The 70,678-nt window shown below is 48.9% G+C and overlaps 1 protein-coding gene across 3 annotated transcripts; it reads left to right on the top strand.

Moving 5' to 3' along the window:
* The first annotated feature begins 20,804 nt into the window (after positions 1 to 20,804).
* SLC25A37 (solute carrier family 25 member 37) lies at positions 20,805 to 57,602 on the top strand. Of its 3 annotated transcripts, XM_045997134.1 has the most exons (4): positions 20,805 to 21,161; positions 52,252 to 52,480; positions 54,488 to 54,544; positions 56,397 to 57,602. In XM_045997134.1, exons 1-4 carry the CDS (start codon positions 20,949 to 20,951, stop codon positions 56,915 to 56,917), a joined length of 1,020 nt encoding a protein of 339 aa, XP_045853090.1. In that variant the 5' UTR covers positions 20,805 to 20,948; the 3' UTR covers positions 56,918 to 57,602. The 3 variants fall into 3 exon arrangements, with proteins under 3 accessions (XP_045853090.1, XP_045853092.1, XP_045853091.1); XM_045997136.1 differs by lacking the exons at positions 20,805 to 21,161; positions 52,252 to 52,480 and adding an exon at positions 52,516 to 52,959; XM_045997135.1 differs by lacking the exons at positions 20,805 to 21,161; positions 52,252 to 52,480 and adding an exon at positions 52,516 to 53,099.
* Positions 57,603 to 70,678: the final 13,076 nt, after the last annotated feature.

Genomic DNA, 70,678 nt, shown 5'->3' with positions numbered 1-70,678 from the left:
GGGTCCCAATCCAGGAAATTTGGAACACCCACAGCCTTGGAAGCCCATTGCGAGTTGCCCAAAACTTCTGGAATATCAGTTCTGGAAAGGGCCTGAAAGAGCAGTGCTCTCATTCTATAGCCAGAAATGGAAGCACAGAGAGGTGAAGGGACTTCTCCAAGGTCACACAGCTACTGCCAAGCCCAGGCCTTCAATTAATAGGCCCAGTGTCCTTTTCACAGACCTTCTTCAAGTGAGGTCCTCTGGTATTTCTTTTCCAAATTACCCAGTGTGTAAATGGGGGCACAGGAGAGGATGGTTGCTACAACACAGATTCCTGAGTCTTACCCCAGACCTCCTGAATGGTATCTCTGGGAGTGGGACCTGGGAAACTGTATTTCAGCATCAAGCAATTCTTAGGCAGCCCAGCTTTGTTCCAACAAAACCTTGACGTGTTGCTTCTAAATGATCTCTGTAGAGTAGCTACCATTTATAAACTGCCTCCTAGAGAACATAAAAAGGACATATGCTACTAGATGTCACCAGACATTGCTGTGTCCTCAGTTAGCTACAATGTATGACAGTTAGCTATGTGTTCTGTAGCCATAATCATACAGTTGAATGTTCTGGACAATCAAAGCAGCTTGGGAAACACATATCCCTCATGTGGCATCTTTAAGAGCCTTTCTTCTCCCTGGTTCTGGGATGGGTTTGCTTGCTTGGTCGGTCACTCCCAGCTTATCTTAGCTTACCTACCACTGCTGGGAGACATCTCCCTTCATACATGTGTCTCTGGCCTGAGAGCAGATGGTTTCTGATACAGGACCCAACCCACTCGTCTCCTAATCAACTGAAAAGGACCTGGCAAGTTCATGGGTGATAAATACAGCTGAGATCTCCCCTCTTGGAGCCCCTTGTAGGCTAAATATGGAATGGGAACAAGTGATAGACAGGCCAGCAACTTCCACTTAGTGCCCTTTAAAGGTCCTTTGTACAACTTCGTAGCTGAGCCAACACTCCAAACACAATTAAATGGAAAAACAGCAGGACCCAGTTGGATCCCTGGGTACTCTGTAATGGCTTATGGAGGATTTGTCTCTTGGGTGTCCACACACCTGATTGCCCTCCCTCCCTGCCTCCCATCAGTCCTCCCCTGACTCCAGATGACCTTGGCTTCTCTTCCCTGCTCGCCTGTCCAAGTAGCACACAGGACCATGGAGCCAGGTTTCAAGAAGGAGCCCGTAATGGGAAACCACTCATTAAAAGACAAACTTCATGTCAGCAAAACTCGAGGGCATGATAGGACAGGTCTAGAGAAGTTTCCTTCAGTCTACATTAATTTTATCTTTTTTTCCAAGTTAGTTTCTTGGCCTGAGAACCATAGGAAAAGGCTGTCATTTTCATTTCTCTGAAAGTCACAGTAGAAGCCATACCGGAGGTTCCAAGAGGGCAGGGTCTTGTTGTTCCCAACACCCAACTTGTGTCTAGCATTAAGAAGGGGCTCAAAGATGATGTGTCAAATAAATAAGCCACAGCCACTTCTTGGGTGCTGTTCATTAACGTGGTTGCGACTGACCTCACATTCTGGGATAAGGGGCACAGGCTTCCACACTCAGAAACCCGCATTTGTTGGTACCCTAAGGGTACTCTGATTCCTCAAGTGGCTGTTTGTATCTATCAAATGCACAAGATTAATAATATGTGGGACTAGGATGCCAGTTTACCCAGACATTTATCGTGGAACATAAATGAGTGGGGGCCTTGGTGCATTCCCTCTCAGTGGGCAAGGTTCATGGAAACCAAAGGGTGACCCAAATGGTGACAGGGTGAGCATAGAGCCAGAACCAGGGCATTTGGATAAATTAGACATTTCTTTTTTTTTTTTAATTTTTTAAAAAATTTTTAATTTTTTAAATTTCTTTTCAGTGTACCAGAATTCATTATTTATGCACCACACCCAGTACTCCCTGCAATACATGCTCTCCATAATACCCACCACCAGGCTGACCCAACATCCCACCCCCTGCCCCTTCAAAACCTTTAGATTGTTTTTCAGAGTCCATAGTCTCTCATGGTTCACCTTCCCCTTCTAATTTCCCTCAACCCTCTTCTCCTCTCCATCTCCCCATGTCCTTCATGTTATTTCTTACTCTCCACAAATAAGTGAAACCATATGATAATTGACTCTCTCTGCTTGACTTATTTCACTCAGCATAATCTCTTCCAGTCCTGTCCATGTTGAAACAAAAGTTGGGTATTCATCCTTTGTGATGGAGGCATAATACTCCATAGTGTATATGGATCACATCTTCCTTATCCATTTGTCCGTTGAAGGGCATCTTGGTTCTTTCCACGGTTTGGCGACCGTGGCCATTGCTGCTATGCACATTGGGGTACAGATGGCCTAAATTAGACGTTTCTTGATGTCCTAAGTATCAGGCCTTTCTGTAATCATCAAGCCAAAGGACAGAATCCCAGCATGCCGTCAGCACTCATGTCCCCATGTGTCCTGGTACCAGAGAGGCTGTCAAAGAATGGGACATGAAAGTTTGCCTCTTTCCTCATCTCTGCCCAGACAGGTGCTGCTGAGGTTTCTATCTGTGACTCTCCTCTGACTTCTAGACTTTAAAACCCTTTCTGTTAACCTGTTCTTTATTTTTCCCCAGCTTTATTGAGTTATAATTGTAAAAGTTTAGTGTATACAGCGTGATGACTTGGTATACATATATTATGAAATGTGTATCACTATAAGGTAACGTTGATCACTTCATACAGTTACGAAAAGTTTTTATTTTCCTTTCCATGAGAACTTTCAGGATTTACTCTACCAATATCTTTCAAACATACCATTCAGTGGTGTTCCTGTGGTCATCACGTCATACGTTCCATCCCGGGTATTTATTTCTCTTAGAACCCAAAGTCTATACCATCAGACCATCTTGCTTCAATCCCTCCTTCCCCCACTCCAGCCTCTGGTAAACCACAAATCTGATCTCTTTTTCTATGAATTCTGCCATAAGTGAGATCACACAGGATTTGTCTTTCTCCGCCTGACTGACTTCACTTAGCTTAATGGCCTCAACTTCAAGGTCCATTCTTTTTTTTTTTTTCCTTTAACTGAAATATTGCAATTTTCAACCAATTATCAGTCAGAGTTTAGGGACCTGGGCATTTTCTTCTTTCTTGCAGGAGGCTGCCTACCTCCAGTGTATTGTGTGTAGATTTTCAAGTTTAGCCCTCGGAAGAAAGCCAAGTGTTTTTCAATGCCAAAGCTGTGAGAAGCACCATCCCCTAGTCCCCACAGTCAATGTGTAATTACGCATTCTGTACTAAGTAAAACTCTCACTAGACCTGGCTCCCCTTTAAACATGCCTTATTTCTCTTTCCTCTTCGCCATCAAACTCCTTGAAAAGCAGAGACTGGACCTGCCCCGTTCTTTGGTCGTCACCAGTTCCACCAGCCTGTAAGCATTTGAAAGGTGAGTGGTCTGAATCGAGACATGCTCTGAGTATAATACAAGCACCGATTTCAAAGACAATATGGAAAAGAATGTAAAATACCTCACCAAGAATTACTTTGGACCAACTAAGAGGAATAAAACATATCACTAACATTAATTTCACCTCTTTCCTTTTATAGTCTTTTTAAAAAAGATTTATTTATTTAAGAGACAGAGAGCCAGCAACCACGCAAGCAGGGGGAGGGGCAGAGGGAGAGAGAGAATCCCAAGCAGACTCCAGGCTGAGCACGGAGCCTGATGTGGGGCTCGATCCCATGACCCTGAGATCATGACCTGAGCCGAAACCAAGAGTCAGACGCTCTGCCAGCTGAGCTGCCCTGGTGCTCCTCTTTTTACATTCCTAATGTGGCTACCAGAAAACTTAAAATTACATATGCAGCATGCGTTGTATTTTTATTGGGCCGTGCTGGTCTAGACTCTGCTTCAAAGCATTTAAAGACCGTGGCAAATATAAAGCACAATGCTCATAAAATTAAAATGGGCTTTCAGTCTATGCAAGAGCTTTTATTTGCAAGCCATCATTTCCAGTCAGCTTTTACGTAAGGGAATGCAGAAGTTGTGACATGAGAAATGGTGAGGGAAATAACAAGAAAACTTGCTTATTGCCCAGGAATCTTGACCCTGAAACAGCAGTAATGGTCAAGCCAGTGCTGGGCCATGCTTTCTGTGTGTCATAGGACATCCTGGCCATGGCAGCCCTCCTCAGAAGCTGTGTGAGGGTGTGCCTTCCAGTGGGCAGCTTAGCACCCTCAGTGACTGACCAGAAACTCCCGTGTCAGGCATTTGATGCCCAGAGCAGACCAGGAAAGAGCAAGAGGCAGCATGGAGTTACTGGAGGAGGGCAACAGAGCGTGGGAAGACGTGAGTCCTATTGCTGGCTTGGCGTGACCTTGCGTAAGTCCCAGAACTCTCTAGGTGTCCTCCCTAACGCAGTGCAGTCAACACACACAAGCAGAGCGCCCACTCGGGAGTTCCCACTCTTCTTCCTCACACTTAGCACCCACGAGGCCTTGGGCAAGTTCCTGGATGTCTCCAGGCCTCAGTTGTCTCACTTGAGAAATGTGGGCTATGGTAGTCATGCCTTATGGGGTGGGCTGGGAGGGCCACACCATCCAGCTCCCACCCAAACTCAAGAATGCCGTGGGATTGTCCCCAGTATAGAGCCACAGCTTGTTCACTGCCCATGCTGGTGGCTTATTGCCTCACAGTCTCCTTGTTTGTTAATTTATTTTCTGTTGTTGTAGAACATAAACATTTCCATTAAGTATATTTTAAATGCAGTAAACATATTCACACTCTTGTGCAAACTTCCCACTGTCCATCTCCAGAATTTTTCATCGTCCCAGATACTCTATACTCTTTCAACAATACCTCCCCATTCTCGTCCCCTCAGGCCCTGGTAACCCCTGTTCTTTCTCTCTGTGTGATTTTTCCTACCTTAGGTATCTCAAAGAAGTGGAATCCTACAGTATTTGAGCTTTTGTGACTGGCTTATTTCACTCAGCATGTCTTCTAGATTCATCCATGCTATGGCCTGTATCAGAACGTCCTTCCTTTTTAAGGCTGATAATATTCCGCTGTAAGTACACACCACACTTCGTTTATCCATTCATGTTTTGATGGGCCCTCAGGTTTCGGATGTTATTATCAATTCCTCCACACAGTGATCTGGAACCTGCCTTTCTGTGACTCACACCTGTCTGCCCAGCTCTTCCTTTGGGGCCCACAGCCTCAGACTGGCTCCCTTCCCACAGGAATCCCTGGATTTGAAGAGCGGTCCTGAGCCTTCACTGCCAACTCCTCAAAGGCTAAGTAGTTTCTGACTATTTCATAATTTCCCAATGCTTTGCCATTGTGGGGTAGGTTGTTAAACCCACTTCAATTTTCTGATCTCCTTCTCAATAGGAATTATCCTAGAGGTGCCTGGGTGGCTCAGTCTGTTAAGCATCTACTTTCACATCAGGTCATGATCCCAGGGTCCTAGGATCGAGTCCCGTGCCATGCTCCTTGCCTAGCCGGGAGCCTGCTTCTCCTTCTCCCTGCTCTGCCTGCTTGTGCTCACTCTCTCTGTGTCATATAAATAAATAAATCTTAAAAAAAAAAACCCGCCAGGAATTATCCTAAACTGAGTTGACCTATACTCTCTTCTGGGACTACAGCTTCTCTTATCTCAACCCTTTACTAACACAGCCCTTTTTGGCAGTCATATTTCCTTGATTCATTTATTGAACGAGTTTTACTGGGCACCTTGTAAAGGTGAGGCAATTCAGGGCAGTCATTTGGAGCTTGAGCTTCAGAGCCAGACTTTGTAGGTCAGATTCTGAGATGAATCCCTTACTAGATGCCATTGGGCATGTTTCTTAACTCTTCAGAGCCCCTGTTTCCTTATCTATAAAATAGGAGTAACAACAGAATGCACCTCATGGGATTGTTGTGTGGATGAATGAATTAGTGCATGTAAAATATTAGATGTGTGCCCGACACTCAATAAATGAGCTATTTCTCTGCTGGGGCACCGTGCCCGGTGCTGGGGGCACAGTAGTGGCCCAGGCAGACTAGCTCTGGGCTTTTTGTGGTTTGCAGTCTAGTGAAATGGCCAGACAAGTAAACCATTACATGACAACTAGGATTTATTCATGGGGCAATGTATAATTAAAAGGTATATTTTTTTAAGTAGAAATAAACCCCAATTGCCCCACAGTGTATTAAGTCTTCTAATGAGAAAATTACAGGGTGATATGGGAGCCCAAAAGTGGGGTCTCTAACTTACCTCCATTCACACTCACTCATTTCTTTTTTCCTTCCTTCCTTCCTTCCTTCTTCCTTCTTCTCTCCCTTCCTTGCTTCCTTCCTCTCTCCCTCCCTTTCTCTTTCTCCCTTCCTTACTTCTTCCTTCCTCTTTCTTTCTTTCTTTTTTTTCTTTCTGAGAGAGAGAGAGAGTGTGTGAGCTAGCAATAGGGGAGGGGCAGAGGGAGAGGGACACAGAGAATCCCAAGCAGACTCTCCAATGAACACAGAGCCCAACATAGGGCTCAATCCCATGACCCTGAGATCATGACCTAAGCTGAAATCAAGAGTTGGATACCCAACCAACTGAGCCACCCAGGTACCCTGACTCTCACACATTTCTTAAAAGTAAATACTTACTAGGTTCCTATCATGTGTAATGTACAGTTGTAGACTCTGAGAAATATCAGTGGACCAAAACAAAGACCTCTCTCTTGAGAAGCCTAGGTGGTATTGGAGGGAGATAGACAAAAGCATAATGAATAAAACTATAAATAGTAAAAGTCAGGTTATGCATTAATAAATGACAGATACAACTTTATCTTGTCTATTGGCAGGCAGGGCTGGCATGATTCTTGATAGGCAGGGTGTTCTATGTAAATAACAATGAGGACTTTGGAATGACTCTAGGGTTTTTGGCCGGAGCAACTAGCTGTCAGGGTGTGGGATCAGGATGGATTCCCAGAGGAGGGGATATGTAAATGGCTCCTCCCAAGTGAGGAGATCCAGGAAAAATACCCTAAAAGCTGGAGCTTATGCTAACCTTACAGGCAACTACAGTCGTATGAAGACTCAGTAGTCCTCGAGCACTCTGGCCTTGTAGCATGTCCATGCTGGGTAGGGTTCAAGTGTACAATTTTCTGTTTTTAGAGATTTTAAAAACAACCTTGACTTTCAACATTCCAGGAAGCTACTCCTCCTGGTATTATGTCTTCCAAGAGGTTGATAAGTCTGTATTCCATGACTTTTCCTGGTAGTAGATTAAAAAAAAAAAAGTTGACTCAAACCTGGTCAAGGTCAGAGTCATGAGTCACGCCTGCCTCCGCGCTGATACAGGTCCCATTAACCAACCCTCGGGGGACAATAACAGATGGACCCGACCATACGATAATATTACACAGCCTGCCCTTCTCCATCTTATTCCCTAATAACAGCCCTCAGAATCGAATTAGATGAGACATGTAAGTGGCTGGAAAGTTCTCCAGAGGGACACCAGTGGTCATTGTTTACTACGACTCAGCTGCCAGCTTCTGGGAATGGAGATGCACAGGGGCTGAGTGAGCATGAAGCTGTCACACAGCCAACGAGGGAAGGATTCCTACCTGTGCAAATGTGTACAGTAAGGCATCCCTTACTTGCACCAAGGTGATCAGTTTCAAGAGATGGCTATGGCTCTGAAGTCACTTTTGTGGGTGTGAAATCAATGGTGAGAATTGAATGGGTTCCATTTATTAGAACACTGATATGAAGCCTATTAAATCAAGCAAGTTGTGTTCATGCCCTGATTTTATACACTTGCATTTATCAAGAACACTCTGATCAACATTTTATATACTTGCCTTTTGGTGGGGGCGGAGGGGAGGAGAACACTTAAGAAACCGAATTAGGGGCGCCTAGGTGGCTCAGTCTGCCTTCGGCTCAGGTCATGATCCCAGGGTCCTGAATTGAGCTCTGTTTCGGGTTCCCTGCTTGGTGAGAAACTTCCTTCTCCCTCTCCCTCTCCCCCTGCTTGTGTTCCTTCTCTTGCTGTGTCTCTATCAAATAAATAAAATCTTTAAAAAAAAAAACCCACAGAATTAACTGCTGCCTAAGAGGAAATCTTTGGTGAACATAAGCATGCTATGAAATATGTCCATGGTTACAGTCAGAGATGACAAACTTTTGTCAAACATTAAAGGGAAATTGACATTTTTAAACACACACACATACACATTGCTTAATGTAACTTCTTTTAAAGTCCTATGCTGTAGGAATCCCTGTGCCCATTTTATAACCAAGGATCCAGACCCAGAGATGCTGGGTAAATTTTCCAAGGACATGCAGCTAGGTAATAAGTGGTAAGTAGAACTTCAGACTACAAAGTCCACCTTTTCTACTAGGCTCTGCTTCCTCCTCAATGGACTGAGCACATGTTTATTGCTTTCCTGTTATGAGCAGGAGGTTTGGAACCTGCTATGAGCCAGGTTTGGGGGATAGAAAGAAGTTGAGACCAGGAATTCTGCCTTCCAGGGGCTTGCAAGGGGGACCAAGGCAAGTACTGAAATGAGCCACATTACAAAGTAGTGAATGATGAATGTCATGTGGGTGATGTAGCAAACAAATCCTAGAAAAGTCCAGTGGAGAGGGTTGTGTGTGGGCTGTTGGGTCAGGGAAGGCTTCCTAGAGGAAGTGACCTTGCATTTATTCATTCACATATAGTCATTCTGTATGTGACATAGACTGTCATCCGATATGACATACAGTCATTCTATATATTTATTCATTCACTATAGTCATTCACAGATAGTCAGCTGTATGTAGTGATAGCTGGCTCTGTGCCAGTCATAGTTTCAGGCACTGGGGACACAGTTATGAAGATGTGACACCCACTGTCTGTTTTCTTGAAGCTTCTGGTGTGTGTGTGTGTGCGTGTGAATGAGAGAGAGGGAGAGGGAGCGATACAGGGGAGGGAGAGGGAGAATAAATAAATAAGATCATTTGAGAGAGCAACAGGAATTATACATTTTTCGGGGGGCAGGGTGCCTGTCTGGCTCAGTCAGAAGAGCGTGTAAATTTTGATCTCGGGGTCTTGAGTTCAAGCCCCATGTTGGATGGAGAGATAACTTAAAAAAATAAACTTAAAAAAAAAGTGACTGGGGACTGGGTTAGATGGTTTTCTCTGAGGATGAGACACTAATACTGAAAGATGAGAAGCCGCCTGTGGGAAGATTTGGTGGGGGAACAGCAAGTACAGAGCTCTGAGGACGGAGCCAGACAAGATACGTGGCTGGAACCTGGTGTGCCAGAGACTCAGAGAGTGGGGAAGACTCCTGGAGAAGCAGCTTTGCAGCGTCTGGCTTCAGTCCTAGGGCAGTGGGGAACTTCCAGGGGGTGGCATGCTCCCTGAGGAACCAATAGCTTGCAAAAACAAAAAGAAGTACTGAGGCATGTTGGAAAGTCGAGGGTTTCTGTTCCTAACTGGGCAGTAACAATGGATGGACAAGAACGGTGCTCACCCTAGATTCAGTTCTAAAGGGTTGTGGGAGGAGGAGCCCTTCACTGAGTTTTCTACACTCCTGGTTCTCCGTTTACATCACACTGCTCTGCATGGAGGGCTGGAAAGAGGATTAGTAGGATATTTCCATTCTGGATCTATCATCTACAAGTTTTGTCAATGCAAAAGGAGAGGTTATATTTTTCCTCCAAAATATAGAAATATTTCCGTATTTATAATTACGTATGGACTTACGCACGTGGAAGAGTACAGAAGTCACAAGAGCCTGGCTCAACGAATTTCCAGCGTGAACACACCTGTGAACCAGCCCCCAGTCAGAGAAACAGAACACGAGAATCTCAGAAGGGTTAACACTGTGCTGATTTTTCTTTCTTCCTTTTTAAAAAAGGTTTTATTTGTTTATTTGACATGGAGAGAGATGGGGAGAAGGGAGAGAGCAAACACAAGCAGGGGGAGCAGCAGAGGGAAAGGGAGAAGACTCTCCACTGAGCAGGGAGCCCAATGTGGGGCTCGATCCCAGGACCCTGGGATCATGACCTGAACAGAAAGCTAACAGACTGAGCCACGCAGGCGCCCCACTGTGCTGATTGCTAACATTCACAATTGGTTTTGACTGCTTTGAGCTTTATCTAAAAAGATTTCTACTTTGTCTATATTTTGTGTCTGGCTTCTTTTGTTCAGTATTACCTGTCTGAGGTTCATCCATGTTGTCTCCTCGAGCTGGGCATCATCCATTCTTACCGCTGCTCACAGTCCCTTGTGCGAACATACTACAGTTGATTTACCCATTCAGCTACTGATGGACATCTGGGTTTTTTCCATTTGGGGACTGTTGTGAATTGTGCTGCCATGAGCATTTTTGTAAATGTACAAAATATACATGGTACCTGTAACCAAGTGTTTGTTGGTATTTTGGGAACCAAGTGTAGGTTTTTGCTGGGTATATATTATGAGAAGAATTGTTGGGTCAAAAGTTATGTATATGTATGTTCAGGTTTAGTACATACTGTCAGACAGTTTTACAGGTTGGTTGTATCAGTTTAGCTATTTTTCAAAACCAGACTAAAAATGCTCCTTCCGATTATGTTGACCAAATACCTTGGCTTTTGATAACCCGTCCTGGTTAGGCAGATTTCTTGGGAAAAACTACCGAGAAAAATTTTGTGGATTACTACATTTGGGCTAACTTGAGAAGGATGTTAGCAAGGGAGACGTCATTAACAAACAGAATTAAGGAATTTTTAAAAATAGATTTTATTTATTTGAGAGAGAGAGAATGATCAAGAGAGCACAGGAGCAGAGGGAGAGGGAGAAACCAACTCCCCTGCTGAGCAGGGAGTCCGACGTGGGGCTCGATCCCAGGATCTGGGGGTCAGGACTTGAGCAAAGGACAGATGCTTAACTGACTGAGCCGCCCCGGCACCCCTGGAATTACGGACTTCACAGTTTGTGTGTGATGGAATTTTCCCATAGTCTGGAGCTGTATTTTAGGGAAAGGTGCCTTCCAGCCCATTCTAGGAAAGCCAAGTTTAGGAGCCTTGGATATTGGTGTTCACCTATCAACATAGTAGCTGAGGGGTTTGGACTGGCTATTCTCTGAGGGTACTCATGGGGCGCTTCCTTCTCTCCATTTCTGAAGGGGACTATGGAGTTGTGTAATCCAGTGGTGATCCTTGGTTAATACTTCTCCTTGATGGGAGAGACTGGCAAGCGCTAACCCAACCCCTGCTTTGTTCACTAGTGACCAAGGCATCTTTGGGTGTCTTTCACCTGTTAATTCACAATTGCTCTGCTATCATTCCTCAACAGCAGCTGAAGCTGAGCCCGCACCAGAAAGACACGTGACCGGAGGTCTGGAGAGACACGCCATGCATAACAGGGACTATGGACAGAGAAAACAAATATGAAACCCAAGTGAAAAATCACAATGTTGGTGCCCCAATGTGCAAAAGAGCTGCTCTGCTCAAGCCCAATTCTTGGAAGCAGCAGGTATTTGCTTAATTAATCCTGGTCTGTCTCCAAAGAACACGATTTCTTACTTTCTTTTTTTTTTTTTTAAGATTTTTAAAATTCATTTTTGAGAGAAAGAGAGAGAGAGAAAAGCGTGAGTAGGGGGGAGCAGCAGAGGGAGAGGGAAAAGCAGACTCCCCACTGAGCAGGGAGCTGGATGTGGGACTCAGTCCCAGGACCCTGGGATCATGACCTGAGCTGAAGGCAGAAGCCTAACCGACTGAACCACCCAGGCACCCCACAAAGCACATGCTTTCTATTTCTCCTATATTCCCTTAAGGAGCACTTCTTTTATGCTCAGTAGTCTATCTGAGATGTTTGAAAATGCTCACTATATCACCTGAAAGATCACCATCCCTCATTCATGAGAACTAGAGCCCATTGTAAAGCTCCCATGTGGAGGGGTACCTGGGTGGTTCAGTCCTTAAGCATTTGCTTTCGGCTCAGGTCATGATCCCAGGGTCCTGAGATCGAGCCCCGCATTGGACTTCCTGTTCAGTGGAGTGCCTGTTTCTCCCTTTCCCTCTGCCTGATGCTCTGCCTACTTGTGCTCTCTCTCTCTCTCTCAAATAAATAAATGAATAAATATTAAAGAAACCCAAAAAACTCCCATGTGGAATTTGGTAAGTGTGGCCATGTGCTAATATGCTGTGTCAGGCAAACCTAGCCAGAATGGAGGATTGATGACTATTGATTTTTATACAGCAGCCATCTGAGATACGACTAATGGCAGCAATAAAGGAGTCTTATCAGCCTTCACGTTTATTTCAAAGGTGTGGAGTGAAAGAGTATTGAATGAAACACCTGGGGTTTGAACTCAGTTCTGCCATTAACCACTTTGTGTCTTTGGACAAGTTGCTTTAACTTTTGGATCTCTTTTGTGACATGTGAGATGAGACTTACAGACTATAGCACTTTCTAGGTCTCTTCAGTTCCTGGGTGTAGCAACTCCGAGCTCCTAAGAAAAGTAGCAACCTAAGTTAGCATTTGTGACTTGTCCTTCGGAAGAAAAGAAAGTGCCACTTTTTTCTCTTTTTGACAAACTATATTCAGAGCCTTGGGATCTAAAGAGCGACATGCTTTAATTTCCTGGAGACCATGAGTCTGCAGTGTTTTAATGTTGTGTAAGAATATGGGGCTCTTTTGAAAGAAACTCTGACTCCTTTAACAAATATGGATTGCTTACTCAGCTTACGTCCTCAAGGAACTTAGATTGTAGTGGGAGAGCTGAGACATGGCTACTAGAACTGTAGTGCAAAATGAGAGGTAGCAAAAGCCATGGAGGAAGCATGAAAGTGTGACAGGGTTCAGCTCCCTTCTTCCGGGTCAGATAAGACTTCATGAAAGCAAAGCTATCTGAGCAAGAAATGAGTACCATTTCAGCAAGTGGAGACACGGAGAGCCCTCCCTTACAAGAGGATATAAGGAAGGGATAGGGCTATAGGTCAATGAAGGTTTGGGGATGGAAAGCAAGGGCTGACTATATGTAGGGTGACCATATGTCCGATTTTTCCTAGGACAGTCTCACTTTATATTTTCTGTCCTGGTGTAATTGTTAACAGCACCTCCTTTTTACTCTAAAAAATCAACCCAATTTGGGATCACCTGGGTGGCTTAGTCTGTTAAGCGTCTGCCTTAGGCTCAGGTCATGATCCAAAGGTCCTGGGATTGAGTCCCACATGAGGCTCCCTGCTCATCAAGGAGTTTGCTTCTCCCTGCTTGGGCGGGCTCTCTCTCTCTATCATATAAATAAATAAAATCTTTTTAAAAATTGTCCCAATTTGGATGAAAAACTATCTAGTCACCATAGCTATAAGAGATGCTCTCTAAGAGTCCAAAACTCCACAGGGTTAACAGGATCTTTGAGGGAGAAAAGGAGAGGAGTGTTACTAAACAACCAGTGGGTCAGTGAAGAAAGCAAAGAAGAAAGCAGAAAATACCTTGAGATGAATGAAAATGGAAACACAACTTTCCAACATCTTTGGGATGCAGCAAAACCAGTTGTAAGAGGGCAATTCATAGTTATACAGACCTACCTCAAGAAAGAACAATTTCAAATAAAGAACCTAATTTTACACGTAAAGGGTAGAAAAAGAAGAAAAACAGAACCCAAAATTAAAAGGAAGGAAATAATAAAGATTAGAGAGGAAATAAATGAAATATGGACTGAAAAAATCAAAAAGAGCAATGAAACTAAAACCTGGTTCTTTGAAAAGATAAAAAGAAATTGATAAACATTTAGCCAGATTCATCAAGAAACAGAGAGGGTCCAAAGAAATCCACAAAAATACAAAAAATAATAGCCTGCTATGAACCATGATATGCTGACTAATTAGAAAACCTAAAAAAAGGATAAATTCCTGGAAACATATAACTTTCTTATACTGCATCACAAAGAAATGGAAAATCTTAATAGACTGATTACAAGTAATAAACTTGAATCAGGAATTTTAAAACTCCGCCAAAACAAAAATCCAAAACCATATGGCTTCCCAGGTGAATTCTACCAAACATTTACAGAAGAGTTGGCACATATCCTTCTCAAATTATCCCAAGAAATTAAAGAGGAGGGTATGCTCCCAAACTCATTTTTCAAGACAAGTATTACTCTGATACTAAAACCAAAGATAACACACAAAAAAGAAAATTACAGGCCAATATTCTTGGTGAACACAGATGTAAAAATCCTCAAGAAAATATTAGCAAACTGAATTCAACAATACATCAAAAGAGCATAACCATGATCAAGTGGAATTTATTCCAGGGATGGTTCAACACCCACAAATCTGTCTAGGGGATGCACCACGTTAGCAAAACAAAGGATAAACATCATACGATCATCTCAATAGATGCCGAAAAAGCATTTGACAAAATTCAACATCATTTTATGATGATTATAAACTCAAAAAAGTGGGTAGAGAAGGAATGTACCTCAACACAATAAAGGCCACTTATATGTGGAATATAAAAAGCAAAATAAACAAACAACATAGAAACAGAAACAGACACAGACTCAAAGATATAAGAAACAAACTGCTGGCTACCATAGTGGGAAGGGGGTGGGGAGAAGGCAAAATTAGTGAAGGGGATTAGAGGTACAAACTTGCAGTTATAAAATAATTAAGTAATGGGGGTATAATGTACAGCGTTTGGAATATACTCAGTAATATTGTAATAACTTTATATGGTGATCGATGATAGCTAGACATTGCAGAGATTATTTCATAAAGTACAAAGTTATCAAATCACTATAACATACACATGAAACTAATAGGAAACTAATAGGATATTTCATAAACTATAAAATTATCAAATCACTATAACATATACCTGAAATTAGCTAATATGTTAATTTGACTTCAACTAAAACAAGGAGAAAAAGAGAGGAATCAGGAAAGACTCCAGGCTTGCCATTTGGTTGGCAAAATACAGGTAAAATGGCATTAGAAGGAGTTGTCATTTAGAAGAAAAGATTATGAATTCAACTTTTTTTAACTGAAAAAAAATTTTTTTTAAATTTATTTGAGAGTGAGGAGCAAGAACTGGGGAAGGAGCAGAGGGAGGGGGAGAAGCAGACTCCCCGCTGAACAGGGAGCCCAATGTGGGGCTCTATCCCAGGACTCGGGGATTATGACCTGAGCCAAAGACAGGTGCTGAAGTGACTGAGCCACTCAGGTGCCCTATGAATTCAGTTTTTGATCAGAAAGATAGAGCTGGAGGGAGCCCTGCCCACCACTGATCCCAACCCCTCCTTTCACAGGTAAAGGAAATGGCATCAAGGACATTATAAAGGACAGAAACCCAGGTCACCTGCCCCCCTCCCCTTGTACCTCCTGCCTCTCTACCTCACTGTATTGAGTTGAATAAAGTCCCTCCTAAATTCACGTCTGCTGAAAACCTGAAAATTTGACTTTATTTGGAAATAGGGTCTTTGCCAGATATAATCAAGTTAAGATGACGGCATGCTGATGTGGTGTGGGCCCCTAATCCAACATGACATGTCTCTTTATAAGAAGAGGAAAATCTGGGGGCGCCTGGGTGGTTCAGTTGGTTAGGCAACTGCCTGTGGCTCAGGTCATGATCCTGGAGTCCAAGTCTCGCATGAGGATCCCCACTCAGTATGGAGTCTGCTTCTCCCTCTTACCCCTCCCGCTCTCCTGCTCTCTCTCTCAAATAAATAAATAAAATCTTTAAAAAAAAAAAAGGAAAGGAAAATCTGGACGGTAGACATGGAGACACACAGGGAGAAGCTAAGATGAGAAGTGGAGGCAGAGATTGGCGTGATACAGCTACAAGCCAAAGACCATCAAGCATAACCCAGAGCGGCCAGAAGCTAGGAAGAGATGAGGAGGGTCCTCCCTTAGCGGCCCTGGGGGGAGCCTGGCTTTGCCAACATCTTGATCTTGGACTTGTCGCCTCCAGAACCATGAGAGAGCATCGTTCTGCTATTTTAGGCCACCCCGTGTGCGGTATTCACTTATGGCAATCCTGGGACACGGATGCGTCTTCTGAGTTTCGGTTCGGGTGGAGAGGTGAGATGGCCGGTCTGTGAGGCACAGGAAAATGTGGGGCTCGAGTGCGGGGGAACGGTCGGGATTAAGACAGAGCCAGGGCTGGTGACGGGAATGTGGGGACGGAAGAAAGAACCAAAGGGAGGGAAAGAAAGCTCCGAGGACAGGGTGCGGAGAGACAAGGTGGAGGAGGCAGAGGGCACGGCCGGAAGTGCAAGAAGAGACCGGAAGTGAGGGAGGAATTCCAGAGGCGGCGGCGGTCAAGAGGTCAGGACTGGACCATGCTGATCTGGCACTGAGGCCCTCGGTGACCTTTCCCAGAGCTCCTTTAGAAGAGCGCAGGGCTTAGAAAGTGGCGTGCAGAAGCTTCAGGAGTGACTCTGCATTGTGAGTATGGAAAGATAGGGGAGATACTCTTTCAAAGGACTTCAGGATGGAGGGAGAAACAGGGCAACAGCTTAAGGTGTTGAGCAGGGAAGGGGGATTTTGGAGAAGAGAATTGAGTATATTTGTGGAAAAAGGGGAGGAGAGGGAAGAACTATGGGTGTGAGCAGTTGGACGGGCCCAGGTCCACCCATGCAAACACACAGACATGGCGCCTCTCACCCAGAATTTAGCCAATGCTTTGCCTCCACTGGGACCTTGGCATTCCTCTGCCACACCCCCGACCAATTCTGGAGCCTTGAGCCATTCACTAGGGGATGGGCTCTTGAGTGCAGTAGGCATGGCAGCAGCGCAGGGACAGTGTGGCCCCTGATGTGGGGAGAGGGCAGCTGACATCATTGTGTCTCATCAGTGAAAGTGCATGGGGCAGCTGCTAAGGCTGTTGGGACAGGCATCCACAGAACAGGAGTCAGGGGACTGTCCCCGAGCAGTGGGTCCCAACCATGTCACATGGATGATTACCAGGGGACTCAAGCAGTAGAGTCTACAGAGTGTGAACAGAGTCAGGTTCTCAGGAGGCACAGTAAGTCGACACTCGACCCCCAACCTGCTGATCAAACCCCCAGCTCTGACCCTTGCCCATCAGCATCCTTTGAAAAGATGGTAAAGTGAATCAGCTCTGTGTTCCCCGGGCCTGATGGCTCTCACCCATGACTTCCTTATTTGACATGGGGCTCTGGAGTAAGACTAGCTTTTTGCCTCCATTTCTTCTTCTGCCTGTCTTGTGGAGAAACTCATTCCAAAGTATGAATCACAGAGCTTTTAGGAAATACAGTGCTGTCCTTGGGAGAGTGAGAGATTCTGGGACTACACGGTCAGATATATAAATGGGAGGGATCCAGCATATCGAGAGGACCTTGCAGCCCTCCCAATAGATAAATCTCGCTTAAAATTAATGGATATGTGGATGAGAGCACATTGAGAAAAACAAAGACAAAATGCACCCCTTCCCACTCCCCCCATACCCTGGGGTAAACACACCACATCGTATTTGATCTAGGAGACATCATACCAGCTGCCCTCCCTCCAAGGCACAGAGCCTCCTCTCTGGCAGACACGTGTGTCCCCGTGGGAGCCACAACATTGGCTGAGATCTGGGCAGGGTGTTACTATTCTGTGTGTTGCAGAGGTGGGCAGGTGGGTGCCAGGGTTAGAGCAATGACTGTGGGAAAAAAAAGTAAGATTTTGGAGACCTCTTACCTCTCACCTCTGTACTGTTAACTCCTTCCCGTTGTCTTTCCATTCAGTACTCCCAAATCATATAACCTTCACCACAAGATTTTTATTTTCTCATTTTCTGTGCTTCCTTCACCAACAAATGAGGAAGTATGCCAACCAATGGGCAGGAACCACATAGCGAGTAAATGGCAGAACCAGGGTTCGAACAGGTCCATAACTCCAAGTCAAGTGCTCTTCACCCTCTACCCTCTTCAGCTCCCCACTCCCCTTTCAAAATGAAGGCTGGCTCCCAGATGGGCTAGGGCAGTATGATGACATCTTCAGAACGTCAACATTTAGGAACTTTACATAGAGACCCCAGTGGAACCGAGCCAAGTCATCCTGAGTCTCCAGGTTCACCCTATAGGAAAGGATCATTGCTCTGCTCCTGAGTCCCTATGCCCGCTTTATTGACAGTGTGGCCAAAGCACTGGGTGATGGTAGCTGGTAGCCTTGCACAGAAGTCTAGGACCGGGGTTAGCAGTTGTATTCTGATGTCCAGGAATGGCTCCTTCTTTATTATGCCCTCCTGCTATCATATACAGTATTGTTAGAGCTGAAACCTAGGCTGGGCCTCCAGGAAAAACTCTCAGATCCACATCGCCAAACTGGCATCCCAAGGGGTCCTCTGGCATGTCCTGGAAGGCGAGGAAGGCCATCTGCTGAAGCTAGGCTGCAGGGATCAGGAGGTTGCTACTGTTCCTGCTATCTTTCCTGCTGCCATATTGCTTCTTGACATCCATGAATCTGGTGACCAAACACTGCAGGACTATTGCAAGAGGAAAGCCATTGCCCACCCTTATCCAACTGTCTATGTCTTTGCTAGGCAGCAGAAAACATCAAAGCAGCAGGAAGGTGAACTCCTTCTCTTTTCTGCCTCCCAGATCTCTCCAGTTCATCCAACTGGCACAATATAATTCACGTCTGGATTATGAGCTGCAAGGATCCGATTAATGAGGTTTACAAATTTCTGGCCACTGCAGTACAAGAAGGAGTTTAGGATAGATGCTGAGTGCCAACCCACCATAACTACCTTATAGGATGAGAAAAAAATATTGAATGCTTATAATAAATATTCCAAAGATTTTCTAAACTGCTCTGGCTTAATATTTACTTAATGAAGTTTTTAAAAAGTCTGATGTCTCTGAAGTTTATGGGCCTGTTCACATTTGCCAGGAGTCCCCTTAATCATCCAGAGGGTGGCTTCTCTCCACCAATATCACCACTGCAAAGTCCAGAAGACTCCTCATCCACTAGGAGATTACATCCTAGAAAAGAATTAAGTTATAGAAATGACCCATGTATTATTTAGGTCTGAAAAATATAGTAAAAATACCTTTAATCACTATCACAATGACCACTTCCGTCTTCCTGTATGCCTAATGTTTACGTCTTTGTAAATGTCATAGAGTTTTGTGTTGTTTCTTCACCCAACATTGTATCATCATCATTTCTCATCTTATTGCATAACACAACCACAATTTTTGATGACCCCAATGTACATGTCATCATTTATTCAGCCATCCCTTTCTAGTTGAACATTCAGTTGTTTCCAATTATGTAGTACTATAAATAGTGCTTTGAAGAGGGGCTTATGCATATTTACACTTTCGGCATATTTCCAGAAGTGGGACAACTGTTTTAAGAATATGTACTGGTTAAAAGGTATCCATTTTCAAGTGGGTATCAGCGGCTTTTGATGAATGTTTCTTAAAAATCACCTATGGTAAAAGCAGGGAAAATTTTCTCTGCCAACCACTAAACAAAGAGCTTGCTTCTACCTGTAACAACGTCAGCACTTCCTCCAGGAGCTGCTTACTATTGGCTGCTACTAAAAATGGGGAATTGGTGCCCTTGGCCTTGAAGGACAATGCTCACATCACTGTATCTTGAATCCCTGGAAGGTGCCTGGGTTGCTGTGACCTGAAGCTTGGGAGCAGGGTGAGGGTAGAGTGGGTGCAGCATCTTGGGGATCTCCCCCACCCTTTCCTATCTCAAGGCCCAGCTCTCCGGACCAGAAGGCTTCTCTGGATAAGGTGTCTGGTATCTCAGAAGTGCCAAGTCTTAAGCCCCAGAACACGAACATTTAGACGTGCAGGTGCCCTACTTTCCCAGAGAAGACTTCCATAGGCAGGTCATTCCCCTGCTTTCTGATTTCTCCTCCCTGCCCGAGATACAGCAAGACAATATTGTTTGGGTTGAAATAAAGCAACCTGGGTTACACTTTAAGAAGTCAGCTCGGGATGAGTTTAACAACCAGGAGACCAGAGTCTTAGAAGGCAGGGAGATGCAATGCTCTAAGATTTTTACTGGGAGTCACTTAGCACCTGTGAGAGACCGGCCTCTAAAAGACCTCCCAGGCTTATTAGTCCTGAGAAGAATGTGCTGAAGGTGCTGAAAGGCTCCATTCTGATGACTAGTCATGTCTTGCTCAGTCCAGGACAGGGTGGCTTTAAGCTTCTTTGTGAGAATAAGAGGAGGAACGCATTTAGCTCTGCGTGTTTCCAGCGAGGGAAAAAATTTTCAGCTAAACGAGTGTACTCCCCAGCAAAGGAGCCTAGCACAGGACCTTGACTCTGTCTCCTCCACGGTACATGCCCTTGTGCTGCACAAAAGGAGGTATGAACCACTGATACCACGCAGTGAGTCTCCAATTCTAGAACTCCACTCCACCCGCACGCGTGCCCTCACCCCCTACCCGGCTATCATAACTGCTCCATAAATGGCATTCGCAGTAACTGCCCCCTCTCCAGGCCTTAGGAATACCAGCGCTTGCTGAGCAACACTGTTTGCAAAACCTCGGGCTCTGGGAAAGGATTATGCGTGGTTCCTGATCTCCCTCCACCCCCGGGCATGGGCATGTCCCCACCGGGGGCCTGGAAGACCCTCTCCAGGTACCAGCAGACCCCCTCCTCCGCCCAGCCAGCCCCAAGCGCTGCAGCAGCACCCTGTAGGTTGTACAACTTCCCGGGACACCCCAACGTCTCCTCTCGCCCCCGTCCGGTTGCTTGGAAATTTGCACTGGACAGTGACGTCACACAGGAAGGCGGGTCCCCAGTGTCCCGCACACCAATGGTGGGGCCGCGGCCGGCCTCTTCTTTTCCAGCGATTGGTTTGTCGGGCCCCTTCGCTCCACCCCAGCCCGCCATGGCGTCAGGCGCCGCAAAACCGGGGAGGTGGTTCCCACTTTAAGAAGTGAAGTTTTTCGCCCCCTCCCCCTCCCTGCCCACCTCCTGCAGCCTCCCGCGCCCCGCGGAGCTGGCGGATGGAGCTGCGCTGCGGCGGCGTAGGGAGCCAGGCTGTGGGGCGCAGGATGGATGGGGACAGCCGAGATGGCGGCGGCGGCGGCTGCAAGGACGCCGGGTCGGAGGACTATGAGAACCTGCCGACCAGCGCCTCCTTATCCACCCACATGACAGCCGGAGCGATGGCCGGGATCCTGGAGCACTCGGTCATGTACCCGGTAGACTCGGTGAAGGTGAGGCGCGAGGAGACTTGCGGGACAGAGCGAGTGGATCGGGGAGCGCGCGCGCGCGCGCGCGTGCGTTTGCATCCCGCGCCAGAGCAGCCTGCGGGAGCGCCCCCAAAGCGCCTCTCCTCCCGGCTGCGGCGGGCGTGGGGCGCGGCACCCCGGCTCTTGCCGCGAGCGCGCCGCGCCGCTCCGCTCCTTCCGCCGCGCGCCTGGGCCCCGGGGGGCGCCCCTAAGCCCACGAGGGTGCTCCGGCCGGCGCCACGCACCGCCGCTCCCACCGCCTTCCCGACCCGGGCTGCTGGCGGCGCTGCGGCGGGGGAGAAGAATTGGCGAGCGTCCCCGGTCTCGGTGGTGGCGGCAGGGTGCCCGAGGGAGGCGATCGGTGCAGCTCCGCACAGTCTTACCACGCCTGCCCACGCGATCCGAGAGCTTTGGGCTTCCAGCTCTTCGCGGCTCCCGCTGGCGCGCCCGGTATCCGAGCCGCTGCGAGAGGCGTCCTCCGGTGTGTGCGGGGTGGCCACCGCTGCCCACATGTGCGCAGTTTCCAAGGGAGCGTGCGGCCGGGAAGCGCTAACCGCGCTAGCTGGCGCGGAGAAACGTGGCCCCGGCTCGGCCGCGCGCCCTCCGGCCCGGCTGTGTGTGGCTTCTGCTTCCCGGGTCTCTGGGCAGGCGGAGGAGTGGCAGGGGTTCTGCTGGTTCTTGACAGCTCTCGGGAATACCGGTTCAGCGACGCCCGACGTGATCCCCTTTTCTCAGGGTTTCTGCACCGATTCCCCCAGAAGTTCGGGCGGCCGAGCACCTAGAGGCAGGGAGTCCTGCAATGACATTTGCCTTCTCTTTTTGTTGCAGGGAGGAGGGCAGGCGAGAAGAGCGTGGGCTATACAACTCTTACTGTGGGTTGTGTAATGGGCACTCAGTTTGCCTGTCACCTCCCCAGGTAGTTTTACGAGCATTTGTGCAAGGAGGCAGCGTTAGCTGGGCGGATTTTCCCTGTTAGACTGAGAGCTGCCTTCTGTCGGACTGTTCAGGAGGTAATGCTGGTATTGACATTTTGCCCTTCTGTACGCATAACTCATGGAATTCATCCAGCAAACCCAGGGATTAACAGATGAAGAAACGGAGGCAAAGGACTAAGAACTGATTCACCTGCCCAAGCTCATACTCCACCTGTCTCCTCTGACTCCAGCCCTAGAGTGCTTTCTGAGACTTGGGGACAGCTCTGGGTGGCAGATATCTTGAAAGGCAGGGCCCACAGAGCTCCCCCATGGGCAGCTGTCTCTTGTTGATGATCGCCCTGTGATGGGAGATGTGAAGACCAGAATGTCAAAGTCAGGGTTTTTCTCTGCCCTGGGCAGCTCTCTGGGAGCTGGCAGTCAGTGGACAGACACGAATCCAGTGAGAGAAAGCATGGGCTTTTGCAGTAAGGTGAGGCCCAAGCCTTTGACGATGCTACCCTGCCGGAGGCATCCCCAGGGGGATTAAGGGAAGGAATGGTCTTTGCTGCCAGGGTTATGGAGGGCATGGGAGATTCCTGCCTCATAGGTTTTCACAGCTTCTCCAGGAAAGACCCTGGACAGATACCTGGTGGCATTTGTATAGGAAAGAATCCGTCACATGTAATAAAATTTCCCATATTCAAAGATGTTGTGTCCAATGCCCTGGGCAGACTGTGGGGAAAGGTAGGGGCAGGAAGGTGTTATTCCAGCAGGCACCCGACTCACAGGGTGGCAGAGACGATCATTCCATTGGGGAATGATGCCATATGTGAGGTTTTGCTGAGCGTGGCTTAGAGCATCACTATCAGTTATCTTTAGGATTAGATGTAATTAGTCATGCCTTTTCAACTCCCTGTGTCAGCCTAAGAGGTATTTGTCTCATATGTTTAAATTGTGTGTTTGGTGTTTAGTTTCTTTTCTGCCCTGTAGACATCACAGGTTTTAATCCAGATGTCACTGTGTACTTAACACATAGCAGTGAAGTAATCACCTGTGGATAGGTAACAGGGCCATCCCAGACGAGTCACCCACCTTATAGGGCTTGACTATAAAATGAAGGCCCTGGTTAGGTGATTCGTAAGGGCTTCTGTTTCTAAGCATGCAGCTTTGGTTTTAAAGCACCTCGTTTCTCACTACAGGTCTCGGGAGGGGGTAGCAAGGAATCTTCTTTTCATTTTTCAGCTGAGACAAAAGGCACAGAGAGAGGGTTAAGTGGTGTGAGCCCCGTTGCATGATCCCAGGGAGGCTGCAGCCAAGTGCCAAGGCCTGCCAAGATCGGCATGGTTGTCTGTGCCCAGCATGACACATCAGGGACACATCTATGCATCACTTGGGGAAACCTCGACTGCATTTTTCTTAAATATTTTAGGTGATGGAGACCGTGAGTAATGGAATCAGGAGCCCTGAATCGGGTTTTCAGTCCTGCCTGTAACTTGCTTCATGCCTTAGGCACTGTTCTGTGCCTTAGTTTTGTGGCTGTAAAATGGGGCCTACGGGCCAGTTCAGTATTTCTCCCCATTCTTAACCTGTCCCCCTTTCTACATACACAGAACACCCACTGTCCTCTTTTATGATATGTAAAATCCCAAAGAATTATTACAGTCGAAGCCATGGCAGTGGGAATTGCGCATTGGAAAAAAAATTCATCTCTGATTTTATAAGGCACACATTTTGAACCTCGAGTACGTGAGGTTAAGTGAGAGTAGGAAGTGGGCCCGCTTGTCCCAGTTTTTCTGTCCTGGGTGGTGTGGCCCATGGAACTCAGTGCTGCTCACTTTGACCACAGAGCCAGACGAGCTGCTTCCTTTTGTGGTACTAGGGGCAGAAAGCCAACCTTAGCAGTGCTTAAAATTATTATGTTAAATATGCTTTCCCATGAAGTCCTATCCTAACCAATACCCCTCAATGTCACTTTAATTACCTGTGTTTTTTCAAACTGTGGGTTGTGACCCGTTAACGGCATCAGCATTTTAAGAAAGATTAGTTTCTCTAGGGGCACCTGGGTGGCTCAGTGGGTTAAGCATCTACCTTCCGCTCCCGTCAGGACCCCAGGGTCCTGGGATGGAGCCCTGCTTCGGGCTCTCTGCTCAGTGGGAGGCCTGCTTCTCCCTCTCCCACTCCCCCTGCTTGTGTTCCCTCTCTCGCTCTCTCTTTCTCTCTGTGAAGTAAATAAATAAAATCTTTTTTAAAAAGATTAGTCTCTCTAATGGTGAAAGTACAAAATACAAGTGTGTGTGGTGTGGCCTACAGTAAGGCATGTTGCTTGGTGAAATTGTTTGGGGGGTGTGTGTGTGTGTGTGTGTGTGTGTGTCCGTCCCCTGGATGGCTTTGTACAAACCACCCCATTCTGACCGGCGGTTATGGCCAAAAAAGTATGAGGAACACTGAACCTGATGATGGGTAATGTCTCTGAAGCTGCAGCAGTCTGTGATTATTAAAGGGTTATTTGGAAGACCTTTGGCAACATTTCTGCTCCTTCCTGTGCCTCCTTCTCTCACTTAGTCCCCGGGGGTGGAGTGTGAGTACTTAATGAGTCCCTAAAGGGCCAGGCCACCAGGATCGCCTGTCAGTTCCCAGTAACTGTACGGTCTGCCTGGTACCAAGGGCCAGAGCATGGGGACTCCACAGCCCTTTCGCCAACCGGTAGTGATTACTAGTTCCTTCCCAAATGGGGCTTTGCAGTGGTTTTCCGTGATTCTGTAGCCGGTGCCCCAGTGTGTGCAAGTGGCATGGTCCCCGAGGCCAGCACGTGGGGTGGCTGTAGGAAGCCCCGGTCGGGAGAGTGCTCAAGACCGTGGGGAGAATGCCAGGTGGGTGGAGGAGGAAATTCCAACCAGATTAGGCACACCACTCTAGACCATGCTGAATCCCACGGTGGTGAAAGCGGGGGGCAAAAGGAAACAGGAAAGATTTGAAGCGAGGGAACTTCCGCTGACCCTCTCTCGGCCCTTCCCTTGGCTTCTCAAGGAAGCACTGTCTGTAACTGTGCGGGGAGAAGCCCTCCTTCCCGGGGCCGGGTGCAGTCCACGGGGAGGAGCGGGCAGCCAGGGGGTGAGGCTCAGCCTTCTCTCGAGGAGCTGGTGGGTGCTGAGCCAGTTGGAAACGTCGGTTGGCCTCCGGGGTTTCTGCAGTTGGCCTTGCTGAGCTCTGAGCCACAGCGAGCCAGGCAGGTGCCAGGACAGCTCAGCATTCCTCCACTTCTGAGTTTGCTCCTCTGGGTCCCAGCGGTGCAGGCTGGCTGGTAGGAAGGGGGCTCAGCCGGAAGGGGAAGGCTGCAGCCGGAGCCCCCTCCCGAGCCCACTGCAGTGTTTTCAAAGCCAAGTACAGTTCAGTAGATGCCGCTCGGCTTCAAAAGGGCGTGAAATCCCAAATTGCTCGAGTTCTTGCAAGAAAATTATAGTGATTTCTGTGTCTCTCTTCTCCTGTCTTGTCTTCCTCAGGTTCCGCCCCTCCCTTTTTTTCTGTCCTTAAGTGGGTGATGCTTTTTTAAAAGGTGCGTTTGGAAGGGGCATGGAGTCAAGAAAGGCGTGTTCTTGAATTTGTGTCCTTTTCTTTGCCTCCTGAGGGCCCCTGTGGATGCCCACAGCCCGGATCTGCACCTTGCAGGCCTGCTGCTGGAGGAGAGGGCGGACCTTACCCAGCCCCCCTCCTCCTGGAAGTAGGGGAGGGGCAGGCTGGGTCAGGGCTTGAGGGGGCGCTCCTAGGAGTCTAGTGGGCAAGGAAGGCACCCTCACTTCCTCAGTAGGGAGAGGCAGTTGTGCCCGCATGGGGGATTTACCTGACTGGGTCTTTAAAGCACACAGGGGCGTGTGCCTGGCACACGGGAGAGGGCATTGCTCATGGAGCGTGTGTGTCCCTTATCCCTTCCTGGTTTTCCTTTGGGCATGTCTTAGCTACCTTTGGCCGTCTCATTCACGAGAACTTTCGTCCCATCTGCTCTTAGGTGCAGTGACTGACTGCAGTCCACATTCCCTTTTCAATGGGCGTCCGTTCTTGACCCCCTTCCAGCTTCAGGAGGGCTGCCTTGCCCCAGCCCACTGGATGAACTAGCTTCTGTGTTGAATGTAGCCTCTCTCAAGCCCCAGAACATTCTGGCTGTCTTCACATTTCTCCTAGGACCCAACATTTCCTTCTCAGAGAATTTTCCTTTTCTTTTTCTAATCCTCAGTGAGCCCTGCGGCCTCTTCAGTGCCGGCTGCGCATGCATCTGTACGGGCTGGCTGTTTGCACCAGCTCTTGGGCAGGCGTCCTTAGCCCCGAGCCTGCCCTTCCCCTCCCCACCTCCACCTAGAATGTCCTGACTGACATTTTCCATAGAGGGGACGTATCTCCTCACTTTGTCTTTAACTCTAAACGTCCCCCCAAGCTCTTTCTGAGCCACGTGTCTCACCCTCCGAGAACCATCTTGGGGGAGATTTGGATCCCTAGTCATTGACTTACTGGTTGGGGCAGAGCCGGCTTAGCTTTTCTGAAGTCGTAATTGATTTGTCCGTAAAACGCAGATACTAATTTTCTTGCTGGTTTCTCTCTCCCGACTGAGCTTTCCACTGCTTTCTTCCTTTATTTTTCATCATACCCCGCGGAAGTTGCTTGGAACAAGCTCGCTTGTGTCTGCACGGAATGTTCCTTCCGTCTCCCTGTCCTGATAGGGAGACAGCTCTTCCCCTGAGGTCACTCCTTCCTGGAAGACTCTCAAGTGTTAAGGTTCCCGCTAGCTCAAGCCCAGGCACCTCTGGGGCTCCTGGCCTCTCACCGTGACCCACCAGCCTCTTAGTCTCGCTCTTCCTTTGAGGCTCCTGTCCTTCCTCTTTTCTCTCTCTCTCTCTCTCATCTGCTCACCTCGGGGCAGGAGGAGGAGTGGTGAGAATCACCAGAGCGTGGAGTGCATCCAGGCTCTGCTTAGCGTGACTTTGGACCTCTTCTCCCGGTGCCCTGTCTCCTGTTGGTGAAAAGGGGAGAGTGGCAGTGAGGGTGAGTCCTTCAAGCAGTGAATGACGGAGCCTGCTGTGCCCTGAGTGCTCTCTGGGGCTCAGTGCTCATCTTCATCTCTGTCATGGTCAACAATATAGTTGTGCCCCTACTTTCCCCGATCTCTCTGGACATTGGTGTCTGGCTCCCAGACTGCTTCCACCCCGAAGGAATCCTGCCATCACTCTTGAGAACATCCCCTCCTGGTCTCCACCCAATTAACATCCAAACCCCTGTGTTCTTTATGCCCCTTAGGTTGATAGCCTGTAACTCCATGGGGCCTCGTCCTAACCCGGAACTTTTCCACCTCTGAGATGCCGAATTTAGCTGTGTTAGCCTAGCCCCACCAGGCTGGTCCTCCGCCTGGCCCTGTTTTCCTCCTCCAGCCTAGAGCCTGTGGCCGGCCATGGCAGCCATTCCCAGGACCTCCCTTTCCCTACCTCACCGGTCTGCCCGAACCCCAGTCCTGGATGACCCGTTGCCCCATAGGGCGGTCGAGCCCTTCTGGAAAAAAATGGCACGTTTGCCTCCACTGGTGCCCTGTGTGCACGTGCCTCTGGGGCCCTCAGCCTGTCCTTTTGTGTGTTCTGGTCAGCCTGTTCCCATCCTTCTCAGCAGCTCCTCACACTCCCATCCCTCTGCTTTCTCAGCCCCTTGTGTGGCCTCTTGCTCCGTAGCTCATAGGGAAACCAGGACCCCAGTGAAGCTCACCTTCCTCTCACCGCCCTTCCAACCAGCCTGCTGTTCCCTGCCTTCCTTCTGTCATAACGTAGGAGGGTCCTCCCTCAGTCAGAGGGGAATCAGCAGGCCTGGGGAAAGGCAGTGCATGGGAACCGCTTGCATACACCTGCGTTTCAGTCTTGCCTCTACCCTGCGCTGCGGGAGTGACCTCTGTCACCTTAGTGTCCTTGTCTGCAGAGTGGGGATGTTCATACCGAGCCCTCCCTTATAGGACTGTTGGAAGAACCGAACAAGGCATCTCTCGGAAAGCTGTTGCTGTAGCGTCTGCTGCTCGTGTGCTATAAATGCTCGTGGTGGTAGTTATTTTGGTCATCTCTCTCATGAGCAACTCGGTTTCAGTATCTTTAGCCTTCCCCCGACCTGTGATTCCTTCTTATAAGCATTTATAAAGTCCAAGCTTGTCCCATCTTAAATAACAAACACCGGACATCTCACCTTGACCCTGTGCGCCCCAGGGGTTCTTCTCCTCAAAATAACCAGTGGTAGGAAAGGATCCTTGACACTTGGTCTCTGCTTCCTCACCTCATCCTCCCCCTGCTCCCCCCCGACCCCTCACTGGCCAGGCCTTTGGCTTTGTGCCCACCGCTCTGCTGGAAACCTCACGGAGGCTGCTAGTGATCTCCTGGCTAATAAAATCAGTCGTCGTTTTCCTGGCCTCTCTGATGAGGGGGCGGCTGCCTGGTCTTCCTTAGAGGTCAGCCTGCTACCCTCTCTGCTTCCCGCAGTTTCTACCTGCGTCCTGCTCACTCACAGTTGGAAGACTGGTGTCTCTGGTCCAGCCTTTCTGGAAGCTGGGCATCTGTGGCCTCACAGACCTGTCTTAGATGTGGCTGCCTCGGTGTCCAGGATGTGCCATGTAGACATCCCCGCTTCCCCTCCAGTCTGGGCCCCCTCCCTCAGAAACTTTCTCTTCTTAAATAGGGAAGAGTCGCAATGCCCACTCTGCCCGCCTTTCAGGTCTTGTTACTACATCTAGGAAGAAAATGCAGCCGGGTTTGCAATGAACTCTGAACAGTGAATGCAGTCTAAGAAGTATAAAATAGCTCTCTGCAGGTGCCAGGTCATGGTTTTATCAAACTGGGAACTTGCTAAAAGGTAGGCTTAGCTGATTGGAATGGAAAAATCCAGCCTGTTCTGCGCGTGCGGCAGAACCCATGCCAGGAGCTGAGGACCAGCCCCATCTTCTGCATCTTGTATCAGATGGTCCCTCTCTCTGCTTCATAGGCCCCTAACTGTCCCCGTTGCCTGCAGTATGCAGACACCTAGACCTTCTCCCCTCTGACTTGTCTGCCAGAGCAAGACAGATAAAGGTATTCTGTGAATAGCGGTTGAATGAACGTAGGAACTGTTGCTGTTTTAAAGAGGTGTGGGAGGAAGAGGGGGCAGCTGGATGGCTCATTTGGTTGGGCGTCTGACTCTTGACTTTGGCTTGGGTGGTGACCTCAGGGTTGTGGGATCAAGCCATCTATCAGGCTCTGTGCTCAGCAGGGAGTCTGCTTGAGTTTCTCTCCCCCTGCCCCCATATGCCCTCTTAGTGCGTTCTTGCTTTCTAAAATACATAAATCTCTAAAACAAAAGAAGAGATGGGGGGGATTTCTTTGAAACATGCTCAGCCCTTTTGTTTGTCCTTTGTTTTGCAGTAGAATTCGCAAGCCACCGTTCTCTCCCGATGAGGCTATTAATTCTTCTGGCCACCCACTTCATTCCACACTTCCCAAGCGCCTTCCCTGCTGGTCTCTGTGCTATAGACACCAGACAGCAAAAATAAGTGCTGGCCCCTGGCCCCAGAGCATCGCTCACTATAATTAGATCCTGAGCTAACGTGGCAGGACGGGCTCCCTTTGAGGGGAAGAAGGGCCCAACTTGGTGTTTGCTTTCAAAGGGGCAGAAGGTCTGGGGTGTCCAGGCTGTGCCATCTTGCAGGTCCCGAGGCTGCCCAGGGAGCATCATTCCGGACTTCTTTGCCGTGTAATCTTGAGTTGGCTCCTTGCCCTGGAGAAAACAGTGGCCCTTAGTTGTCCTATGTGCCCCCACCCCGTAATCCTCTCCCTCACCCCTGAGATTGTTAGTCATTCTGGAAGCTGAACTTGGCTCCCAGAAGGTGCCTCTGAAAACATTCTCCACCCTACCAGTAACCCCAGACAGTTGGGAAGGGCCGTTGTCTGGTCACTAAGAGGTGTTACGGTTTCACATTCATGCTTTCTCTCTGAAGAGAAAACAAAACGTGTTGAAATGGAAATCCCAGCAGCAGCTTGGCTGAAGCAAGAGTTGCATAACAGCTTTAAGAAACGTCTGGCCATTGTTGGGTCAAGTGGGGGGCTGCAGCTTCATGTCGCTGAGAGGACTTCCTCTGTGGCCTCTGGATCCATCAGACGTGTCCAGCAAGAGACCCAGAAAGCGGCAGCACGCCGAGGTCTGATTGGCAAACGCCCTTGCCGCGGTCACTCATTGGGGTGACAGCTTTGGTTCCCTGGCATGGCCATAAAGGCTCCATCTGAGATCCTTCCGTGGGCAGGGGCTGGAGAGAGCTGTATGTGCTGGTGTGGAAGACCCTAGAAGGCCCCAGTAGGCTCTGTGACGTAAACTTCTGGGCCTGCCATGGACCAGCTTTGAAACCTTGACCATGGTACTTCTCTAGGCGTAGAGAAGTCTCTGGTGTCTCCTGGTCTCACGGGCTAATCCTAGTCTCCTACAGTAACATCATCTGCTTCCCCACTTGACGGGGCCTTTGAGAAGCTCAGGCAGGATTACATTTGTGGGCAGCTTTTGAAAACCCGAACATTCCCAGATAATCCTAGATATTATCAGAGGCAATATGCTTCATGATGAAGAGGAGAGTGGTTCAGGTTCACAGAGCAGGCTCTGGGGCCAGACTGCCTTGGGACGGTGCCTACACAAGCTACTGACCTCTCCGTGCCCCATTTTCCTCATCCGTGAGACGGGGTAATCACACTGCCCACCTCAGAGTGTTGCTATGAGAATTAATTACGATATACCGCAAGTGTTGAGAATAGCATCAGGTACTTGGTAAGCGTGCAGTTAATTTTAGTTCCTGTGTCAGTTCTAAAGGTGTTATTGCTTGAACGCCTGTTGATGCTTGTATGTTGCTTTTGCACTTGTGTGTGGCACTGGTTCTGTATTGTTCTCACCTGCATTCTGTCACTGGATTCTCTTAGCTCTCCTGTGACGGTGGGAAAAGACATGTGCTGTTTCTCATCTTGAGAAAACCGAACTTCAGAAAAATAAGGCGCTCTGGAAGTCGGGCATTTTCTGCTACTCAAGAGCAGGGCGGGGACAAAGAGGAAGGGAAAAGGCAGGAGAAAGCTAAGGAGGTACTGGGGAGTAGACTCCCATGTTAATGGCAGCAGGGGTCCCTGAGCTGGGTTCTGAGACAAGATGACACGGCCCCAGCTGCATTCTTGGGAGGGAGGAACTGGAGGGAAGGGAGCACCAGCAGCGACTCCAAAGTCCAGCATGGAACGCAGGGCTCTAACGTATAAGTAGGAGTTCTTCGGTCAGCTACTCCAGCACAGAGGGCAAGGGGATGATGACATATGGTTATGGCTGTAGGTAATCTCTGGCTCTGTCTGGCTTCTCTCTCTGGATCGACGTGCAGCCGCTGTGGCCCCTTCTCATGTCAGCAGAGAGTTGAAACGTGGAGCTCAATATGGTGATTTGACTTTGGACTGGCCTGGGAATCCTTTTCTAAATCCCAGGATCAAGATGGCCTGTTGTTGGGAAGAGCACTGTGTCATCGTTCCTCGGTCGGCTAGGGTAGCTCTTTCCTTCCCTTCCACAGGGAAGAGTAGCAATGACTGTCATGCCTCCCTTTCCCATCTGCTCACTGCCTCTAGGAAGAAAATAGAGCCGGGCTTGCAGCAAACAAACCTTTCTACTGTTTAAAAAGTCTAAAGCTCTCGCAGGTGCCAGGTCGTGGTATTTATTATCCAACGGGGATCCTGTTAAAGGGGTAAGGTTAGCTCATTGGAATGGAAAATCCAGGCTCTGTTTCCAGCCACTGTGGGATTCGCAGCATGGCCTCGGGCGCTTCACCTCTCTCCTTACACAGTGTCTCCCATCTGTTGAGTAAAGACCGGGGTGGCCCCCCTGCTCCCGCCGCCTTTGCTAGGTTGTACTCAGGGCATGCTCTGAAACACATTGAAAATTGATCACGGAGGGCTGATGTTGAGAGGAGCTGTGTGTGGCCACTGAAAGGAAGGCTTGTGAATGACGGGGCTGCATGCAGGGAGGACAGTGGGGTGCCTGGAGCAGTGAGGGGTGCCTGGGGCAATGGGGGTCCTGTTCTTCTCTGTGGGTCAGCCTTTTACAGCCTCACTTTTACTTTTTAAGTGAGCCTGCCCCTCGAATGCCAGGCAGCTGGGGCTGGGATTTTCCCACCGTGGTCCCTCCTGGGTCTGTTTTCCCTGTTTTCTCAATGACTGCTATCATGGAGAAGTAAGAGGGAAAGGAGGTAGGACACAGACGCCTTTGTCTTGATGTCCTCTGGTCATTCTTTCCGCATGCTGCCCGCTTTGAGGGTTTTGCTGGCTGGTGCCTGGCTTGCCCTCGGCCTGGCAGTAGGTGCGGAAGGTGGTGGGTGGACACGGGCAGCCCTCAGGAAGCTTGCCAGCCAGGCCTGCTCGGGACAGGAACACGCCAGGCACTGCCTCTGACTCGCAGTGCCCCCCTCTCCCCTGGAAGACGGGATGTCCCAAGGATGTCCTGGGGCTGTCACGGGGGCGGGGAGGGGGGTTAGCTGATGAGCTACTCAGAGAAGTCAGACTGGAGCGGGGAAGCCTTTCCAAAGGAGAGATGTTGGTGTGTGTGTATACATGTGTGTGAGGCTGGAAGGGGCGGACCCAGGGCGTGTCAGTCTCTTTCCTTAGTCACTGTCTCCATGGCTTATTTGCTAAACATGGGCTTGTGTTAGCCTGATTCATAGAACCGTGGAAGAGTTGAAAGGCCTTTGCAACAATGCAACTTCATCTGCTGGATTTCACTGAATGACTAAATTAAGTGAGGAGCGAGGACGTATGGAGAGTAAGGATGTGTGCCGGGCCCCGGGGGAGCTGGAAGGCTCAACAACACCTGGGAGGTCTCTCCTGACAGAAGTCCCTCTCTGGCGGGGAGGACAGATCGATTGATGACTCCTACGTGTAGTGGGTGTTGAGCCTGTCCTCAGGGAACCTGCACCTCATCCAGGCGGTCAGGAAAAGGCACCTCCAGGAATTAGCTCAGTATCTATATGTAGACCAAAGGGGATACAGATGTTAGAACAAAGCCATGCCATTCTCCCTGTCCTCTGGGCTGTCCCGTCCTGTTCCCCAAGGTGCCTGGCCATAAGCAGGACACCCACACCCATCTGACACTCTGGTTTTGGGGTTCTGCTCTGAGCCTTCTGATTGCAGAATCTGCAGAGACCGTTTTCATGGTTTGAGGTCACCACACCGGGTCTTCCACGTGGGACCTGCCCCTTGTCCTGAAATTTTCTGCCCCCGTCCCCTGCCCTTTTCTGAAATTTCTTCTTTTTCTCCCTCATGTTCTGGGATTTCAATTCCCTTTCCGGCTACCAAACAACGGCCTGATGGCTTTCCCTCCGAGTGGGACTTTTTACCGCAGTGCCAAAGACCAGAGGAAGGCGGGAACAAGGAGGGAGGGATGAAGGCTGTCATCTCAAAGGCATTTCTGCTCCTAATTGGCTCATAATTAATGGGTGGCATTAGTGGCAAATGCAGCTGCAGCAGCGGCCAGAGAAGTGGCTAAAAATTAAATACCATCACATGACTTACGGAGGTTTAGGGTTTGTTTGCCTGAGTGACCTTTACTAGCACAGTCACAGTTTGTAGGGTTATGAGGAGAGACCTGACCAACAATGTAGGTGACCAGTGTGCTGGTCCACCTCCAGGGTGGAGACCGATCTAGAGTCCATAGCGCCTGGACTCCTTCCTGACACTCAGATGCGAATGTCATTCCTTTTCGCTTTTTATTTTTATTTTTTTTATTTTATTTTTTTAAATTTTTATTTATTTATTTGTCAGAGAGAGAGATTGAGAGCGAGCGAGAGAGCAAGCACAGGCAGACAGAGTGGCAGGCAGAGGCAGAGGGAGAAGCAGGGTCCCTGCCAAGCAAGGAGCCCGATGTGGGACTCGATCCCAGGACGCTGGGATCATGACCTGAGCCGAAGGCAGCCGCTTAACCAACTGAGCCACCCAGGCGTCCCTCCTTTTCACTTTATATTTTATTTTATTTTTTTTTTTTTTTTTTTTTTTTTTTTTTTTTTTAAAGATTTTATTTATTTATTTGACAGAGAGAGATCACAAGTAGGCAGAGAGGCAGGCAGAGAAAGAGAGAGGAGGAAGCAGGCTCCCTGCCAAGCAGAGAGCCTGATGCGGGACTCGATCCCAGGACCCTGAGATCATGACCTGAGCCGAAGGCAGAGGCTTAAACCACTGAGCCACCCAGGCGCCCATCCTTTTCGCTTTTTAAAGGCCACTGTGGAGCCGAACATGTTTCCCTGTCCCCTCTTCCCTTTTAGCCTATCTGGCTCCAGTGGAGCCTTCTAGAAAATGCAGAGAGCACAGTTCCCCGGGCTTGTCCCATCCGCCTGTTGCAGTTTTGATAAAGAGCCTGAACCCGGGCTCTTGAGGAATGTTCCCCCTGGTGTCTGTGTTCGTCCAGGGTTTAGACAGAAGTTCCTGGAACTCCCCACTTTTGGAAGCCGAGTCCTGTTTCTCTAAAAGGCCAGTCCGGTGACATGGGCAAGAATCGGCTGACCCCAAGGCCAGCCCTCTCTTTCTGTGTCTGCGGATTCCCCTGGCACAGGAGGTCTTTGTTACCAAGTCTGTTTGCTGAGTGTTTTGAAGGAGGACATGTGTGGGCCTTTTCAGTGTCATTAGACAATGCTGAGCTGTTACCCAGAAGAAACGGTCAGGGGAGAAGCCAAGATTTGATCTGGTTGAAGTTCTACCACAGAAAGTGCCCAGACAAGAAGCGGTCAGTAAAATGGTTAAAATCCTATTCTAGTATGTGATACTCGAGAGCTTGCTTTTAATGTGATTGTGTTTCAGTGTTTTTTCCCCCCTTGAATCTTGGCTTCTCAGATAATAAACTGAATTAACGTACATGTACTACACAGTCCAGGAAGGATGGCGTCCAGTGAACTTTCTTCACAAATTACTGCGTATTTATAGTTCGCACCTAGGGCTTTAAGAATGTCCGCTTCAGAAGTGACTTTTCCTCATAAAAGCAAGGTAATAGCAATAAGGAATATATTGACAAGTTGGTAGGATGCCCAGCGCCTTCTGTGCTTCCAAAAGAATCTTTCGAGTGTTGGAAGGAAGCAGAGAAGTTGCTGGTGCTGGCGTCTGTCCTCTTGGGCGTGCACGTCGGGACAGTTTCAGGTGGAAGTGAGCTCCCGTTCTCCCTGGACTCAGCCCTGTTCCTCCACAGGCTTGAGGCCGGTGGCTGGTGCTCTGCCTGACCTTGGCTAAGAAGTCTCATTTTGAACTTCCCTCAAGTGTCTCTCTCAAGGGTCTTTTGTATTTTTTGATAATACAGGCACAAGAAGTTTTCTGAAATTTTCTTTCGGACCCTAAAAACCGAAAGTCACTGCAAAGCTGGACTTTTACCAGAAACTGCTTTAAATTGGAAACAGATTTCTGATCCCTGAGCAGCCAGTTTAAGGGACAGGGAGAACCTTCGTCAACCCAGAACTTGAGCATGGCGGTCAGGGAACAAACTAAAGAAAAGCAAGGCGAAAGCAGATTCTTTCTGTACATGTGCGCACATAACATTCGCATTCACCTTTTACTTTATTTTATTTTATTGTTTTTTAGCAGGCGCCCTCTAGAGTGAATTGTAATTAGCTAAAGACCAGAGGCCCACCAACCGAGTGACTCTGAGAGAAGCACTTCGCTTGTGCAAGTTTCAGTTTCTTCATCTGTAAAATGGCAAGAGTGAACCCAAACTACATGATCTCTTTGGAAGTTTCCAGTTTTAAAATTTCCACCCTTTATTTCCATGGGGCATTGTAACTTTGGGACATCCTCTTCTGACTTTGAATATATAGACTTGGAGGCACTTATGTTTGGAGTGGGACGCTGGAAGACCCCGGTCCTGGAATTTCTACCAGGGGGATAAGGAGCAGGGAGAGGAGTGGCTGCCCAAGTACCATTTGGGATCCCTGCATCCCAGAGTGCCTGCTAGTCCTAACTAGACTACTGGAGATTAGAGTCTGTTTAAATTCCTTCAGACCTCCAACTCAATGCTTTACGATGGCAGACCATTCATTCAGGCAATTCCAGAAATGCTGAATGGCCACAGCCCCACCCTGGAATCAAGGGGAGCCATGTAGCAGATGCTTCTGGAAGGCCCTGTTTATAACTCTGACTCCTTCCTGCCGGGGACCTTTTACAAGTTCACTACCAGGAAGCTGAGTCATCGAGAGGTCAGCTGGCACGGCCAGGGTCAGGCAGCATTGCCAGCAGCACAGATGGGTTAGCCCAGACGACCCGAGGGTTTGGGGGGAGCGTTGTTGGGAATGGCAGGGTGAGTGGGGCTCCTTCCTTGAGAGGCTTTCGGGGGTGTCCCCTCACGGTAACAGGAGCACCAACCACCTCTCCTCATGGCTTGCATTCCTGTCTAGATTTCACAGTGAGAAATGTGTCTTCTCCTGGGTCCTTTGCCTCCTTTCTTACCCCCTTCCTCCTCCTCTGTCCCCACGTCCCAGGCCGGAGGTCAGAACCGCACCGAATGAAGGGTGAACTGGTCCTTGCTCCTGCCGTGGATTTCAGGGCTCACCATGGGCTCAGCTCCCAGTGATACCCTTCTCGGGACGGCTGGCTCCTTCCCACCTGCCACTACCTGTGCCCCAGGTAGCCCCTGCATCCTGAGGTCCACTTGCCTGACTCCCCGAGGCTTCAGAGTCCCTTCCGGGACCACCCCCCACCACCACCACATGGAGGTGAGGCTTCCTGCCTTTGCTCTCCTTGCACTGTCCCCTTTCGCTTTGCTCCCGGGCCCTTAGACTCTGCCGTTTTATTACTTGTGTGGTTTTTGGTTTACTCTTGCTGTCCTTACTAAGACGACAGACCCCTCGAAGGCAAGGACTCGGCCGCAGCACCCCTGTGGGCACACTGATGATGTTTGCACAGTGGGGAGAAAAACCCCTCTTGTTTGACCATGCAGGTCTCCTGCTCTCACTTCTGGAAACCCTTCAAATCCTTTAAAGCTCTTGTTTCCACCACAAGGGTTTTTAGTCAGCATCAAAGCTCACCCATGATTGTAGGTCCCCGCCATACCCTTGGGCATCCAGTAAAACTTAGACATGACTCCCCCAAAAGCTTATGAGACAATTTATACATGTAGACGTTTGCACGTGTGAGTAGATTCCAGAGCGTGAGAGGGGGATCTCTGGGACGTTTCCTTTGGTCTCCCCCCCCCCCCCGCCCCGAGAGAGACCCTGAGAACATCAAGCGTGCTGTTCCTGGTATTTTTGGTTTCTTTCTCTGTTACTGGCTGGTGTGCGAGGTGTGTGAAGAAAGCAGGGGAACATCCCTTCCAGTTGTGACCTGCCCCCACTGGTACATAAATCAGCCAGCATTATGGAGATAATGGGATCTGAACATTTTTGGAGAAATCTGGCTTCAGTAACAACCTGGGAAATTTACCCCACACCCCTCCTCAGACCTCTAGCACGCACTGAGCCCCGGAGCCCAGCTCTGATTGGGGCTTCCATCCCTGGCTTCTCTGCTGTGTAGGAGGCCCCAGAAGACAGTGAGGCGCATGGTGCTGGGGGACACAGCTAGTGGGTAGCCTTTTGGGGGAGCAGGCAGCAAGGAGACAGCTGTTCGGCAAGGGGCGTGCATGTGGGGTTTTAAGGGCCTCCTTTGTGTATGCCCGTGGGTGGAATTTTGTGTACCTCCGAGACCTTGACCGCCGGTTATCGTGTCCGCCTTATAAAGCACGATGCTGGGGCACTGAGATCACCAATGCATGAGGCCATCTCCTCCTTCGTGTCCTCAGACTTTATTGGAAGACAGGCATGCAGACACGTCATCTGCTAATAATTGCAAGTAGAGAGAGAAGCAAGAGCAGGCTGGCAACAGGGCTGCTCTGAAAGGCCTTTTCTTCCTGTGGATAATGGGCTCACGGTGGGGCGTGCGTTAGACGGCCTGGCCTCCGAGAAGGGTGTGGAAGCCGGTGCTGCAGAGGCTGACAGGACCACACTTGACTCGAGAAACGTACACAGGGCTTCGGAGGTGCCCGGCTCGCTGGGCCTGTCTGGGACGGATTCCAGCAGGGCCGTTCCTCACGGCTCTCCCTGGCACTGACGGCCTGACACCCATGTCATCACCCAGTCTGTCACATACAAACACTCGGCTGGCTTTTGACAGCTCCCTCCGTGCCTGAGCAACTGGTGTACTGATCCCTGGGATGATGTCTTTTTGGGGTGGTCCAGGCCAGTGTGCACTGGACAGGGAAGCACAGACTCATCGAGGCTGGGGACAGCCTGTGGGAAAGGGCAGAGATTCAAACTGCATCTTCGCCATTTCTGCCTCCTGGGGAACGTTTGCCTGCTGTCCGAGGACCCCTGAGCTGACCTTCCAGGGGCTTCCTTCCAAGGGTGGCCCTGGAGCCAAAAATACTGCTGTGTCTAGGGGATCCTGCTGTGTTTGAGACCCCTGGTAACCTTCACCAGAAACAAATAAAAAAACTACTCTCTCTGGTGTTAGAGGAAGTCTAGGGAATTATCTGATTGTTACAGGATTTCAGATGATGAAAAGCCTGTGGAACGAGCTATGGATTAAATTTAGGATTTTAAAAGCGTGTGGTAAAATACACATAAAATTTACCATCATGACTATTTTGTTTTTCTTTTTTCTCATTTTCCTTGAGTTTTTAATTTTAATTCCAGGATAGTTAACATACAGTGTGTGTTCGTTTCAGGTGAACAGGACCACATTAACACTTTTTAAAAAGATGTTACTTGGAGAGAGAGGGAGGGAGAACACAGAGGAAGAGTGAGAGAGAAAAACAGGCTCCCTGCTGAGCAGGGAGCCCCGGACCCTGGGATCATGACCTGAGCTGAATGGATCTGCTTAACTGAGCCACCCAGCATCTTAACATTTTAGAGCACGTATTTCAATAGTGCTGAGTACATTCACGTTGTGAAGCCACCTTCTAGAACTTCTTCATCTTCTCAGAGTGAAACTGTCCCCATTAAACAACCACTCCCCCTTCCCCCACCTCCTGCAACCCCATGGCTACACCCATTCTGCTTTCTGCCCCTGAATTTGGCTATTCTAGGTGCCTCATGGCACACACATTTGTTTTTCAAAGGATTTTTTGCCAGTTTCGTAGGTCTAGACTGTACGAGGCCAAAAGGGACCTCCTTAGAGACGTAGTATTAACTCCATTGATCCACTGGACAGATATTTGCAATTGTAATAGATCGTGAACAAAACAGTAGAAATCTTTCCCCGTATTTACCTCCCAGTGGAAAGCCACGTTGGTGCCTAGCTAGGCTGGCTTGCTTCGAGGTCCTCAGGGATTTGAGGGCAGAGCTGGCTTGGAGTCTGGGTCTTCTTACTCTCGGAACAGGGCTCTGTCTGTTCGATCATACTCAGGTTTAAGCGCACATTTTGGGGGGATTGCTGCAGTTTGGGGAAGTGAGACATACCTGGTGGAAACATCCTGCAGCACTGTGTGGATTGATCCCCCAGAGTCCGAGGGACCTGCGAGCCTGCCCACGCCCACGCCCACGGTGAGAGCCCAGGTGCTGCAGGGTGACCGTGGAACACAGAACCCACAGAGGACTCCCCGTGCCCTGTGCTGTAGCTCCTCTTGGTCCCATCTGGCTATTTCTCTACAGTGCAGAGAGGAACCAGTTCTTGAGCATTGGGAGGGCCCTCTCCGTGGTAGTGACCTCGAGGGAATGGGCTGCAGTCAGCAGTGTCAGGGAACCTTGGGACTTTAGCACTGGTGAAAGGTTTCTAGAACCGCCCTTGCCGCCGAGCAGCCAGGCCTGGCCAGCCAGCTTCCTGAGTGAGGCACTGTCATCTTGGCCCCTCTGCGCCTGTGTAAACTGACGCTGGTGATTTTCCCTCCACCTTTCAGCCTACCCAAGTTCCCTTTGTTACATAATCAGGATTAACATAAGTAGCCAGGTCCGTTCGTTTAGAAATTGAGAGCCAGGAGAGGTGAATGCCGGAGTGGGGCCGGTGAGAGGGACAGGGGCCCTTGTGGGTGATCTGGTTAAGTCCTCTGGCTTTCCTGGGCCTTAGTTTCTCTTCTGTGAGGAGATAGCAGAACTACAAGCTGCTCAGTTTGTGGTGAGGGTGACTCAGGTAGTCTGGTCTCAGAGTGTGGTAATGGTTGGGGGCGGGGTGTTTGCTCCCCACTGGGGCTGATCTCCTGAGGGAATGAGTTTTATGAAGGAATTAGAGTAAAAGTTACATCTTCCTAGGAATTTGCAGTTTATCCAAAAAACAAACAGACCCCCCCCCCCCCCCACACACACACAGACACATGCCAGACCCCAGGCAGAGGGCTTGTCATTCATTATTTCCTTTAATCCTCACAGAGTCGGGAGGAGGTAGGTGCTGTTATGATCCCCCATTCACAGATAAAAGAACAGGCTCAGAGAGATTGAATAACCTGCCAAAGGTGCAGAGGTCTGAGGCAGAAGCAGGGAGTGGTGGTGTTTCCAGGGCCCTCAGGCCAGCGGTGCTAGCCCTTGTGGTTCTGGAATCCAGTGGCAACGAGGGGGCCACCTCGCTTTTCCAGCCTCTTTCTGACCAGAGGGGGTGGGGGCTGGGCTTCACGCCTCTCCCTACCTTGCGAGGTTACAGGAATTGGGCCCCATGGCTGGCCACTTCCTTCTGGGATCTGGGGGTCTATTGCGTGTGTGGTTTATGGCCTGTCCTACTCTGTAGTCTGATGTTCAGCTCAGACACGCAGTGAGATCCTTTGTGCTGAACAGCCAGTCGTCAGCAAGCAGGAGGGAAAGCCCCACACCTTCCGGCAAGATGAAGCTAGTTTTTTGCTGGTGGTTCTTACTAAGATTTCAAAGCCATTTTATTAACATCGGCGGTGGTTTAGGGAACATGCTGGAGCCTTTAAGAAAATAATGACACAGACGATAAGCATGTGTTGAGCACCTCGAGTACTGTGCCAGGTGACCCTGTGCTGAAAAGGTCTTGTGTCTTCGTGGCAAGGACACACGTGAGGGAGGGGTTTTCGCAGATGAGGGAACTGCCATTCAGAGAAGTTGAATAACTTCCCTCAAGTGCATACAGCTGCAAAATAGAACAGGCCATCAGCTGCGAGGTGGTTGAGGACAGGGGATGTCTTGGCGTCCTTGGGTCCTGATCACAGAGTCAGGCCTAGAGCCGAAGCACAACATGTAATTTTTCGTTGAACACACACACTTCAAACCCCGGGGACCGTCTGAGCGTCAGGCAGGTGGTGGTTGCACAAGGTGTGTCTGAGATTCCACAGCTGGGATTTTCAACAAAAGGTTGAAGGATGGCCAGCGGGGCGGGGTCTGGGAGCTGGAGTGCTGACCAGCGCTGGCAGCGTGGTGACCAGCCCTGGGAGCATGGGCAGGTCACACACTGGTTCCTCATTAGAGAAGACACAGTGGAGGTTGGGGGGCTCCATGGGTGGCAGAACTCGGAAGTCAAACAGAAGCCCACCGGGAGCCCCACCGTGCCAGGCAGTGATGGCAGGGCTGAAGGTGGGGACGGGGCCCGGAAGGGTCGTATGGAGACTCGGTGCTTGCACTCTGTTCTTCTGCACTCAGGTCGTCCTGGTGCCTTTGGAGTGGCGTCGTGTGCTTTTAGGGTATTTCCGTGTGGATTCTTGCATTAAATTTGTTCTTTGATGTGGCGTGCCGATGCCTCAGCGAGTTTGCCAACGTGCAGGGAGAAGAAAGCACTTTGGAGAGCAAGTATCTCTTCACTTCTGCCCCTGACATCTTGTCCTTACTCGTAGGTGGGGCATCTTATAAGCCAATGACATAGACAAGTCTGCTGAGTCAGGGAAGGCCCTGGGCAGGCCAGGATCTCGCAATGAATTAAATTCTTCCCCGAAAGCGAAAGCGGCCTGAACTTCGGAATATTCAGTCTTCGCCTTTAAATACGGTAGGAGTGCCGGGCTTTCAGCCATCAGCATGCCCCTCCTGCCCATGACCTGAGGGAGCAAATGGCTCTAGCTCCGTTGGAGGGGAGAGAATGGGTTTTTACTGAATGAGGCGCTGTTACCCAGTTCCGCTTGGGGCCTGTTGGCCAGGCTAATGGCCAGCAGTGCGAAACGGTGAAGCTCTATGACCTCTATGGGACAGGGCTCATGACTCTGCAAGTACCCAGCTTGCAGCCCAATGTAGATCCCTCAGGAGCTTTGTGGTCTCAACCAGCTGTGATTTTGGTAACTTGAACATAGTCGGGGCTACTCCCTCTTCAAAAAGGTCGGACACACACAGGGTGATCGCTTAGCTTGGTAGGAGAAGCAGAGGACCTCAGAGACAGGAAGGAAGTTGGAGATCACCTGTGATCCCTAACTGTCCACCCCCAGCGAGAGTTTGGGGGGGCCTCCTGGTTCAGAGCATGACTCTGGAGCTAATCTGCCTGGCTTCCATTCTGCTTGTACTCTGTGACCTGGGGAGCTAGTTCCTTAGCCGTTCTGTGTCTCAGTTTCCCTGTTTGTAAGATGGGGATCATTGGTTGCCCAATTATATATATTTATAATTATTATTTATTTATAATTTTGTTGCCCAATTATAATTATTATTATAATTATTTTGTGAAAAGCGGCCTGGGGGCTCAGAGAAGCAAGCTGACTTGCTTTAGGGCACACAGTCCTTAATACCAGATGTGGGACTAGAAAGCAGGACCCTTGATAAAGCCAGACAAGGTGGGCAGGAGTGGCTGGTCGTTCAGGCTTCCCCTCCAGCCCAGTGTTGTTCTTCCGCTCTGCCATCTCCTGGTGGGGTCACCAATCCCATCCGTGCACTCCGAGCCTGGTTACCTGGCATCTTGGGAATTTTCCCACCTGTAGAGCAGCAATAATTTAATCCTTTGGGCCGACCACAAGCTGGATGTTCTGGGTACATTGGGTCTGAGCCAGGCCCGGATTTTTTCATCCCTGCCTCAGTCGGCTGGCGAATCTTCCAGAGAAGGGGAGGAGGAGTGACCAGGCTTAGCTCCTAGGATAAAGGTAAGTGGGAATGTGCTTTGAGCCAAAGCAGGGCGGTAAGCTGCTACCTGTGGGTATGGGTTGGTGGCACAGTGGCCTTAGTCGTGGCCACGGCTTTGGAGAGAGCAGAGTGTGGCCAGCCTGTAACCAGACCTGGCAGGGGGGACTTCTGTTGCCTGGGCCCGATCCCTTCTCCAAGATGCTGGAGGTCCCCTCCGTGCTGCTTACGTGTGGCTTCATAGCTCCTGTCATGTGCGGTACGTAACCATGGAAGACACTGGACTGTAAAGGAAATTCCAAATGCCTGAACGAGCTGGTCAGGGCCTCCCATCGTCCAGCCCCAACTTGCCTTTCTCTCAGCAAACACTTATTGATTATCTAATGCTCAGGCACTCTCCCGAGCCCAGAACTCCCTCTCTATCGTACCTTACCTCCGCATTTCCCCTGGAGCATACCCTTCAGCCATACCTTCCTCTGATTCCCAGACCCACCGGCACATTCACACTCCCCCTTGGCAGAGTTGTTCACTTCCTCTCCCTGCCCTGTTGGCCTTTTTTTTTTTTTTTTTTTTTCAATCAAGGTAAGCCATGCACATGTCAAGAAATCACATCGGGTGAAGGGATCGTAAAGAGAGCTCCCTTTCTCAGCAATTGCAGTACTGTTCCTTTTTCGACCTGGGGCCTGTCTGACTCCCCACACTGTGACCTGTTCCCAGGACAAGTCGTGTCTGGGGCCATGGCTTCTTCCCTGCGAGGCTGAGACACTTGGTTTTGGCTGTCTTGGTGGGATTCGTATTTTCTACTGAATACTTGGGCATTTTATCCTTAGAAACAGCAGTGCGCTGAAGGACACCCCTAATGGGTCTTGGAGGTTTTGGGACACCGTCTGGAGAGTAAGAGTGAGAGATGGTGCGGACACTTTGCAGGCCCGGCCCCACACTTCAGAGGCAGCGGAGAACCGGGAGTGTTGGAGCATGGCTGGTCTGTTCACCTGAAAATCAGGCCTCCTGTGGGACGTGAGTGGAAAGACAGAGCAGCCTTGCTGGTTTGCTCTCACCCGTGTGAGCGCATTGCCTCCCATCCTCCCTTGAGCACCCGGGTGACCGGGGACGGAGGGAAGTCCCGTCCTTCTGATAGGTGAGGCAGAGAAATGGGCACAGACATGATTTAGCCGGAGGCGTGTTCCCACCAACTCTCATCTCTCTGTTTTGCTTTGGCGCAGCTCCTCTCACTGATAGTGCAGTGAACCGGCCCTCCTGCCCTGCTCTGAAACAGTGGTTCTCACCAGGGCCTTTCAGAATGTGTGTGCCCGGAACTCTCCACCCACCACTCCACCACATGCTTCATTCCCCTACCTCGTGCCCCCCTTGATTGGGGGGGGGGTGCAGGGAGGCCAGGACTTCTTTTAAGGTGTCCTTTTTCTCTTGCTGGTTCCTAAACTTTAAGAGGATCAAGTTTTCCTTTTGATTAAAAAGAAAGACAAAGACATAAAGATATGTCTATACTTTTGCCAATTTGGGAGATTTAAGAAAACGCGATCGGGAATTTTGAACTTGGGAATAAACTTCGATGTGCCTCTGCTTGCCGTGAACAGTGTGGTTCTCCTTAAAGTATTTCGTGCAGTGCTCTGTTCTTGGCTAATATTGGGGGGCGGGGGTGGTTTGCTGCCGGGCTCTGTCCTCATGCCTTGGTTTTGGTGATTTCAGCAAATGTTTTCAGTGGCCAGGGGGTGACCGCCCATCTTCCGTATCATACATAGTAAGGACGAGGTTGCAGGCTGGGACGCATATTCTGAGTTGGAATGCTGGCAGTCCTTGACTCGGGAGAGCTGAAGGCTTTACTGTGTGTGCGTCGTTCTCCTTGATGTGGTCTGGGTTCTTCTCTGCTGTGCCGTGTGCCTCCTAAGGATTCTGGAAGGCGAGGATAGTACTTTCTAAGCCCTTGGTGAGGTCTGCAGCTTCATTCCGGAAGACAGTTCTTTCCTCACAAAGCCCTGTGCCAAAATGCCTCTCTCCTCCGGCTGCCTACAGGGGTCTGTGAGCCCGTGTCTCCGCCAGCAAGCCCTGTGTGGGAACAGGCTCCTTGGCCTGATGCTGTCTGTGCTGTGTGGTGATGGGTGAGAGCTGGAGTGTAACCAGCAGACCCCAGCACTGGGGACACACAGGGCCGTGGATGGGCTGTGAACGCAAGTGGAAGAGCTTCGGGCCACAGGCTGAAGGGTGAGGCTGTGTGCCCGTGGGCAGCTGGCCATGGCCTTAGAAAATAGGGAGGGGGCTGGGGTTGGGACCTACAGTCTGGTTTAGGCTGTGGTTCCATTAACTGACTGTCAGCGTCTCTTGGGAACAGTTGGCAGATGGAATAGAATTAAACATACGGATTTGATTGCTAATTCTGCAGCGGACACTGGGCAGCAGACACTGATAGGATACGATATTTTCCCAGCACTCTGTGGGTGCCTGAACTGAATTTCCTTGCTCTGGGAGAGACTCCTGTGAAGCCTTTTGGGGTCCCCTTGGTGAGTTGACGTTGTGCCCACCTGTTGTGCAGGGATGTTTGTCCACACCACGACCCAGTGCCCCACACACACCCATTCCTGCCCTGTCCCTGCATTGCACCTGCCTCAAAGGAGAGCTTGGCAAAATGCTTTTGAGTGGACGAATCAGTAGATTTCACTTTATCTTCTCCTGGTCTGTAAAGTGCATGTATTTTTGACATGGGAAGAATTTGTTTTTTTCTTTACTTGTTTATTTTTTAAAGTAAGCTCTGCACCCAACGTGGGGCTTGAACTCTCAACCCTGAGATCAGGAGTCATGTACTCTACCGGTGGAGCCAGCCACTTGTTCTTTGTTGATGAGAAATACCGAGAAAGGAGGACTTGGGATCCAGGTTGGGTGGGAGGCCGGCGGCCCCATGATGCTGCAGGTCCTTGGGCTGGGCAGGACACCCAGGGAGGTCAGAGGTCTCCCCGCCAGGCTCCGCTGGCTCCCTTTGCTTTTCTCGCGGGGCGCCCCAGTTTCCTGTCTGAAGAGAGAGGCTCCGAGCTCCGAGCCCTGTGTGCCCTCCCCGCAGGGCCCCTGCCGCTCCTGTCATTCGATCCCACGGCGGGGGGGGGGGGGGGGTGGTGGGGGGGGGTGGGGAGCAGTGCAGGCATTTTCCACTTTCCACTCTCGGGCCACCCTCCTCCCCTCGAGAGAAGAGCCACACAATGAGGCGGGCTCATCCTGATTTGTCTCCTTGGACGTTTGCGCCAAGGGGCTTGCCCCTCACTCCCATCCAGCCTTGCTGAGAGCTCAGGGAGCCCGCTTAGCGCAAATAAAGCATTTGTATCGTGGGCCTGGAGCCCTCCTGTAGAACTGCCATTCTGGAGCTGGAGATTTGCTCAGGCACACAGGGAGTGGCAGAACCAAGGTCCAAGACCCAGGTCTCTCGATTTCTGCACCAGCGTGCTTGGGTGACCCGCCCAGAGGCTCGTGCTGGTCCATGGCCTTGCTGCTTCTCGGGCCTGTCTTCCAGGCTCCTCCTGCCTGCCGCTCTGGGCCTGCGCTGCTCCGGGTTGGGGGGCCAGGGTCGTCCTGACGCCCGGAGCTTCCTGCTTTCTCAAAGCGTGTCCTGCGAGGTGGATCCGTGAGACCAGGTTTTCGTTGCCCAAAACAAACAGGTAACAAGTGCCTTGTTAACCAGAATTCGAGGACCTGCTCTCCTGAAGGACTTCCCAGAGCCTTTAATATGCTAATGGACATTCCAGATTTGCAAGAGTGGAGCATTAAAAGGCGAAGAATGGGAATTTATTATAAAGAAAAGGCGGGCAGGCCTTTTCTAGGCCTGAGCAGGAACTGAAACCCAGGACAGGAAAGGCGGTTTGTGAAATTCTTCATCTCCGTCTTCTTGGTTTGTTTTGGTTGTGCTTTTTAATCTCTGCCCTTTCTCTGTGTCTTTTTCCTTCTGCCTACCCTCACACCCGGGCTTTTTTAAAAAAAAACATCGTGGTAAAATATACGAATGTCGAACTTGCCATCCTAACGTTGTTTAGGCTCTGTGGTCCAAGCACATGTATAGCATTGTTCATCTTGCAAAAGCGAAACTCCCTGTGCAGGGAGGGAGAGCAACCCCGTTCCCCTCCCCCAGCCCCTGGCAACCACCATTCTGCTTTCTGTTTCTATGGGTTTTTTGGTGACTCCAGTACCTCATGTTACGTGGAATCAAACAGTGTGTGTGTGTATGAGAAAGAGAGAGAGAGCCTAGCTTATTTCACTCCGCGTCATGGCCTCCAGGTTCCCCCGAGCTGTAGCCTGTGCCAGAGTGTCATTCCTTTCTCAGGCCAAAGAATATTCTGTAGTCTGTATGGATCCCTTTTTGTTTATTCATTCATCCAGCCAGGGACAGGCCCCTTGGGTGGTTTCCACTCAACCCCAGCTTCTTCTCTGGTCCACAGGTCGCTAAGAAATGTCTGGCCCTGAGTTGTACCTTTTACAAGTAGAGTCACTGAAAAAGAAAAGAGAGGCTAAACTCGGGGCGGGGGGGGGGGGGCGGTCTCTCCGCTGTGGCCACTCTGTGACCCCCTCAGCTTCTCTCAGCCTGTCCCACGACCATGCTCGCAGATTGGCCTCTCCTGTCTTCCCTCCGAGCTCCTCTGAGGCACGTGGACAGTCTGTGTCCTTCTCCCCTTATCTCCCATGTTCCTTGTTACTTACTTCCCCAGTGACTCTCCCTTCTGCATCCTAGTGCCCGATCGAGGATGGAAGCTCTCTGTGGGCAGGTTGGGAAATGAAGGTCTCACCAGAGAGGCTCTGGCCCCGAACTTGGCCACGGTGGGCCCAAAGGGGCCTTGACTGAGTCCTCCTTGGTGCTCAGGGGCTGGTGGCCTCTGTCCCAAGCCTGTGTCATTAAATGTAGCCTCCCTTGAGTAGACCCCGGGACAGAGAGATACCCAGTTGTCCTTTTCTTGGCCACAGGGGTGGCGCATTTTTGTTCAGTAAAATTTGCTCCAGCTGTCTCACCCCTAATTTAAAAAGAAAGCAGCGCGGGGCTCCTGGGTGGCTCAGTCGTTAAGACCATGATCTTGGGGTCCTGGGATCGAGCCCTACATTGGGCTCCCTGCTCCTCGGGAGGCATGCTTATCCCTCTCCCACTCCCTCTGCTCGTGTTCCCTCTTTCACTGTGTCTCTCCCTGTCAAATAAATTTTTAAAATCTTTAAAAATAAAAAAAATTAAAAATAAAAAGAAAGAGGTGAGAATCAATCCCAGCTTTCCCTTGTAAGTCTGAGAGCTGGCCAGTGTGAACAGCTTTGTCAGGAAAAGGGTGGGTGGGTAAGAGAAGAGACGGTCATCAGCCATCATTGCCTCCCAGCTCGAGTTAGGCCTTTCTCACGGTGACCTCAATCCCGAATGCTGCCAGCTCTCTGGGAGCTCGCTGGGGCAATTATTCCACAACCCAACATTGAGGAATCTGCTCCAGGTCCCAGCGCTGGAATTCAGACCAACAGGGTCAGAATGGCTGGCTCTAAAGCTTCCTGCCTCTGGCCCCCTTCTGTATTCACTGCCTCCCCAACCACCCATTGTCACTTAACCCAGGTGCCCCCCCTTCTGCCAAGGCTGGATGCAGAATGTTACTTGAAAGTGCTAGGTCGGGGCGCCTGGGTGGCTCAATGGGTTAAAGCCTCTGCCTTCGGCTCAGATCAGGATCCCAGGGTCCTGGGATCAAACCCCACATCAGGCTCTCTGCTCAGCGGGGAGCCTGCTTCCTCCACTCTCTCTGCCTGCCTCTCCGCTTACTTGTGATCTCTGTCTGTCAAATAAAATCTTTAAAAAAAAAAAAAAGAAAGAAATTGCTAGGGCTAGAGGGCCCCCTTTTTTAGGGGTTCTCCAAAGGGAATGATGATCAGAATCATCCTGGGGAATTAAAAAAAAAAAGAATTTAGAATCAACATGTGTTGGAGTGGTGCCCGGAGGGACATTTTTAAGCATTTCCCCGTGATTCTGTTAATCAGCCACTGTTACAGCCCTCTCCTTCGTTTTCCTATTGAGGACCAGAGAGATGAGATGCCACGGCCAAGGCCACTGGCCCTGTAGGTGCCGGGGTCAGATCCAGAAACCAGCCTCTTAGCTCCTCATTTCACGTCCCAAGTGTCTTCTCACACTGCTTGTAAGGGGCTCCTTTGTTTCCCCCCCAGGACCCAAGGGAGGCCTTCACCACAGGCCGGTCTTGCTGTCAGAGGCCAGAAACTGGGGCCGTGGGGGTGGAGAAAGCAGCCAGCTAGCTTCTGCGTCCATCCCCAGGGGCCTCTCCCCTGGGCACAGGACTGGCAGAAGCCCATCCCAGGGACAGGCTGCCTCAGCTCTGTGTGTGGCTCAGCGGATCACTGCTGGGCTTGCACTGCAGCAAAATGGGGACTTTTTTTTAATCAATAGGGAACGGGTGGTGGGAGGAACGGGTAACTCTAGGAAAGCTACTCCTATTTTAGGGAGGAGTGAAATAAGAGATCTAGTACCCCCTCACCCCTGTTGGTACCCTAAGTTGCGCACATTTGTTTGTCCATCCATTCGTTGGGCAGACATTTATTGCCCCCCTGGTGTGAGTTAGACGCTGTAATAGGTGTGGTAGATACATTGTAAATAAGACAGTCCCTGCCCCACCCCAGCCCCCCAAGATGCTTAGACCTCTGCGGGGCTAGATAACTAGAACCACATCCTTTATTGTCATTAACGTGTAATGTGTGACGATGGTCACAGACATTTAATTTTCTCAACCATTCTGTCACAGGAGGAGACGAAGTGGGGAGGGGGTCACTGTCGAGCCCAGGGGCACAGTGGAAGTGATGGGATCTGGATTCCATCCCTGGTCCCTCTGCCGCCTCCTGCCTGGTGCTCCTGCTTTTCATCAGCGGCAATTAAGGGGAAAAGCCCTGTGGGGCTGGGGGATGGGGGACTATGGAGCTTTCTTTGCTGTAAAATGGGAGCGATTTCAAGTGTCTCTGAGGATTTAGTGCCCTGGGTAGTCTCAGCCGTCCTGAGGCTGCGCTTGTGGACACTTTGTGCTCCTGTTCTTGGTTCGCCGCCACCAGGAGCACCCACAGAGCAAAGTCAGGCCCCTCTAGGCTGACAGATTCCCAGCTTCTCCTTCCCTTGCTCTGGTTTGCTTATAATGTGTCCCCCGTTATGAAGCCATCTCGAATACTTTTGGAATCATGTTGAGTAGAAAACAGTTCAACAGAAAGGCACAGGGACACTGACCCCATCCATTCCCACGCTGCACTCCCCACAAGTGGACCCAGGTATGGGGCAGCTGCCAAGGGCTGGGCAGGGGGCATTTTCACCAGAAAACAAGGGGTAAAGTGGTGAGTTGTTTTGTTGTTGGGTTTTTTTGAGAGAGAGAGGTGGGGGAGGGGCAAAGGGAGAGGGAGGAGCCGGCTCCACTCCCAGCCTGGAACCAATGCGGGGCTCTATCTCAGGACCCTGAGATCATGACCTGAGCCGAAACCAAGAGTCAGACACTTAACCAACTGAGCCACCCAGGCGCTGCAAGTGATGAGTTCTTTAATAAAGCTAAATTTAATTTAAAGAACAGTTTTTATGCCCTTTCTTGGCAAAATGACAAGTTGCCAGTGATGTGCCCATTTTCTCTGTGGTTTTTACTAGCCGGTGACTTCTGAAATTGACCATTAATTTTAAAAATTTATTTTTATTTTAGAACTCAAGAGTAGTTAACATGGAGTGTTTTATTAGTTTCGAGAGTACAATATAGTGACTCAGCACTTCCATACATCACCCAGTGCCCATCACAATAAGTGGGCTCTTAATCCCTGTCATGGAGTTCTTCCATCCCCCACCCCCTCCCCTCTGGCAAACACCAGTTCGCTCTCTATAGTTAAGAGGCTCTCCTTTTGTTTGTCTCTTTTTTCCTTTGTTTTTTTCCCCTTTGTTTCTGAAATTCCACATGTGAGTGTTAATTTTAGATCATTGGTTTTCACGCTGTTCCTCGGAGCCCCCAGAGTTGCTGGGTTGCGGGGGGGCGGGACACGGGAAGTGAAGAGAGCCCAGCCCCGCCCCGCCCCCTTCTCAATTAGAGAAATTATTCTTCCATTTTACGTACTAGTTTTGAGTACGATTTTGTTTGGTGGTAAAAAGATATCCCTGCTCACAGCCGGAGACCCTCTCCTCTAGACTGTGCTGAGGGGAGTAGACGAAGGCATGATGTTGCAGGACTGGGCCTGGGTGGTCTTTCATGGGCAGATATTATCTCCTGGACCGATCAGGGTTCTCCAGAGACACCAAACCAGGAGACGGAGAGAGACAGAAAGAGATCATCTGTTTCACTCAAAGTCTAATTTAATGATTTAAGTGTTAATCTCCTCTACGAAAATACCTCCATAGCAACATTTAGACTAGTGCTTGGCCGTAGTTGGAGCCATTGTGGGTACCATGGTCTTGCTACGTTGACACGCAGATTAACTATATACCCACTTAAGAGCCTTGGTCATCGGATAGGAGTAACAGAAATGGGGAAAGCCGGGCTTCTGCCTCAAGGAGACAAGGCTGCATACAGGAAGAGATTAAGAACAGGACTTTTTATTTGTAAGTGTTAACTTCTAAAGACAAAATGTAAAATGCCTTTAGAGGAGCTGTGGGATGAGGTCTGGAGGACCCCTGGGAGATTCCTGGTGGCGGCTGAACAGGCATGGAGGTCTTTGATGAGTGAGGACATAGACTTTAGGACCAGAGGAGCAACCACAGGATAAGAACACTCCCCATTGACTGGGCCTCTGAATTCATGAAGGGTTCCACATACCGTGTTCATGCGACGCTTGTGACCATCCTGTTTTTTTAATGGGTGGGGGGTGGTCCCATGGCCAGAGAGGTTAAGGGATTCCTCAGGGGTCACACAGCTTGACAGTGGCAGGGTCCATATTCCTGTTTCATATCCTGCCCCCAACCTTCTTCCGTCCTGCTGTCCATAATGGAATCCTTGCGAACGTGCTTACTTGGTGGGGGGTGGGGGGGAGGGCGATGGGTGGCAGGGAGAGTACTTCAGGAAGGAGGGAATCAATGTTTTCCTCACCGAGGAATCCCGTGAAAATGAAAATAGACAGTTGGCTCTCACTGTCTCCCTGGGTTGTGTGTGTGTGTTTGTGTGTGTGTGTGTTTATCCTCTTTACCATCCTTGTTAACTTCCACTTTTTTTGTTTCCTTGCCTTCCTCCAGACACGAATGCAGAGTTTGAATCCAGATCCCAAAGCGCAATACACGAGTGTCTACGGAGCCCTCAAGAAAATCATTCGGACTGAAGGCTTCTGGAGGCCCCTGCGAGGCCTCAACGTGATGATGCTGGGCGCAGGGCCGGCCCACGCCTTGTATTTTGCCTGCTATGAAAACATGAAAAGGACTTTAAATGCCGTTTTCCACCACCAAGGAAACAGCCATCTAGCCAACGGTATTTTGAAAGCATTTGTCTGGAGTTAGAGAGCTCTCTCCTTCAACAGACCCTTCCCCAGGGTTCTCCTCCCTGTGACCCAGCAGCCTGACGCCTCATCTCTGCTGCGCTTGCTTACGAATAAAGAACTCTCGAGTCGTGTGTGCACACACACCCAAACACACGCGCACGCGCTCACACACGTGCACACATACACGCGCTTTTTCTCTTCCCCTCCTTCGCTTTCTAAAGCCTGGGGGAAGTCGGTGACAGAGGTGTTTCAGTTTACATTGTTGCGTGGGTTTTTTCATTTTTTTTTAAGACATTGAAAAGCAATTAATGATCAGATCTAGGAAAAAAAAACAAAACAAAACCCTGAATAGAAACAAAACTTTACAATGCTGGATTCAAAAAAAATTATCTGGACAGCTTCTCTGAGACTATTTAAAAACTGGTTCAACAGGTCTCTGCAACGTCAAGATCTAACTAAGCTTTAAAAGGTCAAGAAGTTTTATGGCTGACAAAGGATTTGCTGCAGCACAGGCCATCTTTCCCACCTTAAGCCTCTGGGGATCTGGGGATTTCACCCCCATTCTCTTCTGTTGGTCTCGATTGCATCTGTCTTCGAGCAAGGGCTGGAGTAGTTTTCCTTTGTTGTTTTGAGGGGGAGTGGCGGGGAGGGGCCTTGGGTTGGGCGGTGGGCGGGCAACGGGCAGGCTCCTATGCCTGGCTCAGCCTAGCTCAGCGGGCTCAGCGGTGGCTCTTTCCCTTCTCCTGTGGGTTTTGCTTTTGATGGTTTTTGTGTGGGCATGGAATAAGGTGTCCTTATTTTAACAAAACTCATTTTTCAACACCGAAGACATAGAGTGACCGGCGGCAGCTTCCCCCCCCCCCCCCCCGCACCCCCGACCCCTTCCTTTTGTGCTACTAAGAGAGAACGCAAAAGCATCCCTTCCATCGGCAAACCCTGGCTGGTTTGCAGACATATCCTCCACTTTAAAAAAAAAAATGGGCCCCTGGTTGCATTTATCAAGACAGTCCCTAAGGATCGCGCTCTTATGCTGTCCCCCGAGTCCGTGGCCGTGGGGTTTGCCCCTTGCTGAAACTGCCTTGTGTAATGATTTAGTCCCTTGGTCACTGACGCCCTTGGAGGAGGTTGGATGGAACACAGTTCTGCCCAGTGCTGTTCCTGTTTCGCCACGATTTTTATGCTCTGGTTGCATTTTGTTTGACCTTTCTGGTGGTAATCGTGATTGTGTGCAGAAGGGGAGGGGGCTTTATCTGCATTTCCGAAGTATTATCCTGGTGTTGCTCATTCCTCCCACCTTCTGGTGCTAATCTTAATTGCTGGGCATGTCACCTGTCCAGGGAGGGAAACCAAAGCCGAAAGCAAAATTCCAGGTCTGAATTAGCCTTTAGAAGTTCCTGGTTCTTGAGGCCAGGCCAGATGAGAGCCTCAAGATGGGGTCTGCCATCTCTGAGACAGGTCATTGATTTGCAAACCAACCCTGGAAATCTGCCCTACGCAGAGCTTCCTGACGTCTGCTTCTCCTGCCTGTGTTCTTGAAAATGCCTGGGTTTTATTAAGGATATTTCTTCTTAAATTTCTTTTCTTTTTCTCCCCTGAGCTGTATATATAATACCATCCCCTTTGTTTGCCCCAGCTCCAGGGCAGAGTAAGTTGGTTTGTAGACAAAGATGAGGGACAGGAGAGAATGGAAATCTGGACAGTTTTCCACTGGGAAAAGCCACGAAGTGTGGTCTCTGGGTATCCTCGGCCATCGGCAGGTCTAACCTTTCCCAGCATTGACTTCACATCCGCAGGATGAAAATGTGGCCAGTGTGCCATTTCCCCTCCAACAATTCAGTCACCTTAAGTTTTGAAGAGTCCATGCTCACCTGGGAGCAGCTGGGCATAGATTTGGCTTCTCAGAAAGCTCTGTGCAGGGATCCGTCTGATTTTAAGTTCCAGGAACTTCCTCAGAACACCCGGTCGCAGAGGGTAATTTTCTGGAGTTTGTTTTGCAGGGATAGCTGGAAGTATGGCCACTCTGCTCCACGATGCGGTAATGAATCCAGCAGAAGGTAATACTTCATGGTCCCCAGGGAATGGCAGGAGGGATGTGCGAAGGGGCAGGAAAAATGGTGGGGGGCGGGGGGCGGCAGAAGGTCGGGGAAGGGGACTTCCGGCCCCCGGTCAGAATAAGCAGAATTCTTTACCACGTTAGCAAAGGCCTTGAAAAGGGGCTGAGCATTGGAGCTTACGGTGCTCCTGTTCTCATGGACAGAGAGTGGGGCTGTGATCCCTGGGCCAGCAGCAGCGTCAGCGTCTCCTGGGACCATGTTAGGAATGCTAATTCAAGTCCCACCCCAGACCTGCTAAATTGGAGTCTCTAGGGGTAGAGACAGGGAGTCTGTCTTAACAAGCTCCCTTGGCTAGTCCTTGGCACTCCTGTAAAACCTGTGTGTACGTGTACGTGTGCGCACGGGCACGTACACACACACTCACACATGCACAGGCCCTTGTTATCCTTTATCAATCCTAGACAAATTTAGGGGGAAGCCATCAGAGGCCGTTCACGAGGGCTTGGGTTCAGTTGGCTTTTTAAAAAATCTGAAATTAGCATGGACCATCTTGAACATACGCAGATACAGAGAGAAGAGGGTTAGGAGTGCCCATGTGTGCCTCACTCTACTCATGATTTAACCTGGGGCCATCTTGGCTTAGCCAGCTCCTCCCACATTATCTTTTTTTATTATTTGGAATTTGGGGAGCACTGGAAAACAGTTGTCAGCCATGCAGATGTGAGTCCTTAGCCAACCCGGGTCCGCAAAGCAAGGAACTCTGGGGCCTGGTCCTGGGTGTCCTCCCAGCTGGGTTATTCTCGGTGTGAGATGTAGGATGCTCTCAACCTTTCTCCCCATCTGAAAAATGGTCCCTTGCCAGAAGGGAAAATCAGGGTAAAATGTCAGTGTTTCAAGTCTGGTGTTACAAGTTTGTCTGGTTTTGTCTTTCACTGCGAACATTTCTTATTTGTGTTCAGCTGCCTCCCGTTCCCTAGCAGACAGGGGATCTGCTCTGACCTTCAGGGGTCTGATGGGTCAGACTGGGAGAGGTGGGTTTTGTGTTTGTGTGGAAGGCAGTGCATTCAGGAACCTGGTCAGTGACTAGTTAATTACCCCGTCTCAAGCAGGCAAGAGTTTTGCTCCTTTTCAGAGAGAAACAAGTGAGGTTCAGCTCCCTCTCTTCTCTTTGACATATTGATTTAAAGACTTCATTTCTCTAAAAGCAAGCACACTGCATGTGTTCACTTGGCAGTGTGTGGGGGCTATGAGGACTCAAGCCTGAGGCCTTCCCGTTGCCTCCTAGCCTTTGAACCAGCAAGCAGTTCTGCTTTTTAAGCCAGGGTCTTCATTGGAGTTTGTCCCTGAATTTAGGCTCACATAATTCCCGTATGTCTTCTAAGAGTGCTGTGACAGACAGAAGCTAACAGCCCTGTGTATCGTCCACATACAGGGAACAAAATGTGGGACCCACATGCAGCTGGGAGGGCAGAGAGACGGGGTGGGGGGTGGGGAGATTGAGTTTGGCAGCAGGTGTGATGCTGAAAGCCTCCAGGATCGGGGGGATCAGATCTGTGAATCTAGTCTGAAGTGGCTGCCTGGTTTGGGGATCCTCCCACCGCCTTACGTGGGCTGCAGGCAGGAGAAGCCGAGCACAGGTCCTGGGGTCACATCTGTAAACGGGAGAGCCCAGAGCGGGCTCGGGTTCCTTGGGCTGGGGCCACACGCGTGCTCGTTCTCTGGGACCTGTGTTGCCAGTGTGTCTAAACTTGCTTGTTTCTCTTTATGGCTTGGTCGCCCCGTTTCATTCCGACCCGGGGTGGCGCCAAACCCAACCTACCACCCCCCTGCCTGCCGGCGGCCCTGACCACAGTGGTGAAGCAGCGCCTACAGATGTACAACTCGCCGCACCGGTCCGCCCTCCGCTGCATCTGGACAGTTTGGAGGACCGAGGGCTTGGGGGCCTTCTACCGGAGCTACACCACGCAGCTGACCATGAACATTCCCTTCCAGTCCATCCACTTTATCACCTACGAGTTCCTGCAGGAGCAGGTCAACCCCCACCGGGGCTACAACCCGCAGTCCCACATCATCTCGGGCGGGCTGGCCGGGGCCCTGGCCGCCGCCGCCACCACCCCCCTGGACGTCTGTAAGACCCTCCTCAATACTCAGGAGAACATGGCCCTCAACCTGGCCAACATCAGCGGCCGGCTGTCGGGCATGGCCAATGCCTTCAGGATGGTGTACCAGCTCAACGGCCTCCCTGGCTACTTCAAAGGCATGCAGGCCCGCATCATCTACCAGATGCCCTCCACTGCCATTTCCTGGTCCGTCTACGAGTTCTTCAAGTACTTTCTCACCAAGCACAAGCTGGATAGTCGAACTCCGTACTAAAGGAACAGGCGTGGGCAGTGATTCCAGAATCTTTTATTTGTCAAAGGCTTTGCCTGCCTGCTTCCATTCCCTTGTCCTCACACCAAGGTCATTTTGGGTGTTGGCAGGGTGGGCCCTCTGCTCCCTGACGCCTGAGAGAGCAGGGGGAGTGAGGGGGGAGGCGATGGGACAGCCGCTTACCGGAAGGCCGTCCACAGGGACGTCCGAGGTCGTAGGTGGGGAAAGACTTCGGATGGGGAGCAAGGGGTGGCTTTTGCTCTCCCTCCCCTGACAGGAATGTAGCTTTTCCGCCTCCCTGTAGCCGTCGTCTGCCCTAGGATTGCAGCTCACACGGGAGGGGAGAAAAATGTGCAGCAACTGAAAACATTAAAGAAAAAAGAGAATTCTGTATATAAAAGTTCTAGTACACAGTACAAAATAGATGGATAATGTTTATCCTTTATTTTTCTATGTAGAAGTTTTTGGGGTGTGTGTGTGTGTGTGTGTGTGTGTGCGCGCGCGTGTAAATAAGTGGTACAGCTGGGAATATCATGCTGTTTTTTTAAAAAAAAAAAGGGCTGAATTCTTCCGTTGGGTTAAGTGAAAGGCACCAAAGTGATAAATTGCTGAATGTGGCCTGAAATTGTGTGGAGCCCCCAGATGGAAGTTTCACTTGAATGTAAAATAATAAAATTTATATTTTGAATTTCTCTTTTCGTGGGGGGTGGGGAGGTATGTTGCAAACAAAATCAAAATAATATATTACACCCAGTTACTTTTTTTCTCCTTTTATTCAATCAGTCACCTGCGTGTGCCTTTTACCCCTGTCTTTCCTGAAAATTCCAGGGCCAAATATCCGGCCCTGGGGCATTTTCTCTTGCCGTAGGCACAGATGCTGTCACACCTAATGGTGGCAGGATCGGTCACATTGGAGGGCAGTGGCCCCCAGCAGGACTGGGAGGACTAGCCTCACTCCTGCTGACACTTCCGCGCTGTGAGTGATGTGATGTCCGCCTCCCTGCCCAGCACTGTTGGGCAGGCAGTTGGGATAAGGCCTCCCTAGGACTTATTTCTGCTTCGACCTTTAACTCTGGCACCCCAGCTGTTCTTGTGTGTGTGTGTGTGTGTGTGTGTGTGTGGACTAAATCTGTTTCCCTGTGCGGTTTCAGGGATTTTTAAAAAACAGCAAGTGTGCCTCTGGCGTGTGTCCATCCCTCTGTCCGCCATTAGTTCACTGGGCAGGGGGCCTCTCACCTCGCAGGGACAGAGGCCAGGCCCTCCGGCCAAGCCCAGCTGCTAAAGTGAGACCCAGACCCTTGTGCCCAAGCCAGGGCACCTCTCCAGAGCTATCTTCAGCCTCACTTGTCTGCATCAGCTGAGAACTCGAGGCCTAACTGCCTTGTTTTCTGAAAAGGTGCATCTGAGCCAGACGATCACTAAGAAAATGCAAGCTTGTTTTCCCTGGCCATGTTCTTTGATTGGCCGACAGGCATCTCCAAGGGAAGCCTGAACCGCTTCACGGTTTCCTTCTGGAGCCCTTTAAAAAGGAGCAGGAAGAACATGTATATTCAATCTGGTGGGCCTGGCCCTGACCTTTGGCCTTTGCCCTTTGCCCCTGACCTACCCCATGGTCAATGTAGCGCCCCTCACTGAGGCTCAGACCCATGCTCCTTTGGAGGAGCCAAGAACTCCGGGTGGCACTGGGACAGTTTTCCTCTTGGGACCCTGCATGCTACTTCAGGAGTCATTTTGAGGTCAGAGACAGACAGATGCCCAATCAAGCAGCTCCCACGTTTGCCCCACAAGCAGGACTTTGCTCCTGGGCTGGGAGGGCTTCGCTGCTGGTTTGTCCCACTTTGGAGTTAACTACTCCCTGCCCACTGCCAGTTGGAAACCAGACGCAACAAGCCTCTGTCCTGCGTGGGGGTGCAAAAAGCCGGTGGAAACCATGGTGCTCTGGGAAGTATTTAGATCCCCTACTCAAATATTCTGTCCATTACTGTTACATTCTGCAAAAGGAAGAAAATGAGAGAGAATTCTGAAATAGTTACCCAACCACCCTTTCTCGTCCTCTTAAAATGTGCCACTCTGGGGCATCTGGGTGGTTCAGTGGGCTAAAGCCTCTGCCTTCAGCTCAGGTCATGATCCCAGGGTTCTGGGATTGAGCCCCACATCAGGCTCTCTGCTCAGCGGGAAGCCTGCTTCCTCCTCCCTCTCTGCCTACTTGTGATCTCTGTCTGTCAAATGAATAAATAAAATCTTAGAAAAAAAAAAAAGTGCCACTCTGCTGCTAAAAAGTATTCTTTCTTGCAGGATTTTGTTTTCGATGGTTTTCAGAAAGCAAACTGTTAACTTCTCTGGGAAAACGCCTCTGGATAAGGGATGCAAGAAGGAGAGGCAGGAAGGCGGTATGAGAGCTCTGTGGACTGAGCTGGAAGGTCTGCCCATGGCTTTCCTCACTGTGCGGATAGGATTGGTTGGAAAATGGGGTGACACCCCCTGTCCTGCCTTCCCCACTGGACCTTTATGAGGCTGGATGAGCCATGTATCCAACAGGGTTTTGAAAGTTGTGAAGCACTAAACCAATGTTAATGGTCTCAATGTTTTGGGAATTGATTTTCCCCCTTGATCTGTGTTTCTCTGTGCAGACTATAGTCCACTTGTCAATGGTGACTTTGACATTGAGAAGTAACTGAATAAGCAAATGTTCTCACCACCCCCAGTGATGACCAGCTTGACATAATCATGACACGTGCTTGGTCTTCCTTATGTTTGGGGTGACCTCTGCACTCAGGCATGCCTCTCGAGTACAGTGCTCAGTAACAGAGCGTGTGCACACAGGCATGAACTCTTATGCCCAGACCAAGATGGGAGGTGGAGTCCCTTGTGGGTCAGAGTTTTATTTTAGCGTAAAAAATGGATTTTTCTCAGATGTGATACAGCTTCAGTCCACGACTGCTTTTTTCTTTTAGTTTTTTTTTAATTTTAATAAACATATAATGTGTTTTTATCCCCAGTGGTACAGGGTTTGTGACTCGCCAGGTTTACACATTTCACAGCACTAGTCATAGTACATACCCTCCCCCCTCTCCCATACCCACTCCCCCCAGGAACCCTCAGTCTGTTTTTTGAGATTGAATCTATTATGGTTTGTCACGACTGCTTTTTTCTTAACTTTGGGTTGAATCTAGCTGTTGACTGGCCTACGGGTCCTTCCATGTGTGTTTTCTATTTCTGTTTCTTTCTTTTTTTAAATGATGATGTCTTATTCCAAGCACCGTCCTCCAAAGTCCCCCTAAAGCTGCATCTCCAATACATTGTTACGCCCATAAGGTCTTATTTAACTTTATATTTAAAGATGATTGTGGGGGCACCTGGGTGGCTCAGTGGATTAAGCCGCTGCCTTCGGCTCAGGTCATGATCTCAGGGTCCTGGGATCGAGCCCCGCATCGGGCTCTCTGCTCTGCAGGGAGCCTGCTTCCTCCTCTCTCTCTGCCTGCCTCTCTGCCTACTTGTGATCTCTCTCTCTGTCGAATAAATAAATAAAATCTTAAAAAAAAAAATAGACTTAAAGATGATTGTGTCTGTTAAATGCAAATGTGCCGCTGCTTCCTGCCTGTAAGACGCACGGTGTGTCAGGGTGAGCGTGTGTTCGCTAGGTGCCTGGAACAAACCTCATGGTAGCTGCCTCCAGTAGTTGCCGGCTCTTTGGAACAGGGACAACTGTGTGTGGATGTGCGGGGTAGATATGCTGCTCCAGTCATGACATTGGAGCTAGAGAAAATAAAGCCTTGATCCTTGAAGTGTTATGGGCTCTGCGGCGGCAATACTGAAAAAGAGAAGAGTGGATGGAGAGAAGGAGCCTGATCTGGGGGGGGCTGGCGCCTCGTCCAGCCTCACTCACGAAGAACCAGGCCCAGGGCTGTGGTAGAAAGTGCCAGATCAACTCTCTTAGAGATGGGAGCAGATCATCATGTCAGGCAACTGGGACGGTCACATTATCATGCCCCGGGTGAGGGCCGAGGGCCACCTCTGGCTTTGCTCTCCAGAGAAGGAAGGTGGCAGTTTCTCTTCTTAGTGTAAGAGTGTGAGCATGACAGGCTGCGAGTGTATGGTGTAAGCAGCCCTGGTACCTGGCACATGCCTGTTACACACACACACACACACACACACACACACACCCCTCTTTGCAGCGGTTCAAACAGGGTCCTTTGTGGAAGGCCCAAGAGTGACCAAGTTCCCAGATAATTAAGCCTTTTCTGGAGGTAGGAGAGGGGTGGAGGGAGGAAGGTCTCAGACCCCTTTGAAAAACTAGGGACAAGTCTTGACGCTTCACACAGCTTGGAGGTCATTGAACCTACTGGCAGCATCACCACAGAAAGCTTCAGTGAGTGTGGAGAGTCAGACTTGAGGCCCAGTCTGAGAACCAGCCACCAGCAAGGGTGCGGGAAGTGGGTAGAGGGATGAGAGAGCACAGAAGGCTTGAGGTAAACTCACAGCTGCGTCATTTTACCAAAGGCCAACCCCATGCTTTGCAAAGCTAACCTGTGGCTTGAGGCTGCTTCCACTGCTCTGGGGAGGGTGGCAGGTATGGGAGGGCCTGATTGCCATGCCTATATAGCCATTTGGAAGACAATCGTCCTCTCCCTGCTCCGCAGGCTGGAGGGCATCCCGTGAGCGGAGCACCCTGCCTGGTGTGGGGGTTGGGGAGGGGAAGAGAGCCAGGTATAAGCTGCGCTCCTGCCTTGTCTGGCCTTAGTCCACTAGGGGAATACAAGAGAGGACTTGGAGGGGCGGCTGGGTGTCTCAGTCATTAAGCATCTGCCTTTGGCTCAGGTCATGTTCCTTGGGGTCTTGGGATTGGGGAGCCTGCTTCTCCCTCTCCCACTCCCCCTGCTTGTGTTCCCTCTCTCACTGTGTTTCTGTCAAATAAATAAATCTTAAAAAAAAAAAAAAAAAAGGACATGGAAGTAAAACGGTGACCATTATAATGCCATCAGACCAAACTGTGACTATGACTGACTTGGCCCCCTTAGTCCCAGCTCTGTCCCCAGCTGCAGTGCGCTGGAGCCGGCCTGCGCCCCCCCCCCCCCTCCCTGGAGCAGACTGGGTGCATTTCTTTCTGACTCGTGTTTGGGAATGTCCCGTGGCTAGCTGGAAAGCAGCAATGGTCAGAATCTTCACAGTGCAGAAACAGACAAGGGCTGCAAGTCAGGGCTCTGACTTACCAGCTTTTCAGTCCACCCCTGCAGAGACACAGCCCTGTGCTTGGTACGCAGCAGGGGTTTGGAACACGTGTGCTGAGAGAAGGGCTTGAAAGAAGCTTCAACCTGTGCCTCTTCGAGTGAGAGCTGGCCCTCCCAGTTCCTCCTGGGGCAGGGGCTATCTTCATCACAGACGACCCTCTCCAGCATAGCGCGCTCCTCAGATACCAGCTCTAGGAAAGCCATGAAGGGCAGGGGCTCCCTTTCCTGTGGGGCCCAACTCTTCTTTCTGTCTGAATTCCCCAAGACATCAACCCTCCCCACAAGGGTGGCCTTAAGGAACAAACATCTCAGAGAAGAATGTAACAAGCCCAGAGCTGTATAAGAGGAAACCCCAGCACGGGGAGGGACTGCGGGTCGGCTAGTACAGCTCACGGGGGAATAAAAGCATTGTCTTTGGTCTAAGGCAGAACGCAGGGGTGCGCCTAGGTGTAAGGAGTGCAACCAGGGAGAAGAGCTCGGTTTGCAGCCTTCTGAGCATTGTGGGAGGTGCCCTAGTGGTAAGCTGCAAATCAGAGTTTGACCGCCATCAGGAGTGTGACCTTTACTTTAGTCAGTAGGTAGTGGGGAGCCATCAAGGGTCTTGGAGCAGAGGACACTGGGAGCGCGGTTTTAGGAAGAATCATCTGACCGGAGTGGATTGGACGGAGAGATGGAATACCAAGGAGGCAGGAGATGGTTGCTTTGGTGTCCCAGTGAAACTGCCTGGAAGAGGGATAATGAGGGAGATGGAAGGGTGACAGAACAGAAGGCATGCAGCTGATAAGAGTGTAAAAGTGGCATCCACAGGGATTGGGAGGTTCCTAAGTGTAGGACAAGGTGAGAGCAGGGGTGGTGTCAAGGGGGAGACCTGGTTGGGAGGAACAGCAGGTGGTGGCAGAGAAGGAACCTGTCTCTGCATCCTCCCATCCCTTCTAGTCCAGATTCTCCTTGGGCATGCACACCACCAGAACTTTGAGCTCTTGTCTAAGAGCTGCCTCCTTGGCTCCCCTCTCTTGGCTTCTGTTTCCCTGCCCTCCTCCAGGCTGCCTACCTTGACTACCATCCCTGGCTCCCCCCAACAAGCTTCAGTTTCTTTCTGGCTCCCCTAGGGATGGCTGCCCCGGAAGCTTCTGCCTTTGGATTTCCTGTTTCTACACCCGCTTTTGGTGCTGGTCAGCCTTCACAGCTTCAGTTGTCCTCTCCGGAAAGATGGCTCCCAGATGTGGGATAGAGCATCCCGACTTCTCTTCTGAGCTCCAGATCCAAATGTCCAGGTGCCTGCTGGAGATCCCCCCAGATCTTAATAACATTTGTCCCCTAGTCCCAAGAGACTTCTGCCCCCTGCTGTCAGAGGCTTACCTTGCTACTCACTTGCTCAAAACCTTCAAGGCCTCCTTATTGCCCCCATTTAACTTAATAGCCTCTCCTTCATAGGCCAGTGCCTGATTTAGCTTCCTGTGTGAGGGAATAAAGAGAAATAGGATAGCAGTGCTGTCTTCTTTTCAGGTCTTTTAAAATTTTTTAATTTTATTTAAATTAAATTAATTAACATACAATGTATTATTACTTTCAGAGATAGAGTTCAGTGATTCATCAATTGTATATAACCCTCAATGCTCATTACATCAAGTGTCTCGCCCATCACCCAGTTACCCCAGACCCTCACCCTCTCCCCTCCAGAAGCCTCAGTTTGTTCCTTACAGTTTAGAGTCTCTTATGTTTGTCTCCCTCTCTGATTTTGTCTTGTTTTATTTTTCCTTTCCTTCCCCTATGATCCTGTTTTGTTTCTTAAATTTCACATATGAATGAAATCATATAATTGTCTTTCTCTGATCGACTTATTTCATTTAGCATAATACCTCTAGTTCCATCCACATCATTGAAAATGATAAGATTTCATGTTTTTGATGGCTGAGTAATATTCCATTGTATATATACACCACATTTTCTTGATCCAGTCCTCTGTCAATGAACATCTGGGCCCTTTCCATTAGTTTGGTTATCTAGATCTTTGTTCCCACTGGAATGTCCTCCTCCTTCTCCTGCTTTTGCCCCACCTCCCCTCTCTGCCCATCAAAGTCCCATCTTTTTTTTTTTTTTAAGATTTTATTTATTTATTTATTTGAGAGAGAGAGAGAGAGAAAACATATGCACAAGCAGGGGGAGGGGCAGAGAGAGAGAGGGAGAAGCAGGCTCCCCACCAAGCAGGGAGCCCAATGTGGGGCTCCATGCCAGGACCCCGGGATCGTGGCCTGAGCTGAAGGCAGTTGCTTAACTGACTGAACCACCCAGGCGCCCCCAAAGTCCCATCTGCCAGGTGCCCTGAAGATGGCATATACTACTCCATTGCAAAGTTCTTCCTGACTCTCATATCACATGTGATCTCTCTCTCTCCTCATCAGTACCTGGTCTAGAGCCACTGGAGCCTACCTCAATCTGCATTTTGATGCCATCTGTCCAGGATCTGTGCCCCATGAGAACAGAAACTGCTGTTCATTCACTCTTTCTTCGCAGCCCCCCATTCACCCACCTAACAGTTCCCTCCTTCTGCATAAGAGCAACAATCTTTGTTAATTGTGTTTTGCAAACTTCTGAAGTCCTGTTGAGTTTAGAATGCCTGTGGGATACCTGAGGGGGAGAGATCTACCCAGAAGGAATCACAGTTGGTGCTGGAGCAAAGCTGGAACTGGGGCTCAGGATTTGACCGTTATCTGAAGGGGTGTGATGGCAAAGCTGTGCACGCAGATGAGAGCCCCAAGAGACAACAGGAACCTTGTGGACTGCTCATATTTAATAATGAGAGAAATAGGAACTGGGAGAACTGGAGTGGTCGGAAAACCACGAAAGCTGCCAAGAGCTGAGGCTTTTCTGAAGGAGGAGCCATCATTAGTTCAACCTGCTTATGCATAGTGGAAAAACAAATAAGCCATTTCTTAAATTCCCAGATTTTTCTCCTTGCTCTTGTCCTTTTTGTCCCTGGCTTGTTTCCCACCCCACCCCTGATTTTTGTCTTTTCTAGGTCCCTTCTAAATCCCACCTTTGCCACGTTCAGCTGCTTTCCCTCCCAGCGCCATTATTAGTATATTGGAGGTAATATTCCCATAGCCTCCTAAGGTGATAATTAGAAAAGTACTTGGAAATGCGCATCCCAGGATTGTTCGTGAAAGCCAAGAGCTGGAAACGAACTGGAGATCTATCCAGAAGTAAAGGATTTGATGAATATCCTGGCTATCCCAGTAGTTTAGTGGGAAGGGAAGAAACTTCAAGAGGGGTCTTCAGCTGAATACCATATTTAAAATTTAGAATCTCCTTTACATTTATACAGTTTGAGAATACTTCCAAACTTACTTCTCTAGCCTTGCTTCCTGAAAATAATATTATTTGGGGGAACATGCGAGCTTTCTTTGGTGAATGTGTGGCTACGAGAGGACACTTCAGAATTCTGGTTTTGTGTTGATACGGACTCATTAGGAAGCTCTTTGCTTATGTTATTCACCCACGGTAGCCATGATCTTTCATTTTCTACTGTAGCTGGGGCACCTGGGGAGAACCACTGGAGCTCCGGTGGGAGGACAAAGTGCCACCTTAAGAGGGACAGCTCAACCCATGGTCACTGTTACCCGAAACTCCTCTGTGGGAAGAAAACGTACAGCTCCAGATGATACTGGCAATTTTTGTCTTTGACCCATGGCCATTGGAGCTTGTCCTTGCTTTGGAGTCCTTGTGAATTTCTGCAGTTGTGAAGGACTCATGGACGACAGCTCTGACTAAAAAGCAGAACCCAATGGATGCTTCATGCAGCCCAGAGTGACAGAAGGAGGCATGGTGCACGTCTGGCTTCCCCGTTAGTGTCAAGCTGGCCCTGGTGGTGGCCACCTTTAAGGAAGGGGGAGCTTAAAACGAAGAAATGAAGAGTAGTACTGGGAACAATTGCCTTCATCGGGTTGTGGACTTGTGGAAGTAGATTCTGGCTTTCTGCTGAAGATGAGAACATCCTCTTGGTGGATGCCTTGGGCTTGACAGATGACAAATACATATTCCAAGAGTCATATTTTGAGCATAGTGCAACCCCGTGAGTGAAATATTTCAGTAACTTTCTCCCTTTCCCTAATTGTATCTGTGTAAAGTCTGGAGTAAGACAGTGCACAAACTTCAATGAAAAACCCATAAAGCCCTTTTTCTGGAACACTGGGCTTCATGAGGTTAATGGGTAAGTACTTTCAATAATAAGAGCCCTAGGCAAAAAAAAAAAAAAAAAAAGTACTTGAAGATTCAAGGCAATGTCCAAATGTCACCTGCCTTGGGTCCAAGACTGAAAAAAAAAACATTGGTCTAGAAGCTGGTAAGACCTAAGTGTTAACACCTTCCTTTGGTTCTTGCCTGATTCTATAGCTTATTCATGGTTTAGTTTATGTCCACAATAGTGAAACTTCATGGTCAGTTCACAGTCTTCAGGCAGGATCCTGGGTCTGACAGCCAAGAGTAGTATATGACTCCCTTGCTTGCCTCCCCCCAGGCTCATGACATGAATGAAATCTGGGTAAATTATATGGGGTCATGGTAAATGGTCCTGAGAGGGCAACATACTGAGAGGAGCAGCCAGGAAAAAAGAATGTTCTAGGTGGAAAGATGGTACCAGACCCCGAGCCCATTATTCATTATGGTAGGAAAAAACCCCTTCACGTAGAATGGAACCTGAGGTCCTGAGCCTCATGATGCTCTGATGAGCGAGGGCACCAAGAGCACGCACATGCAGGTGTTCTTGGATTCTCACTATCGGGCTTCATCCGAACCAGCTTCTTATTTTCAAGAGATTGTTTTGTTGGTTTGACTCAGATCAAAATCTTTGTTTCTTGATGCTGTCTTGAATGTCCACCTTGGCCTCTACAAGTCTTTTGTTTTTAAGATCAGCAAGTTTCTAAAAACCAGGTTTGAAAAGCATACAATTATCTTATAGTGAGTACTAATGCATGAATACTTTTATTTGTTGCTATAATGAAGTAATTTATTTGCTCTGGTCCATTTGAACCATTGAGTGCATAGCAGATGGGTCAGCATGTCCAAAGACCTGGACACAAGTCCTGGAGCTCATTAACTAGTTGAGAAATTTTGAGTGGTCTTGGGCATATCTTTCAGTCTCTCTGGTCTACAATGTCCTCATGGGCAGAATGAAAGGGGTGGGCCAGATGTCCTATAACAGTTCCTTCAGCTGCAGTAACTTCTCTATACAGTGTGTATCTATGGTATATATTACACATATATTATATGTATATATATATTACATATGTAATATAGGCTCTACCCCCTCTCTATGTCTGTAATTACAGTGTAATTCTTTTTTTTAAATATGAGATTGGAAAGAAAATATTTACAGACCTTTTAGCCCACCTGCCATAAAGAATCATTCACTATCACTTTTCTTTACTACTACTCACTTTTCATTTCCTATACAATAAAACACAAAAATCCAGGAAATTGGAATAGGAAAATGAAGGATATAAGTGTGTTTCATATCCTTCTCTTTAATATGCTTTTAACTGCTACAACTCTGTGCCACTAGAATTCAATAATTGGTTTGCCTACATGACTGTCTAAATTCCGAGTGCAGACTGTTTGTCTGTGTTGAACTCTAGGCTCCCACAACGCCTGAAACAAAACAGGTAATGATGTATCTTGTGCCTGCAGTTTAGGGAATGTGACAGTAGTAATGCCTTTATTTTCACCTCGTATGTGATTATAGGAAGACAAAATGTGGTTTTTCTGTGGCTTTTTTTTTAAATTGTAGAGACTTTTATGTTTGAACTTAAAATTATACATGCATATACATATATACACACATACCCACATCTGTACATACACTTGATTTTTTTAGAATAGTTTTGGGTTTACAGTAAAATTGTGAAGAAGGTAGAAAGTTCCCATATACCTCCTTCCCCCACATATGCATAGCCCCACTTAGTTTTTTAAAAATATTTTCTTTATTTGAGAGAGAGAGAGCGAGTGCACAAGTGGAGGTGGGGAGCAGAGGGAGAAGCAGACTCCCTGTTGAGCAGGGAGCCCCATGTACCGCTTGATCCAAGGACGCTGACAGTTAATGGACTGAGCCACTTAGGTGTCCCAAGCATCCCTCATTATTAACATCCTACCAGAGTGGTAAATTTGTGGCAATTGATGAGCTACACTGACACATCAATTTCTCCCAAAGACCGTAGTTTACATTAGGGTTCATTTTTGGTGTACATTCTATGGGTTTGGCAGATGTATAATGACACGTGTCCATTATTATTAGGATCAGACCAGGTAGTTTTGTTAGCCTAAAAATCCAATGTGCTCTGCCTATTTATCTTCCCTTCCTCCAACCCTGGGCAACTACTGGTCTATTTACTATTTCCATAATTTACCTTTTATAGAACATCTATACTTGGAATCATATATTATGGAATCTTTTCAGAGAGGCTTCTTTTGCTTAGGTAATACACATTACCTAATAAAGTTCCTCTATGTCTTTTCATGTCTTGTTGGCTCATTCTTTTTAGTGCTGCATAATATTCAATCGCCTGGATGTACCACAGTTTATCCATTCACCTACTGAAGGACATCTTGTTTGCTTCCAAATTTTGGTAACTAGAATAAAGCTGTTATAAACACCCATGTGCAGGTTTTTGCACTGAAATTTTTTAAGTCTTTTGGTTTGAAAAGAACATGATTGCTGGGTGGTTTGGTAAGAGTGTGTTTCTTTTTGTAAGAAACTGACAAACTGTCTTCCAAAGTGGCTGTACCATTTTGCATTTCTGCTGACAAAGGAGAATTCCTGCTGCTTTACATCCTTGTGAGTGTTCTGGATTTAGGCCATTTTAGTAGGTGAGTATTTGTATCTCATCATTGTTCTAATTTGCATTTCTCTGATGACATAATATGGAGCATGTCTTCATATGCTTATTTGCCATCTGTATATCTTTTTTGGTGAGGTGTCTGTTAAGGTGTTTGACCCACTTGTTAATTGGGTTGTTTGTTTTCTTTTTGTTGAATTTAAGAGTGTTTTGTATATTTTGAATAACAGTCCTGTATCAGATGTCTTTTGGAATATTTTCTCCCAGTCAATGACTAGTTTTTTCATTCTCATGACAGCATCCTTTGCAGAGCAGACATTTTAAATTTTAATGAAGTCCAGCTTATCAGTTATTTCTTTCATAGATCATGCCTTTGCTATCCTGTCTAAAAAGTCATCATTAAACCCAAGGTCACGTAGGTTTTCTCCTGCATATTACATTTAGACCTATGATCCATTTTGAGTTAATTTTTGTGAAGAGTGTAGAGTCTGTGTCTAGATTAAATTTTTTTAACATAGGGATGTCCAATTGTTCCAGTACTATTGTTGAAAAGACCATCCTTTCTTCACTGTGTTGTCTTTGCTCTTTTGTGGAAGATCAGTTGACTGTATTTATGTGGGTCTATTTCTGGGCTCTCTATTCCATTCCATTGATCTATTTGTCCATTCTTTCATCAATACCACACTGTCTTGTTTACTATAGCTTTATAGTAAATCTTGAGGTCAACTAGTGTCAGTTATTGACTTTGTTCTTTCTTCTCCTTCAATATTGAATTGGCTATTCTGGGTTTTTGCCTCTGCATATAAACTTCAGAATAAGTTTGTTGATATCACAAAATAACTTCTTGGGATTTTTATTGAAATTGTATTGAATCTATAGATCAAGTTTAAGAGCTAGCATCTTGACAGCATTGAATCACCCTATCCATGCACGTAGAATGTCCTTCCATTTATTCAGTTCTTCTCTGATATCTTTCATCAGAGTTTTGCAGTTTTCCTCATATAGATCTTGTACATATTTCATTAGATTTAGACCCAAGTATTTCATTTTTGGAGTTGTTAGTGTAAATGATATTGTTTTTTGAATTTCAAATTCCATTTGTTCATTGCTGGTAATATAAGAAGGAGATTGGCTTTTGTATACTAAGTGTATATCCTGAAAACTTGCTGTCACTTATTAGTTCCAGGAATTTAAAAAAACAAAGTCTTTCAGATTTTTTGCAAAGACAATAATGTCATCTGTGAAGGGAGACAGTTTTATTCCTTCCTTCCCCATCAGTGTAGTTTTTATTTATTTTTCTTGTTTTATTGCATTAGCTAGAACTACCAAGACAATGTTGAAAAAGAGTGGTGGTAGGGATATCTTTGCCTTGATCCTTACCTCACTGGGAAAGCTTCAAATTTCTCACCATTAATTATGATGTTAGCCATAGGTTTTTGTAGATATTCTTTATCAAGTGGAGGAAATTCCCTTCTATTCCTTGTTTACTGAGAGTTTTTATTATGAATAGGTACTAGATTTTGTCAAATGGTTTTTCTGCAACTATTGATATGATCATGTGAGTTTTCATTTTTAGCCTGATGATGTGATGCATTATGTTTGTTGATTTTCAAATGTTGACCAGCTTTGCATACATGGGATAAATCCCAACTTGTTATGGTTTATAATTCTTTTATAAATTGTTGGGTTTTATTTATTAATCTTTT

Source organism: Meles meles, chromosome 2 (assembly GCF_922984935.1).
Source record: "Meles meles chromosome 2, mMelMel3.1 paternal haplotype, whole genome shotgun sequence".
NCBI classification, from domain to species: Eukaryota; Metazoa; Chordata; class Mammalia; order Carnivora; family Mustelidae; genus Meles; species Meles meles.
This window is presented reverse-complemented; position numbering and strand designations above follow the sequence as displayed.

Bases quoted from the DNA above. Each gene is read 5' to 3' on its own strand.
- SLC25A37 (XM_045997134.1), top strand. From the start codon at position 20,949: ATGGAGCTGCGCTGCGGCGGCGTAGGGAGCCAGGCTGTGGGGCGCAGG. The intron at 21,162-52,251 runs GTGAGGCGCGAG...GCCTTCCTCCAG, and splicing joins ACCCGGTAGACTCGGTGAAG to ACACGAATGCAGAGTTTGAA. The intron at 54,545-56,396 runs GTAATACTTCAT...CCCTGACCACAG, and splicing joins GGTAATGAATCCAGCAGAAG to TGGTGAAGCAGCGCCTACAG.